General features: G+C 33.8%; 1 protein-coding gene and 1 long non-coding RNA gene across 10 annotated transcripts; both read right to left on the bottom strand.

Annotated features, from left to right (window-relative positions):
• Positions 1-26,832: 26,832 nt before the first annotated feature.
• On the bottom strand, positions 26,833-28,416 carry LOC145806290 (uncharacterized). Its single transcript, XR_014349225.1, has 2 exons — positions 28,258-28,416; positions 26,833-27,145 (listed from the first exon to the last, which is right to left on the bottom strand). It is a non-coding gene; the product is annotated as an uncharacterized LOC145806290 (long non-coding RNA).
• Positions 28,417-31,069: 2,653 nt separating this feature from the next.
• Positions 31,070-49,268, bottom strand: KEA4 (K+ efflux antiporter 4). Of its 9 annotated transcripts, none has more exons than XR_014349219.1 (21): positions 48,902-49,268; positions 47,061-47,104; positions 44,888-44,946; positions 44,691-44,769; positions 44,479-44,540; positions 44,304-44,379; positions 43,980-44,054; positions 42,965-43,036; positions 42,798-42,881; positions 40,886-40,954; positions 36,993-37,070; positions 36,703-36,791; positions 35,777-35,873; positions 35,633-35,686; positions 35,322-35,417; positions 33,730-33,918; positions 33,557-33,634; positions 33,219-33,263; positions 32,728-32,895; positions 31,985-32,074; positions 31,070-31,655 (listed from the first exon to the last, which is right to left on the bottom strand). XR_014349219.1 is itself a non-coding variant. In XM_028259287.2 (20 exons), exons 1-20 carry the CDS (start codon positions 49,125-49,127, stop codon positions 31,575-31,577), a joined length of 1,743 nt encoding a protein of 580 aa, XP_028115088.2. In that variant the 5' UTR covers positions 49,128-49,268; the 3' UTR covers positions 31,070-31,574. The 9 variants fall into 9 exon arrangements, 2 of the variants coding, with proteins under 2 accessions (XP_028115088.2, XP_028115091.2); XR_014349221.1 differs by having other exon boundaries at positions 31,545-31,655; positions 33,557-33,651; XR_014349222.1 differs by lacking the exon at positions 32,728-32,895 and having other exon boundaries at positions 31,985-32,082; positions 33,557-33,651.
• Between the last annotated feature and the right edge of the window lie 15,030 nt (positions 49,269-64,298).

The raw sequence follows: 64,298 nt of genomic DNA, 5'->3' as shown, positions 1-64,298 counted from the left end.
GCTAAGCTAATTATTACAACACAATTGAAATGAATTAACTAACTTATTCTATGCTAATTAAATATTACAAATCAAATTAATTAGCTAAATACTGAGCTAATTAGATATAAAGCAATTAAACTAATTAATTAGCTATCACTAATTAACCAAACAAAGCAATTAAATGGCCTCGGAAAGCGAGGGATGCATGCATGCTCAGTTTCTCCACCCGAAAAAGCCACCGCCTTGCCACTGAACGCCTCTGTTTGCACATTTGAATACCAACAGTGCTGCTAACTCCCAGAATGCCTCTGCTCCACCTTAGGAACACTCTGTGCAATTTTTATTGGTGGCCGACAGAGGGCCTGTCGGCTACCAATGGTGGTCGGTCGACTACTTGTGGTGGCCAGTCGGCCACTGATGACAAGAACCCTTCTTTTTGCTGCAACAGAGAGCAGACAGAGTAAAACGGTATATTCTCAAGGGTTGTTTGTACTGTTACCCTCCTTATCATCACACAAGCTCAAAAGAGTGTAACTCTTGGCCCCTCAAATCATCAACTAAGAAATTTCCATGCATGATGGCTAAGAAACCAAGCTTGTACAAGTTTATGAGTGCAAAACAAGGCTCAAAAGACCACCATCCTATCATGCATGATCAAGGGTAATGGTGACAAGGGAAAGTGACACATTTCATCACTTTTGAGTATGAAATGTCTCACTTTCCTTGTGTTCAAATTAATGTCTGATTCGAACACATGCAATGCAACACAAAGATGCCTATCTTGCCTCTTTTACTTGTCCAATTTTGTTTATTCATTTTACATTACCGATTTATTCTTTAATCGATTAAGTCTATTGGTGAGTGTCTTCTAAAGCAAAAGAAGTGTCAACCAATGGATAGTTCAAGGCATGAGGGAAGCTTCATGCCCTTGGTAATGAACCCTCAAAGAAGGATTAAACCATTAAACATGAGCCTCAACCTCAAGCTTAAACAACCCTCAAAACAAATGAAAAAGTGAAGAAATGAAGGAGGTTGCAAAGATTGTAAGTGCTGAAAATGAATACAAAACAACACTAAAACATGCAATTAACTCAAAACAATGATGATTAAAGCATTAAAACATCAAGCTAGTGAAAGAATTAACACTACAACTATGCAATACAAGCCTCAACTGAATTAACCAGCCTAAAACAGAGCCAAAATAAGTCAAAACAGAGGCAAAAACATGCTGGACTAAGCTAAGTTAAGCTAGAAAAACATGCTAACTCATGAAGCTAACTAGGTATGCAAACAAGAACAAGGAGGGGAGGCTAACCCCACCAATTTTAGACTTCAAAACAAGCTTTTTACCACCGAAAAACCTCTAAGATTCAGTGGTTAAAAGGCCCAAAAAGTTTGTTTTCAAAGTAATGAAAAGATGGCACAAAAGCTTAACAAGCTAAAAACCAAAAGGGGTGGACAACCCCCTAACTCAAAAGGGCTCAAACCACCACTTTTAGGTCTCAAAAATAGAACTTTTTACATGCTAAAACCAGCCCCAAAATAGTAGAAAAATATGGCAAAGCAAGTGTGCAAAACAAGCTAGCAAAGCAAGTAATATACCTCTTGGAGCCAAAGCACAAAATAGGCACAAATGAGTTACCAAATCAAGCCAAGACCACCTTCTATAGTTCAAAGAAGGTCCCAAGTAACCTCAACCCAAAGATAAGCAACTTTGGTTAAGGGTTGATAGGCAAACTAGAAGTGTATCTTTACTTGTATGCATAAAAGGGTAAGAGAGAGAGAGAATTGTAGAGAGAGATGATTCTAGAGAGAAAGGCTCCCAAAATTTTTTCAACCCTCAAAACAATAGAGAATGGCCTTTATATATAGAAATACAAGAGCCTTGGTTGAAAATATCAACAAAACAGACAGTTGGAGCTTGTAGGAGACAGTTGAAGGTAAATATCTGCAAAATCTAAGCTTTTTGGACACCTGTGGCCAATCGGCCATCATTGGTGGCCAACCAGCCACCACTGGCGGCCAAAAAAGGTCACTCTTTCCCGGCATATGGTCATCAAACTCCATTTGTGGCCGACACATGGCCGTCAAACATCATTGGTGGCCGATAAGCAAAAACTGGTTTCTGACCCCGACTTCAAACAGGCATATCTCCTTTATCTGGACTCCTTTGCAGGTCATTCTTGAGCCTAAATTGAAGCCCCAGAAGTATTATTTCCAATGGTGGAAGCCTCACATAAAAATTACAACTGTGCAAAAAGATATGCCTCTTTTAGTGAAGACTGCTTAGTTTCGGTCCTAACCAGATTCAGGCCAAACTTCTCCTCAGCTAGTTTTCTTCCCTCCTCTCCTCTTTTCTTCAACTCCAAACCTCTAAATAAGGTGTTTTTAAATATTTTTCAAATATTTCATCTCTATTTCATTCATTTCCACTTTGTCCTTGCTCAGTTTACCGAAAAATATAATTTTTAACGAAATGCGAGCCTCAAAACATCGTAGGAACTTTTTCAAAAATATTTTGAAAGAGAAGGCATTAAGGTCTAAAAATTATTTTGGTCAAAATGGTTTTGGTCCAAAAAGGGGTGTGAGGTTGGGATTTGGAGCTCTTCATACTGAAGAAATCGAACCTTTACACGGCATAGCCTTCATCCTTGAATGATTAACCTGTGCTACCCAAGTCTTAAGGGCAGTCAAAAATGTAGTGTCTACACTCTACTAATAATCACCTTACTTAAACAAGAATGACATTACTAGTGCTTAACTTTTTTGTAATAATTGGATACTGGAAATATTCGATTAATCTCGAGACCCATATATAGATTGTTTGGCAATGGCTTTCTGGCTAAAAAAGTACAAAATAAGTTAAATAAGTTAGTGAGACAAAATATCACATTCAAATCATAATCATTTTACTTTTTCTCTTACAAAAATAAAAAAAAAACCAAACCAAACAAACTTTTAATCCCAAGATAAAATAACTAGAAAACTAAAAACTAACTTAAAAAATTAATTGCCGAACGGCAACACAAAGTGTTCTCTACCTGTGTGCATATATATTATTGTAGGTTAAAAATAATAATTTAAACTTATAATACAATAATTTAAAGGGAATTTTTTAGGATCCCTCTTATTAAGATTTTATAGCGTAAAGGACATTCAATATTTTAATAATGTCTAAGGTCTTTCAAATTGATCCAGAGAAAATTCAACTTCATACAGAAAATCTCACCAGAGAAATTTTTGGAAGAATTTCTCTAAACTTTCCAGAAAAATTCACTTCAACCTAGAGAAATTCTCTCAAAACCAGAGACATTCCCCTCTCTAACCTAGAGAAATTCACTTAAACCAGAGAAAATCCCCCTCCAACCTAGAGAAATTCACTCAAACTAGAGAAATTCCTCTCTCTCCAACCCAGAGAAATTTCCCCTCACAGTGATTCTTCTTGAGACAGATCGAGGACCTGAGATAAACATAACGGCGGTGTAGGGAAGGCAGGAGGACGACAGTTGGCGAAGGTGGGACGCCGTAGATAGAGGGGCGGCGACGGTGTAGCTACAGCGAAAGAGAGAAAAAGAAATGAGGGTGGCACGATAAGGTGGTGAGGAGTGGCAAGCTACAATGATGGCAGTAATGTAACAGCGGGGCGAGACAGGGCGCGGGTGGCAGCCGAGCGGCGACGTTCCGGTGACAGCAGCAAGGGCGTCAACAACGGTCGATAGGGAGAAATCGATGGGGACAATGAATGTGGCAGAGTAAGTAAGAATGAGAGTGGCAGTAAGATCATGACGCCGGCAGCAACGCAGTAAGGGGCCAACGACGGAGGACGGACGATAGTGGCATGAGGAAAATGCGAAAAGATTGGGTTGCAATATGGTATACTAGAGAAGAAGAGAGAAAAATGGATTTTTTTGAGTTGAGAGAGTGAAATTTCTCTATGATATATGGCTATGGTTTGACGAACTTTAGACATCATAAAATAATATTATGGATATCTTGCATTAGTAAAAATGGGAATGAGGACCTTAGACTAATTTTCCCTAATTTAAACTCATAATACAATTATCCACCTGTGTGAATTCTCACAAAAATTATTAATTTTTTAAAGTTTGTTTAACACATATTTTAAAATCACACCCTTAAATTAATTATAATTTTTATAAATAATGTTATAACAATAATGTTATGTTTATTATCAATTTATTTAGTATTTATTGTATTATTTCCTGTGTCACTCAACACATGATTGAATAGTCATAATGTATTTAACTACTGAGAGAATTTCATTTGTACCCCTATACTTTTCCTTGATTTTCAATGACATCCCCAGACTTCAAATAATTTTAATTTTACCCTCAAAATTTTTGAAACCGTATCAATTTTTCCCTTGTCAAATTTTAAACGGAAAGAGTTAAAAAAATTACATTTTCACCCCAAATTTCAAATGATACATGCAAACTCATCCTCTTCTACTCAAATCCACCATCTCCTTAAACCCTAGCTTGCTGATACCTTGCAGCAATGGCAACAAAATCAAAAGTTCCTCTACACTAAACCCATCTCCCAAACCATAAGTCCCCACAAGAACAAGAAACCTAAATGCATCCAATGGATTTTCACCATCAGAACCCACTTTCCATTTTTACTCATTAGCTAAATTCCTCGCTCTCTCCTTCACTTCACTCCTAATCTCCGACTTCACATCCATCAACTTCTCTAACAAAACCACACAGCTCCGCCTTGAATTATACAACTCTGATTTCTTCACATAGAAATATTCCATCGCATCCAAAACCATCGTAGCTAAGTCCAGAGTGAGCCGAAGCGTGTGAGGAAGCTCAGTTCTGATCATGGCTCACTCATTGTGCCGCTCGACTATGTAGTTCCTTTAAGCCACCCATCCATGTTCTCGTAGAAGGTTTTCAGCTTTGGCTGAACCGAAATGAGTGAATCCGATTGCTCGGTTTGATTTAAGGGTTGTTTGGGTGGTTGAGATTGGGGGTTTTGTTGGGATTGGAAGAGAGTAGACTGGGTTTAGAGAAAGGATTTGAGGGAAAAGAAGTGGGAATCAAGGTTGGACCATGAAAGGATGAAGGGGGAGAGAAAAGATAACTAGGATTGAAGATCTTCGAAGGTTTTTCGAAGATTCTCTTTCTTCGAATCGACGAGACTCAGAGCTACTGAGATTGTCTCCATTGTCACCATTTTGTGAAATTTTGTACAAAGAGAAAGAGTCCAAGGTAGCCCTTGTAGGGCAGAGGAGAGAGTGAAGAATTAAAAGAAGAGAAGAGAGGGTGAGTTTGAATAGGAAATTGTGTATTTGTATCTTTGTTTTTGAAATTTGGAGTTAAAATATAATTTTTTTTTAACTTTCTATGTTTCAAATTTGACAACAAGGGCAAAATTAATAAAATTTGAAAAATTTTGAGGATAAATTTGAAATTATTTAAAGTCTGAAAATGTCATTGAAAATCGAAAAAAAATATAAGGATACAAATGAAATTCTCTCTTAAATACTTGTCAGAAGATTTGTATTTATTCACTTATCAATTTTTGTAATATTTAACTTTTTCTCTTAGATAATTTTTCCCCCCACACCCAATCATTCTTCTTCAAATCCAGACCCATCACGCATCACAAGGAGATTACGCTTGGCCTCTCGCCACGTGTCTCCTAACTCATCTTAATCTACTGAATATTTTATTAAATCTCTTACATAGTTGTGAGACTTACACATATCCCATATAAAAAAATTGATAAAAAATTTAGTAGATTATTTAGAATTCATAACATTTTCCTGTATACATACATTCTGTCTTCCTCTTTCTTATACTCTCTCATCAATCAATTAGCTTAATTCACTGTTTGATCAAACCCACCTTCAATCACAACCATTCACCATGTCCGATGATCAATCAAGACCCATAACCCAAAAACCCAATGAGCCATCTCCAACCTCTTGGCACTCCATTATGCTCTTAACAGCATCAGCAATTGGTGCGGCACTCTTGTTCCTGTTCGGGGTTAACCTTAATTGGGATCGTGATATCCCTGGTCATCGCTACCCCCGGTTTTGATCTTGTTCAGCCCAATACTATTCCCAATTGGGATAATAATATTCTTGGCCACCATCGTATTCTTGTTTTTCGACAGCTGCAGCGTGGCAACGGCAGCGACATTGGCGTGATTGTACAATTACATTACGGGAAAACGGCGGCGTGGGGCGGTGGCGGAGCAACTCGATTATGTGAGGATGAGGATTGCTAGTAGGGCTAAGGATATGAGGGAGAGGGCTAGAGAGTGTGGTCAGAAAGTACAGCAGAACAAAGCACAGAATCAGAAGGTTAATCAAGGGTCAGAATCGAAAGATGGTGGCGGTGATGGTGTTGATGGTGGCGGTGACAGTGGCGGCAGTGATGGTGGTGGTGACGGTGACGGTGGCAATGACAGCAATGATGGCAGTAGTGGAGATAGCTAATGGTGGTGGTTTATGTCTGGCAGTATGTTATGTTGATTTGCATGCATGGATTGGGGTTATGAACCTGTTCTTGATCTCTCTCTCTCTCTTTGATAAGTTTAAGTGAATGTAAATGTGAATGTGAATGTGAATGTGTTTTATAAGTGAATGTGTTTTGTAGCATTATGATGCAAATAATGGTTAAGTCAGGAGTGTGTTTGTTAGAAAATGATTTATATGTTGTTTTGTGAAATGATTAATTTAGTTAGTTTTTATTTTTTATTTTTTATGATAAGACTGTGTAAAAAATAAAAAATATATATATTAATTTTTTTACAAGAATTTTTTTTTTTTGGGGTTAAAATAGTCTATTGTCAAAAAAGTTTTAATTAAAAATAGGAATGATTAAGGTCCTACCAATATATAGTGCTTTTAAAAAAAATATTAGTTTATCTTTTTTCTTTCTTTTTTTTTTTCATACAGATTTACCGTTAAATTTAAGAAAGAAACCGAAAAAAAATTGAACTCCAACAAAAACTCTAAACATTAATCCCTTTTACTTTGGACTTGGATTTTTTTTATTTAAGACCCTAAACATTAATCACTTGAGATTGCTTGTAAATATCTTAATATTGGTGTTAGTTTCTCATAATATTATATAATTTATATGATAAATTACACAATAAACTCCAAATTTTACCCCTATAACTTGAACTTTATTATTATTATTAATTTAAATTATAATATTTTAACTTGATATGAATCTCAACTTTTTATCTCCTATTAATATGTTAGAGAGTGTGTACTATATGCAACTTATAACTAAAAAATATAATAGTATAATTTCATACTTTTTAAGTCATAATTATAAAAAAAAAAATTGTCATAACCAAATACAATATAAGGCATAACTATAGATCTCATGAGTCATAATTAAAATAATATTATAACTAAAGAAGAGAATTTATCATAATTAAAAAATAAAATAACATAACTAAAGATACATATGGTATATCCTTTTAAGAATGTGCGTATCAGAATTTCCCTATGTTTAATGATGAAAAAGTTCCACGATTGTTTTTCCAATTACCAACTCACAAATCAACATTTATCAACCATTCACTAAAATCAAAACTATTCATCATAAATCCTACCTTGCACTCGACCACGCACACAATCCTTTCTTTTACCACTTAGCCGCCCCACCTAAGCCTCGTCTTCCCACCACAAAAGTCCATGGCCCATGGGCCATTCCAAGCCCAACCTTGGCCATCGGGCTTTGGCTCTGCCTAGGTCCATGTTAGAGGCCCATATTAAGGCCATACATATATTTTGCATGTGTTGATATATTTTTGTAAAGCAAGAAGATTAAAAAATGAGTAGCACGCCAACTATATTTTCATAGGTTTAGATATACATAAAATTGAATAACATAATCATAATGATGTAATTGTGTATTTTAATTAATAAATTTATTTTTTATTATTAATTCTAATTATTGTAATGCACTACAAAAATTTATATTATAGTTTTATTTGTTTATTTGAATTTAATTTTAAAAACACAACCAAATTAATAGCCAATTTTAGGCCCGTATAAGCTATGCTCAACTTAAAACCCACAAGCTCATATTTTCAAACCCATGAATAGGGGTTGAGGTTTATAAATATAGCATGGGTTGCCCATTGAACCCGACCTGTTAACTGATCAAGCTCTATGGGCTTGAGCTTGAGTTGAGAATTTCAAGGTTGCATTAGTCCATCCCAGTCTAGTACCGAGACTTAGGCCTCGTTTGGCAACCGAACTTTTTAGTCAAAAAGTCAAAAAGTTACTAAATTAGTCAAAAAGCCAACAACCCATACCAAAAAGTCAAAGATTCTCTTTTCTCTCTACTTTTTGCACAACTTTTCGTAAAAAGCCAAAAAGTCATCCCAAACATACTAGTTTTTTTTAGCTCATATTTTAGCCAAATAGCCAAAAAATTACTAAATTAGCCTATTCCCAAACGAGGCCTAAATCCCACCACCACTTGTAGAACCACCTTATTTCTCTCCTCTTTTACTATTATCTCATCTACTTACCCAACTATAATCTCCTAACCCGTTGTCCTTTTGGTGTGCCACTTTCACCACATCACATTATAATCACTCCACTCACGAGGACAATTAGCAAAAGTGACTCCACCCCTTCTTAGGATCAACAACTAGTCCACCATCTCCACAACTGCTATTAGAGGTGTTCAAATTACTCAATGAACTGAAAAATCAAACCAAACTGACCTTTTTAGGTTGGATTGATTTAGTTTTTTAGTGCATTGGTTTGGTTCTGATTTTTTAAATTATTAAATCAATAGGATTAGATTGGTTCTTAGTTTAGGTTTTATCTAAACCAAATCAACCCGAGAACTGAACTTATTTATATATATATACTAAAATTTTATTTATATTAACATATTTTTACCTAATTAGTTTATTATAATGAATTTGATTATACCTAATAATTGTTCACATATAGAAGTTGTCTCTAGCGAGTTGTTTTATATTTTGCTTGGGATGCTTTGCTTGGTTGATACAATTAGTTTGTTATTTATTTATTTGTATGGATTGAACTGTCTTCAATCCCCTATCGGACTGAATCATTCAGCCTGGCACGATAGGCCTACTTTTGAGCATCGCTTCAATAATTTGAATTGTTCACATTTGAAATATAAAATTAAATACAAATATATAAAATTAAAAAATCTCAACTAAAAATTAAAATAAATTTATATAATTTTTATTGAAGTTCTATTTATTTAATTTTTTTAAAAGTTTTAGTAAAAAAATTAAATAAAATAGGATACACATCAGATTCAATATAATAGTCCAACCTAAATATCTAATCTCATAACTAAACAAGCATAGAATATAAATCCAGTCCAATCAAATAGTCTGGGAACAATGTGTAAACGCCCCAAAAATAATTACAATAAACCACCACCAAACACTGGTACAATGTGATATAAATAAAATAAGAAACTTTCATTCATCAGAGTTAAATTACAAAAGGTAAGACATGCGATATTCATTCATAAGCTCTATCCTGAATTTACAACATGTGATACCAACTTCATGTTCAACCAATAAATGCCCTACAGGCTTACAACTTCCAAGACTATGCTTGGTTACAACAAAAGAGAGAGTCTTAAGCTCCATAAATATAAAGCCCTAGGCTTTTACAAATATCAAATATAAAATAATTAAACAGTGCCTTCAGCTCCCAAGTCCTCTCAAGCTAAGTCCTTGGGGGAGGCATGTCTCCAACACCTGAAAATGATTTTCCTAAGTAAGGTGAGCCAAAGCCTAGTAAAGACAATCTATCATAATATATGAATCTTAACAAAGATATAAGTAAGATGAACATGCTAAATGCCAAATGACAAAATCTTTCACGACTCTTCACTACGACCAAGTTATGCCAAACTTACATCTCAATTCATTTTATCTCAGTTCACTCGTTGTGCCCACTTCATTTAATTAACCAAACAGAGGATACACCCTATAGGCCTCCAAACAACAATATTAACATACAACTATATTTACTTGCCATTTTACAAAAATTTCATCTATGGGAATCGGCATCCATGTATACGCACGATTTCCGTGAACACTCAGGTCAACTTAATTTAATGGACTTCATCCACTTTATTCTCCCAAACATGGAGTGCATCACATTTCTCTACCCAAATATCATACATATACAATGTATACAATTCATAATCATATTCAATGATAATGACCAAGAAATTAGTTTCAATTCGCCTAATCCTCATGCAATTTCTACAACAATTATGGCTATCCTCCACCGATAGCCCAAAATAGATATTTCTAAATAGATATACAATCTTTGCAACTGATAAATTAACCAACTTCCATAGGTGAGAGATTAAACAAATCCAACTACACCATTCATGTAAACAATCTCCCAATTTCAACAATCTCCCAATTTCATACTTTTAATACCAATTTCATAATTTATACAAAAATAATTATTCAAGATATTTTAAGGCAAAGTTCCCCTTTTTCCCATCTCATCCCAAACACCAAAATTAACCATTTTAACACCACACAAGCTCATATTTACTCCCATAACCATTTCCAATATGTTCATTTGAAAGCCCCTCTTTCGATTTTAACCCCAAACCTAGGTTTGTTCAAAATAACAACAAATTTCAATATTTCTTATCCATCAACAAATAACTAAGTTAAAACTCATAAAAGGGTATAGAAAGTCCCTACCTCAAACTTAGAAGACCAAGGGAGCAAAGGAGAAACTTCAAGAGCACCGAAACCAAGCTTTATTAGGATCCAAACAGAGCTCTAGTAATGCTCTATCTTTTTATCAAAGAGAGTAGGGTAGAGAGATCCTTAATCTAGGTGTATTTGTAGAGAAAAGTGGCATTCTAGAGAGAGAGAGAGTCCGTCTAGGGTTTTTTAGAAAAGAGGTATCAAAAAGTGATGTAAAAAGGTGTTTTTGCAAACTAATATATACGCAGCTCACTCGAGCACAAGAGTTATCGCTCGAGCGACCAGACACAAATAAGTCACCTCTCTCGAACTCAAGAAGCTTCGCTCGAGCGAAGAATACACACTCCCAAAGTTTTTACAGACAGAAAACCGTCGCTTGAGGTCGAGCACAAGAGTTGTCGCTCGAGCGAAGAACACTACCCTCCCAGTATATTTGCAGGCCTACAAAAGCACTAGGAGCTCACAAAGGTCGCTCGAGCGCAAAAAGCCTTGCTTGAGTGAAGATGGAAAAATCTAGACAACAACAATTTGAACTAACAAGCAACCAACCTGTTCCAAACACAACCAAGACACTCCAAAACTCAATTTCAATAAGGAATAAGGAAAAAAAAGACAAGAACAATAATACAAAATCATGAAACTCGAGCCCGAGATACAACAAGGATCAGGTCAAAACCGGAATCGCTATACAATGTATCCCAGGGCTAACAGTCCGGTGGATTACAATCCCTTTTATCCAGTATGTTCAAACAAACACACCCTAAAAGAATATTTAGATCTTAAGCCTGACTATTGTTGTTATTATTTTATATATATATATATATATATATATGTAGTTTTGGAGGATTATTAAATGAATTTAGCTCTTCTAAAAATGATTTGAATTTAAGTCATCAACAAAATTTAGTTGTAAATGATTTTAGGTCTTCAACAAATGTTTTGAATTAAGCCTTAAGAGAAACATGTGTATCTTTTCTACTTAGCCTTTTATTTTGTAGTTTATTATGTATCTAAATAATATAAAATTTTATAAATGAACAAGGTGGTTGTTGATTTCTCATTCCAAATTGTTGATTTCTCATTCCAAATCCCGTTTAAAAAGTAAACAGGTTCAAAATCTAATCCCACCCCTGTTTTATGGGCCAAAAAATACATATTTCAAATTTAAAAATATCTCGTTGGGTTGGGCCGACAACATCAAAATAGTGCCTACCCCTACTTCAAATAGTTAGGGGAACTTGAAGCATGGCACATAATCTTTTGTTTTGAAATTTCACGCCCCTATTTGCAACGCACTTCTAATCACACGATTAAGGATGGCAATAGGGTGAGTATGGGTTAGGAAACTCCTAACCCACCCTCCTCGCGTTTAGTGAATATTATCTTATACCTAATCCTACTTGCTAGACCTCTTTCCCGCCCTCATTTTATCCCCACTTAGTAGAATTCCACTTCCGATTTTACCCAGTTTAACTTTACAACTTATATTTTTCGTATTGAATTTTAATAATGTGATTTCATAACTTTGGATGATAAATATAAATGACTTATAACAATTGGTGTTGTTTAACATTGATTTTAGTGGATTTGTAGAATAAATGGAGAGAGAAAGGTGATATCATGAAAATATAAAATAGAAAGAAAAAAAAAATCTTAGAAAAATAATTTTATATCATTAAATAATAATAAGTTTAAAAATGAGATTTTTTTTAATAATGCACATAATCGGGTTGGGCGTGAGACAGGATTATACTTTTCAATACCCGATCCGAATTCTATCGGATATTTTATTCTCACTCTCAAATCTGCCCTACCCTATTGAAAAACTCCAAAACCCATTTTATTAGTGTTGGAAAAGGTCGATACCCCGTTGCCTTAGAATATTTTGCTATCCCTATATACAATTGTTCCTCTTTTTTTATTTTTTTATTTTTTGCAAAAGGGCTCAAATGGCCCGAATGGGTGTTGGCCGGTCATCCGCCCGGATGACCAGCCAGACATCCGCCCGGAGGACCAGATGAAAGCTTGTCTACCACGGTTGTCACCTTTGTCGACCGCAGCTGTCAGCCTCTTCACTGGACGACCGCCTAGACGACCGGCAAGATGAAATTCAGGCCATTTGAGCCAACCTCCTTTTCGGGCCACCCAGCATTGCTCTTATTTTATTTTATTTTTTTAAGATTTTCATTAGAATGATAAGGATTTTGAGGAGAAATGGTGCTTGATCCTTGAAGCGTAAACTTTGTAAAAGCTTCCAGTTTGGTACTTCTCCATTAGCTAGTCATGATAGTACATCTTTTTTTTTTTTTCTTTTTTTTTTTTTTGGAGTAAATTACACTTTGCCCCTTAAAGTTTCACCTATTTCCTACTTTGGCTCTTTAAGTTTGATCTTTCTCACTTTGGCCCTTCATATTTGCAATCCTTCTCACTTTGACCCTTTAAGTTTGATTTTTTTTCAATTTGTCCCTTCATGTTTGCAATCTTTCCTATTTTATTCCTAGACTAACTTCCATCCAAAAAACTAATAGAATCTACCACATCACCAACACATCAGCTTCACGTGTGATGTAAAAAATTCATTAAAGATGCAAAAAATAAAAAATAGAAAACAAAAAAATTGAGAGAAGAGCATATGGCCCGGATGTGATTATCCAAGCATATCAGATGGTGAAGCAATTAGAAATCATTTTTATATTTGGAGTACAAAATCACTTAGGCTCCATTTGTTTTCAAAAATAAAATGGAGGAGATTTATAGTGAGGAGATTAATAGTGAGGGAATTGATAGTGAGAAATTGTTAAATTATTTTTATATAAAATAATAAAACAAATAAAAAAATATAAAAAATTAAACATTATATTTAAAAAAAAATTCCCAATATATAAAAAATAAAAAAATAATTTTTTTTTTTTAATCCCCTCACTATTTTTCTAATACCATCTCTACCTCCTTCTTATCAATCCCCCTTCCTCCTCCTTACTAATCCCCTTCCTATCTCTCAAAACAAACACCTCATTCTCAATCTCATCCTCACTACCAAACTCAATCCCCTCCCTATAACCCCAGACAAACGGGGCCTTAAGTCATGGATGAGAAGTACTATCATACCGGATAATAAAAAACAAAGGGTAAATTATACTTTGCCCTCTAAAGATTCACCAATTTCTTATTTTGGCCTTTTAAGTTTGATTTTTTTCATTTTGACCCTTCATATTTGCAATCCTTCCCGCTTTGACCTTTTACGTTTGATTTTTCTCACATTGGCCCTTTATGTTTGCAATCATTCCCACTTTGATCCTTCATGTTTGTAATCCATCTCACTTTATTGCTAGACTAACTTCAATTCAAAAAACTAACATAATCTGCCACATCAGCAAAACATCAGCTCCATGTGTGATGTAAAAAATTCACTAAAGATGCAAAAAATGAAAAATAGAAAACAAAAAAATTGAATTTTTTTTTTAAGTCTTTAGTGAACTTTTTTTTTTTTTTTTCAAATTTATTCATAAACATTATTACGTTATAGATGAATCTAGATTAGATGCACCTAAAAAAATTAAAACAATTTTAACTAAAAAAAAGAAAAAAGTTTACTAAAGATGAAAAAAATGAAAATATACTGACTTAAACATCTGTATTGTCAATTATGAAATGAAAAGTTTACTATCATTTTTTTTCGTCTTTAGTGATCTTTTTTCTTTTTTTTAGTTAAATTTGTTTTTATTTTTTTAGGTGCATCTAATCTAGATTCATCTATAATGTAATAATGTTTATGAATAAATTTGAAAAAAAAAATCACTAAAGACTAAAAAAATCACATTTACAAAACACAACCAAACGCAGGCTTATGCTTTTTGGGGTTGTACTGAAAGCATATTTGAGAGATAATGATTGTTTAATCATTCAGCATTACCATTTTATTATTCCAGGATGATCATCAACTTGATTATATTTTTTGTTGGGAGGTGATTATTGTGTTTGAATCTTAGGTAAATTTTAAATTTGTGGAGGGAACAGAAAAAGAAAAAGATTTTTTTTTTTCATTTTTCTTTTTCTTTGTCTTTTTTTCTCGACATTTTGAATGAAAAGAAGGGTTTATTACATTTAACACCCTTACACTTTCACTATAGCCTCATTTTGATCTATTCACTTTCAATTGTGACAATCAACTCTCATACTTTAAGTAAAGTTGTAATGTCACTCTTCTGTTAATCTACTGTTAATAAAGTTAACAGAACTTGTCATGTAAGCTAAACGTGACATTTTTTTTTTTTTTTTTTTTGGTCTTATTAACATTTCTACACTTTAATCAAAATCTCACTTAAGTCTTTGCAGTTTCATTAAAATTTCATTTTAGTTCTTTCACTTTTTAATTTTCTTCAATCCCATTAATAATAAATGAACAGAAATGTGATATTGTAACTTGATTTAAAATATGAAGGGTTAACTATCACAATTGAAAATGAATAGATCAAAATGAAATTATGGTAAAAGTACAGGATACTGAGTATTTTGGATACCCAAAGAAGAATCATTCTCCCTCAACATTTTGGATGAAAGGAAAATCATTCTCTCTAGTTTGCCAAATTCCCTTAATCCCATGTGGTAGTAATGCTACAGTCCCATAAATTTTATCCTGAATTTTATTTAGAAACAATATTTTATGACTCATATTCATTTCATACTTAGACCTACACTATATACCAATTTAATTTTCGCCACACAAATATTTCATCTAGAAAACTCTGAGTCCATAGCATTATGGTTTGCAAATATGGGAAAGATAATATCCTGTTCTTGCCCTCATATTCAGTCCAAGAATTTATTAATGGCAACACTATCTAATCCAAGGTCCAGCATATAAACCTTCTTTTTTGGTCTGCACAATATGATTTGAAAGATGGTTCAGTGATCATTGTAAAAGTTTAGGCATTGTTTGGAACGATTTTGAAAATATAATTCTACCTATACATTCTAACTTCATGTTTGGATATAGCTTTCAAATTGTATTTCCACAACAAAGAGAAAACTCTGCAGAAAACTCTCTCTCAGGTGCGATTTTCAAAAAAAAAAAGAAAAATTAATTTGGCCTAACCAGACGTCCGGCCGATTGATCGGAACAGTGCAATTTTTTTTTTTTTTTATACAATTGACCCATGTTAATTTTTATTTATTCAAAAAAAATATTTTCTGAATTTTTAAATTTTTTTTGTGAGATTTAATAGAATTTTAAGTTGTGTGTTTGGTTATGAGTTGTAAATTTTTGTATAAAATATCATATGTCACATCAAAAATTTTGTACCCAATTCAAAACTCTTTTCAAAACTCTTCCACCAAACAAATTTTCCACACTCAAATCATAATTCCAAAACTTAATTTTTTGTGTAATCTAAGTCAATGAACACAATTGCAGCGAATACAAAAAGGGCAGTAATTTAGCCTAAGCAAGAATCAATCTCAATTTACTGATAAAAAAAATAGGAATATGCCTGTAAATATAAAAGATACATAATTTTTGTACTATGCTTTAATTGGGGTTATTCATTTCAAAATAAGTCACTCATTGGGATAATTTTTAATTCCATCAAAGCCTGTAGCAGGTGGTAGGGGCTTGGATTTCTCACCAAAAAAAAAAAAAAAACAATAAACAAGAGCTTAGGTTCAACTAGGCCGATTCTATCCTTTTGTGTTTAATCCATGTATGGAGATGCTTATACAATATTGTTGGAGACTCTACTCGTCATAAAACAAGATGATTTTTAATTTCAGAAATATCATTGATATATCATTCTAAATACATTTTCTATATTAACTTGATTTAATTTTCTTTTTTTTAAAAAAAAAAAAAACTTTTTCAATAAAAATGTTGATAATTAATTAGAGAATGTATTTGGGGTAATTGGTCCATTGGCTGTTTGAATTGGTACGGCATGGATAGAGTTTTGGAGTTTAGAAAGAGTATTCTCATTCCAATTTCTAGCCGGATAAGGGGTCACTGCTGTGCCCTAGTGAGGCACAGCAGTGACTGTGGTGCATCCATTTGAGGTGTATTATAGTCTTATTTTTATGATCTAAACCGTTCATTTTGTAGGGTTTGTTAAGTACTTCATGCCTACCAAAAATCATATTAATCGGATATCAACAACTATATGATCGAATTGCATATTATTTATGTTATTTCTCAAAATAAAACTTATTATTTATTTTTTTGGTTTCGATCATACAGTTGTTGATATCCGATTAATATGATTTTTGGTAGGCATGAAGTACTCAACAAACCCTACAAAATGAACGGTTTTGATCATAAAAATAAGGCCATAATATACCTCAAATGGATGCACCACAGTCACTGCTGTGCCTCACGCACTAGCACAGCAGTGACCCCTTATCCTTTTTAGCCTCTTATGAGAGGTTCAAAATGTCAACTGTTTGTCTTTAGAAATCATTGAAGAGAATATTTCGTCTTGTGATCTAACATTATATAGAGAATCCACCTTCCTAAAATTTGGGTGGAATTAACAGAAATTTTGAACATTCAAAGCCATCTTATACTCAAATTCTTTTCTCTCATCTCCTCCATTGGATGATTGAATGTTGAAAATATAAGGACATGATTTTAGAGAATTTTTCATCAAAATGTTGTTGGTTGATCAAAATCAGCTTTCGAAATCTTCATTTTCTATGATACTGTTCTCCTCTTGTCCTAAGTCTCCTAACCACCCATTAGACAGAGAATCTCTCTCTTTTTGTTCATTAATTCGAGATCAATTCATTAGGTAAATAATTTAAGTTTAAATATTTTTTGAAACTCGTTAATTAATTTTTTGAGCTCATCTTTTACTTGACTCAAAAAATTTATATACACTATACTATATAAAAAAACTAAACTACTCAAACTAATCTCACTTGAAACTCATTTGAGATCTTCTCGAATGCTAAGCATACTCATGAATATATTTTAAAACTCATAAGGAAATTTATATTAATCTTGAACAATCAGTTATTAAACTCGCCTCGGCTCCTTTAGAGTCTCTTTCCACTAGTTTTGCAATTAAGGCCTCGTTTGGCAAGAGGCTATTTTAGTCAATTAGCCAAAAAGTTACTAAATTAGCCAAAAAGCCAACAACTCATACCAAAAAGTCAAAGATTCTCTTTTCTCTCTACTTTTTGCACATCTTTTCGTAATTAGCCAAAAAGTCATCCTAAACATACAAGTTTTTTTTACCGACCTTTTTAGCCAAATAGCCAAAAAGTTCCTAAATTAGCCTGTTCCCAAACGAGGCCTAAACATGAGTATTGTTCTTAGTAGAGTGTTTTTACATGCTAATTTTAAGGTATAGTTGTATTAGCCATTTTTTGCCACAAAAGCCAACACTACTAATCAGCAGGAACAGAAACAGATCTGAGGATCATATATATAAATCAATTTCGCCTTGATTGGTGATACTGATGGTGCATGATCATGACCACTCTGTGGCAACAAATTTGGTCCTGCTTGAGAAGAACAGTACTACATGTCTGTGTGGACAAACACAATATATATATATATATATGTATGTCTGCTTATACCATGACATGCAATGCATGGGGAGAACACAAATTTTCAGGGGTCCCACCCACCTCCATTGCTACATATATATTATATAATCCATACTTGAGGACAAAGATATATATTTAGATGACACAGGATTTTTTATTATCAAAATTCATATTCATCTATCTTAATGGACTTTCAAACATATGATTGTACTTTAAAATATTCATATTTTAAAAATTTTATCACATCTTTTAAGTTGGGAATGCATTGAAAATGAAGGAACACACATAAATTTTGAAAACAAATAATCCATAATGAATTAAATTCACAAATTCTCCATAATGATTTAAATTGTTTTCTAGTAAAAGAAACTCAAGTCGGAACTATATTCCACCCAAAACTTTGTCCATCCAATCATCTACTCTTGGCGTGCATCCATTTTCCAAAACCCCATCTCAAACATCATATATCTATTCTATTATTAAAAACATACAATTTAGACGAAAAAAATTAACAATACCATGAACTCCCAAAAAAACATAATTCCCATAATCTCCCACTCATTTGTAATTGGTCTAGGAATGAAGGAAAGAAAAAAAAAACAAAAACACATGATTAGTCCACATCATTTTGAGAGTCATGGGATCCCAACTTTGGGGTCCCAAAGCATTTTTCTTTCTCTAAACTGTTTTCAAAATTAATCCATCTTCTTAATTTATTAAATCACCTAAAGTCATCAAAAAAAAATTTAGATCTACACTTGCAATCGCATCGCATTTGTACCTACTGTTAATATATACATAAAGAACCAAACATAATTGTTATTATTGAACTCTCTCCCTCTCCCTCTCTCTGGATGTGGGTATTGTGGGTATGAGCTTTGTGAGGGTGAAAATGGGCAGAAAGTGTTCACATTGTGGAAACATAGGGCACAACTCACGGTCTTGCACCACATACAGAGGTACAGTTGTTGGTGGACTAAGGTTCTTTGGGGTTCAATTTGACATACCCTCTTCTTCATCACCATCTTCATCATCATCTTCTATTGCCAAGATCAAGAAGAGTTTCAGCATGGACTGTATATCTTCCTCTCCAGCAGCCTCATCTTCCTCATCCCCTTCTTCGTCGCGAGTCTCTTCCATCAATGAAAATTCTGATAAGACTTATGTCCAAGGTTATTTTTCTGATGGTCTCTCTGGTCATCATCCTGAGGAGAGGAAGAAGGGTATGGAATTACTTCTGTTTCCATTGTTTTCTTGTTTTGCATGTTTGGCTTTCATGGAAGATGCTCTCCGCCCATCTTCCCTCACATGGGTTTAGTAGATTTTTGGAAGGTTGGGGAAAAAATTAGAAGGGTAGGCCTATGTGCAACGATAAGGTTGTTCTACTGTGATATAGGCACCATGAGTTTAGAAGGGTAGGCCTCTCCATATACATGGGGTAAGGCTGTCCTTGCATACATCTGACCGTCTTAGATCCTACAATGATATGTACTGTTCAAACCTTGGTGCAGTGATAAGATTGTTCCATTGTGATTTAGGCATATTGGGTTCAAACCTTGAAAATAGCCTCTCCAAAATGAGGAGTAAGTCTGCCGCTTTCCTAAATTTTTCAATAACGGGAGTTTTGTACACTGGGACCGACTTTTTTGTAATTGTTTGTTCTCATATGACTTGCCTTACACTATTAGCATGCACGTCTTTTTTCTATTCTCTCTTTTGAGTTTTCTTTTTCCATTTCGAAGAAATTTCAACATAAAATGGATCCATTTTATGATTAAATTATTCATGTCAATAAATTTGTATTTTAAATTTAAAAAAAAAGTTAAGAGAAGTTTAAAACTTATGACGACATGGTAGTTATGGACTATCAATTTTGAATTTTAATACATGCTTTTGTTTTATCTTTATAAAATATGGCACTTTATATGTTCTTTATTTTTCACTCACCTCAACTCATCCTTGATCTTTCTTTCAATCCTTTTCTCAAGTTATTTTATGTTTGGTTTCATTATTCATATGGTTTCATGGATCCAAAGTAACCATGCTATGTTCTTGGATGCCCTTAATTTCTATCAGTGGCAACAATCCTTTAAACATCCTATTTCTTTCACATTTTCTAGGCCAGAGGCTCCAAATTTATCACACTCTACTACTAAATCTAGACAAGTTCATATTCTATTTTCATATTTGCCAATTCCAATATTCTTATATATGATATTTCGACGTGGGACCATCTGTTCCGCTCATTCACTGTCTCATACAAGGTGGGCATGAGACGGAAGACGAGACAGAAAATGGGACAGATGTTCCATGCTCTAATATTCATGGCTCTGGTGGTGATATTCATGAATATTGGATGATGAGGAGTGCCGTGGGCGGAGGAGGAGCATTGGACATTTCTAGTCGGGCTTGAGAAGCTAGGCAAGGGTGATTGGAGGGGAATTTCCAAAAATTTTGTGACTACAAGGACTCCAACCCAAGTTGCCAGTCATGCTCAGAAGTATTTTCTAAGGCAGGCCAACCTCAACAAAGAGGAAGCGGCAGTTCAAGCCTCTTTGATATGGTAAATTTTCCATTACCAAAATAGTTTCACTTTCAATTCTCATATTATATAACAACATTATTGGTTGGTCCGGGGCACTATGTGACTATGTCCCAGGCCATTCACAAATCTCATGTCTTCTTATATTCTTTAATCACCTAACACAAAATCATGAGTCTCATTCTCTACACCAATCACAATGAGTGTTAAGAGCCCCTTGACATTACTCCTAAACCAATCAATAACTTCTCCTCCAAGGATCCCATCATCCACGTGAGAGGTGACCCCAAAATTTTATATCTTTTAAAAAATTCGTAAATAGTAAAAAAAATTATTATTTTATGGTAATAAATTTTCATTATAATTGAAAATTAAATCTGAAGAAAAGTTTTTGAGTGTTTGTAAGGTATTTTTATATGCTAATTTTGTTGTGATTTATTTATATAGTGAAGTATGTATTTTTTTATGCTCATATTTTATTTCACTATATAAAAGGGGTGATAAATAATTATTAGTGTGGAACAAAAGTCAAAAATAGTTGCTCCAATAATAAAAGCAAGATAAAATTCCATCTTATTGAAAAGACCTTCAATAGTAAAACTTAAAATTTCTCATTTTCCATAGACCCTCAATAATAAAGCTTTAAAAAAAAAAAATCATTGTCCAAAAATCCAATTAAAAGATTCATTTTTTTTTTTCCAAATAATAATAAAGGTCTCAAGATTAATTATAAAATTTGGAGAGAAAAATGAATTCTGCATTAAAAATGAATTCTGCATTAAAAATGTATAACAATTTAAATGTAAGAAAATGATGCTTTTCAAATTAAACCTCTTGTTGAGAAACCCCTATTCAAATGAATAGTATTCTTATTTTGTATAGCTATAAAAGTGTATGATGATTTTGGCTATTAATAAAAGATTTAAAATTTAATTGTGAAATTTGAATGTCGCCCCCTCTAACTAAAATTCTTGCGTCTGTTACTGACTGTACAGGTCTAGTTGTCGCATGTGTACAATTGTGATTTTAAGCCAAGTGATCATCCTATTCCTGCTCAGTGCCCTAGCATAGCAAGCTCAAACAATCAAGAAAGTGACTACTCTCAATCGTCTTCTCACCACCAAGCCATGCCCATTTGGTTATTTGGATCACCCAATTCACAACTGAAATCTTTGCCCACGTCAATCCCAACAAAGGTCATTTCTTCAAGTGAAGTTCTTAATTTGGAGCTCACACTGTAAGCTTGGAAAAGTGTTTTGTATGCAGTTTTGTGAACGATTTATGGGTTCCTAGCATTAATCGTTATTGAGTTCACTACAAGTCCAAGCTCAACTAGATTAGAGAACATGTTATTTTTATTAAGTTATTAAGGGTATAGTGGTCAATATGTATATACAGGGATGTATATTCTTTTCTAATTCAAATGAACAGATATGTGGATGATACCTTAACAAAGGCAGCCTATCAATGCATGGATCAAATGTTTTATGGAAGAGTAAAACTAGATACCCACATTTTAGACTCACAAATTCACCCATCATAATGTGGTTAGGAAGGTAGGTTTTATATCATTGGGTGTGTAACTAATCAAGAGTTGCCACCTATCAAACTATCTCAGTGTAGATTAAATTGTGGGAGCTTTTTGTGAGTCTCAAATATTTTTCTTTATGGGCTTCATTTCAAGACCCATTTTGATGATTCGAACCGTGTATTTTTTAGTGTACATCAAGTAGAATACATTTTTAAAAAAATCAAATTGATCGGATATCAATAGCTCTTTTATCGAATTACATAAATGATAAATGTAATTTGAAATATAAACGGTATATAAAGGTAAATACACTTTGGCCCCCTTCGTGTTTGGTCACTTTCTTACTTTGGCTCTTAAAGTTTATTTTTTCTCACTTTGACCCTTCATGTTTTAAATTTTTCCTACTTTACTTCTAAGCTAACTCCAGTTCAAAATTAGACAAAAAATGCCACAATAACGGCCACATAACATGAAAAATATATTATTATATTGGAGTTTATCTCAAAAGTACGAGTTATATACAATAAAATATTTTTATTTCACGTGACTATCAATGTATCATTTTCTGTCTAATTTTGAATAGAAATTAGCTTTAAGAGTAAAGCCAAAAAAAACTTGAAACATAAAAGGCCAAAGTGAAAAAAAAAAAAAAAAAACGCTTTAAGAGTCAAAATAAGAAAGCGGACAAACATAAAGGGGACAAAGTGTAATTTACCCAAATATAAATGTTAAATGTAATTTGAAATATAAAACTGTATACAAATGCAATTCGATGAAAGGGCTATCAATATCCAATCAACTTGATTTTTTACAGTTATATTTTACTCTATGTACCCTAAAAAGTAAACGATTCAGATTATAAAAATAGATCTCAAAATGAGGCTCATCAGCCGCACAACAGTGACTGTTGTACAGGGAAGGGGTGAGCAGTGGATATTCCGATCCACCTAAACCGATCGAACCGAACTGAACCGAACCGAATCGAATCGAATCGAACTGATCCGCTGCATTTTGGACGAATGCGTGATTACGAACGGACGGTTGTGGATTGATTTTTTCCAATTCGCCTAGTTTTGAACGGATGGCGAATTTGATGTTCCTTTGGCCGCAACCGAACCGCCAAACCTTGAGCACCCCTAGTAATTTGTAAAACTTTATGTTTTCAATTTATTTAGATATTCTGTTGTGTTTTCAATTTGTAAATCCTTTTATCAAATGTCAAGGGCTAATATTTGGCATTTTTGTGTAGAAAATATAAGGCTTAATTTTGTCATTTTTTAAAAAATCAAATTAAATGATTTTTGAATAAAAAAAGTAATGAAATAGTTTTGATAATGCATGATTTTCTTATATGTATTTATCATTGGTATTTGACAATTTACTTGATAATCTTTTGGTTATGTTGAATTGGATTATTATCCAAAAAAAAAAATGTTGGCAAGTTGTTGTATTATATTTAAAATTTGTAAAAGTTTAGACCGCTAAACCAATTCGCATCCATCTACCAATCCGCTTAATCTATCAATTCGGCGGACAGATGCCGATTGATTTTTTCCAATCCGCCCATTTGGCAGACAAATGGCGAATTAGAAGTTTTTCGATCCCAACCGAACCGTGAACACCCTTACTACAAGGCACAGTAGCCACCCCAATTCCACCAGGTAGACACCAGGCCAAGCATTATGGTCATAACTTGAATTACAAAGACCACTTCCAAGACCACTAAAGTGGCTTTTGTTATGGGTTGTAAATGAACTGTGTCAAATTGAGTTTTAAGGTATTTAAATTTAATTCATTAAAAATTTGTTGAGCTTGCCTATTTTGGAAAGTGGGTTAAAAGTCACTTTCCAGCTTTTAACCCACTTCCATCTCTCACAAAAAAGCCAAAAAAAGTCAAAAAGCAGCTTTTAACCATCTTCTCAAAACACCCCTAGCCTAGTTTAAATAATCAAGTTTGTGTTTGGCTTAATTCAATTCAATTATATAAACGAGCTAAGTTCGAACTTGGAAAGATAAAAAAAAATTACATATTAGAGAAGGAGGAAAAAAAAAAAAAAGAGAAGATTATATATATGAACTAATGTTGTTATTATTAATAAATTTTATCAATCAAGTATATAAATTTGCACGCGCACCATTCATAAATAAAAAAATAGAATAAATCAATAATTTATATATAATTATAGTTACAAGTCTATAACCGGAGCCTACTCAAGCTTAGCTCAATTACTAAACCTAAATGAGCTTGAAAATTTTGACTCCAACTCATTTATTTAGCAAATGAGCTAAATTCAAACAAACTTTAAATAAACTGAACTTGAACTGTTCATAAACAACTCGATTGATTTGAAATCTTGCCCACAATTAAACTAAGTTCATGAATTTAAAGGTATGAGTTACACGGGCTTTTCTTCTGAATCTACAGGATTGACTTACTAGATTTTGATTAATGGAATTCCTTGAATTATTTACTGTTGGCTTATTTTTCCTATGAAGGAAAATATCATAAATGCAAGCGTGCTAGCAAAGATTGAAAAATCCTTACAGATTAAATTCAAGCCAATTATTAAGCGATTGCATTAATGGTTCTTTTGCCTCAACGAAGAGTACTTCTAAATTGTCAAGTATAGAGAAAAGAAAAATTAAAAGAAAATGGAGGGAGATAGAGAAAGATGATTGAGTGAACAATCAAAGTAACCATTAATTACTTCTACTCATATGCTTCGAAAAGGAAGTGCATAAAATAAAGTACATGAAATATAAATCTATGTTAAACTACTCCTAAGATAAAGAAAAAAACAAGAAAAATAAACATCAATTGTCTTTGATTTGAGTTTTGATCCCCCCTTACAATGTAGCCATGAATGACTATTTATAGGCAAACATTTGTAGGAAAAAATAACCTAAAACTATCCACTCTTTCTCTTCATCCTCTATTTCATACTCCATGATCTTCCATAACTTCTTTCAGCCTCCACTTCATGCTCCATATTCTCCACTTTGTTCTCTATCATCTTTCTACATTTCATAACTTCTCATAACCTCCAAATGAGTAAGAGAGTGCCACATGTCCTGCAATTATATAAATAATAAATAATGAAATTGCAGATTTATAGTGCCAACATTACCACTCATGGCCATTAAAAATTATGTTTACTGAAATTTTTGAAGGGCTGAACCAAACACATGACTAATTTAAGCAACAAAGTGCTTCGAGTAATATCAACAAAGTGTTTCGAATGATATAATAGCATCAATAAAGTGATTCGAATGAGCATGAAATTATGACTAGATGTCTCGAATTATATGTATGCCTTGAAGGGATATTACATATGTGCTTCGAATCAGTATCAATCATTTGAATAAAATTAAACAATTTTGTTTAAGATGTACTTCAAACACGTAGAAAATTTGAAACCATTCGAAGTAGGTTGATGTTGCTTGCACTTAGAATCATTCAGAATCTCATATTTTTAAGGTAAAGCCAATATCCAAACATGATTGTGGACTAGCTATTGTGGACTAGTAACAAGTTTCGAAGGTGGTATAGAGGACCAAAATCATCATTCGAAGGCCGAAGGTGGCAACAAAGGACAAATTATATCATTGGAAATACTCGGCAAAGCTTCGAAGGTTCACAACCATCATTATTGTTTCTTTGAAGCTGTTGTTGATGCAAGATGGAGTGCTTCAAAGTTTACAAAATTATGACAAAAGGACTTTTGAAGCAACTTTTGGCCAACATTATGGTTATTCAAATTTTATATGTTCTGGTTCACACATAATTAATAAAAATATTAATTTTGTGCTTCGAACCAATTATTAATTCTCCGAAGACATCAAAACCGTTGTTCTTCGAACCAATTTTTGTAGAATACTAGTTACATTTTCATGTAATAAATGGCTATAAAAATATTTATCAGTAAAACCATCAGTAAAGCCACTAATTATCATGCCAAAAATAGGCATTATTTGATAATTAATTAATTGTCATTTTACATATATTTGAAGGGAGGTACACATATCGAAAGCTTTCTTGTCTCATGTTACATTTCGAATGTGTTTATTAATGACAAAACCACCCTTCGCAAGTCACATATGTTATTAAAGGATCAACGTCGTCCTTCGAAAGTGTTCACGACATCTCTTCGAACCAAATCCAAAGAGTTGAATTACTATGAAATTAGTTTGACATTTTAACTAGCCATTAGTGGCTATAAAATGATATTTCAATGAATACATATAACAGCACAACCATTTATCATTTGAAAAAAGGTTTAACAACTCTCATATGTTCTTAATAACATGCTTTGAAGGTAACCACAAAACCAAATGGTGATGGTGTTACGACCCAAACCCGCCTCTATAAGTTTAGCGTCGTAACCGGCCAGTAATCCATGATTACCAAAGGCCTGCTTAACAATAATGACAATTACACAACAATTAGGGCTAGCGGAAGCCAATCAATAATATATTTCGTCCAATGAGCTGTGGAGACTTAAATGAACAAACAAACCTTCATATATATATATATATATATATTCACACACCTAAGTCCATGCCACATGTATATATAAAAATAAAACATAAGTTAGGGAATTAAATCTCATTGCAAAAAAAAAAAAAAAGATAGTTTGAACAAAGATCATAAAACATTCTTGTCACTTAATCACAATTTCAAAACGGTAAGTTCGAGCCACCCAATAAGCCTTGACATGTAACAGTTCGGAATCTCGCAGTGAGGCACAGTGGTTGGCTTGACAAAACAGGGTTCGGTCGACGCCACTAAGTTCGATTTGGTACGTGATCACCTACATACATATATATAAACAAACAGTGAGCTAAAGTCCAGTAAAAATCTCGATGTAAAGAGGTTAAACTAACGAGATCCATAACTTATAAAATCAAACAATGTGTCCGGATACTTGTATAATAAATAAAGTTTCTCAAACCTTCAGCAAACCTTTTATCATTTTAGTATTTAACATATAGCGCAGTAAATTCACATAGCACAGTACATTCTAATACAGCAGTATTAAACCCTGGCAAAGTATCATGCCAAACGTACACGATGAAACGAAGCATTTATTAATTATGGTCTTCAAACCGTTCAAAGTTACTTACATTTTGTTGCATAACTAGTAATACTGAACAGATTATAAGCAAAACGACCACAATAGATCGAGGACATAAGCATAACGACCATTACAGATCGACATATACATAACGATCGCAATGGATCGACAACCACAATTGATCAACTTAGACAAAACAACCACAATGGGTTGATGTAGACATAACGACCACCATGGATCGACATAATCATAACGGAGATTTCCGGATAATCAAGCATGTGTTCATGGGTATCATATTCATTCTTATCAAAATCTTATTTCCAGGAACATATCGTATTGTTCAGAATTTAGAGTTTCAAAGCATAACTTACTGGTTCTAACATTCTTAATCAAACACCTATCGTATCAAGCATGACATAACATAATATGGGTTTCACAAATTAAAAAGCCATTTCAGAGTAATTCATATACGAAAATATCTTTACAAAGAGATTACTCATAGTGTTTCGCCAGGTGATACCCTTGTACAAGCGACCTACACCGCCATACTCAAGTACAAAAAGTCAATAATTACATTCACTTCGGTCAGTCGGTTCTTAAACTTATTCGGTTATTCGTTGTGAAAAATCTAAAATTCCCAAGATATTGATTGCGATTATGTATCAATTTTAACCAATAAATAGTAATCACAATCAAACAATCAAAGACAAATTGATAGAATGATTTTACGTAAAAAAACTACAATTGAAGCGCCTCCAATTGTGATTAAAAAAAAAATCACGAGCAAAAGTCACAAAACAATCCACTAAGAAGACAAAAAGAAATTACACAAGTGTACTCTCAATTACCTAGCCAATCCACACCCGAATTGAACCGACTCCAATATGCCTCTTCCACCACCGTTTTCACCTCGGAATTGTCTTGTTCAACGTTGAATCTACAACGACGATGTCGAATCTACGACAATGAGCCACTCCGGAATTCACTAAAACTTCAAGGTATCTCCACTTCGTTTTAGTATAATTTAGGATAATTTCGTGTTTAATCAAATAAATTATCATGTAATTTTTATTTTTTTGGTAAGATATTATGATCCTTAATCAGATTCTACAATTTGTTCATGTATACTCCACCAACGATCTAATATATAATCCCGATTTCAACAAGTCATCCTTTTTGTCTCTTTGTAGCTTGGACCAGTGAAGGACCACAACGGGGATCACAAGACTTCTCGAGGAGAAAATATGAAACATATGTGATTAAGAAAGTGACACATATTAAGCTTTCAACTACTATTCTTATATTAAGGTTGTGTTTGAATCATAAATTTGTATAGAAATTTGCAAAAGAGAAAAAGTGAGTAAAATATGAATGAAATATAATTTTTTTTAATTTTCTTTCTATTTTCAAATATCTATCTAAATTCATAATCCACACCACGTATGAACATGCAAACTTGTTCCCAAGCTGCACTGCAATTTTGGCAGAGTTTAGGACAACTCTCTGTGGGCATCTTTTTTTTTTTTTTTTTTTTTTTTTTTTGGAGCAGCCGTGGGCATCTTCTTTTTTGTTCTCTTTTACTCCATTCATGTTTTGAAATTTAGGACAAAAATAATCTGGAAAGTGAAGATGTTTATAAACACATGAGTTTTTAATTTTACTTATTTATTTTTGTTAAAAACAAAAAGATAAGTTGAAGAATCTACTCCAGAGCTACTATTCTGGCTAGCATATCTTCCTGCTCATTCTGGGTTATCCTGGTTCCACAATCAATCCCAAATCCACCCATTTGAAGAAAGTTAAATCATCCATTATAGAATAAAAGGTTTGGATCTCAAGAAAAACTTCAATACGCATGTTAATACGCGTGCTATCACATTCAATAATAGAATACTTTAGTGAACTTCACTATGCAAACATAATTATTAGATTTGAAACATTACATTTGTATAATGAGGTTCACTCCTCCTATTTGATGTTTTGTTTTTGAATGATGATACCAAATGTCAATGATTTACATTCTTTAAGATTTTCTTACTTCGATGATAAAGAGGAAGTTCATTTTATCATAAGAAGGAAAGGAAGGGTGTTAATATTGGAGATAATGAGTGATTATTTTTAAGTTAGCACGATCTAAACCTTTCAACTTTAAGGAACAATTGGGTTTTAACCAATTTTACTTTTGAAATTGAAAATAATTCAGAAAATACAAAATTCTATATAGAAATCATCCTGACATAACATATTTTTCTTTTGCAAAATGAAAGATTAATGGATAAGACAAACTTGCATGTTGCAATAATCGGAAAATGTCTCGTAGCTCAAATTTTGTGGCTCAAAAGTGGCTCAAATGGCCAAAACGACGTCGTTTTGGCCATTTTTATGTTGTTCTATACTCAAAACGACGTCGTTTTGGCCATTTGAGCCACTTTTGAGCCACAAAATTTGAGCTACGTAGCATTGTCGTGCAATAATCTGAGCACAAACGACTTGTCACATTTAATAGACAGTGACATTTGAACTACCAAGCATGCCTAGTTTACAACAATTTCGGGCCCGTGGTATTACTTATATGGTGCTCTAAATCAATTATACAGTTAAAAATTTTATAAACAAAAAAAATATTCATGTAAAAAATAGAATAATCTGATATCAATAACTATATGTTTAAATCTCATTTATCTCAAAAAATAAACCACAAATATATTTTCAAGAATAGACCATTTATTTATTATAATATAAATATAATTCAAATATATAACTATCAATGTCCGAACATTTTTTTTTTTAATATATAAACATTTTACTTAACAAATTCTACAAAGGAAACAGTCCAAGTTATCGAGGTCAGTCCCAAAACAAACCAACCAAATCTAAACTGTTCTCTCAAATTGGATGACTCATTTGAAAGAATCCAAACCCTTTCATTGCATGTTTACATGTTTCCTTTACCTTCTGTTTTTTTTTTTTTTTTTTTTTTTTTTTTATAAGAATACATGTATCCTTTACTATCATAAAGCTTACAAGTAGCCCCTAATGCTTATGAAACTGTCAGCCACCAATGCAGGAACTTTGGTTACAAAGTCTATTTTAAATGTAACGTATGAAGTACTCATATCCAACACTGGGTTTTATTTGGCAACAGTTAAAAACAAGAAGTATTTTTTGAACTTTTTTTTTTAATTTGTATTTAATTTTTTTCTTTTTAAGCCCTAAAGATTTTTTTTTTTAATGTAAAAAATCTAGAACATATTCACTAAAGAACAAAATATATATATATATATATATATATCTTTTTTTTAAAAAAAAATCCTTTTCAACGAAAACCAAAAAAACAAACAAAAAGTCAACAAAAAAGCTTCTAAAAAAACAATTGTTAAAACCTACCTTTGGTAAAGATATAGAATGTGTTTGACAATTGTAACAAGACATTCATCTTGCAAACATATTTACAAACAATTTGAGTTAACCATAAAATCATGCATTAAATAAACATATTATGCATGAAAATACCCTGACATATTATGAACATTATTTTACCCTAGTATTTAAAGAAAAATATATTTAAAAATATGAATTTAGATGAATCAGACATTTAGCCAAGTACCCATGTCTCTGCATACATTATATCCGTATGACAGTCCAAAATATTAGTCATCATTTTCGTCAACCCAAGGCTTATATCATAACTTTCCCCATTATCAGTATGATGAATTGCAGCACCAAGTGCATCCCTAGAAAAATTTGATACATGGGAAAATTTGATTACAGCACCACATTTCCATTTCTCAAAAACGGGAAGGGAAAAAAAAAAATTAAAGGTAAAGAAAAAAAAATGAAATGAATTACATTACAAAATGGACACTAATTTACACAAAACAGGACGTTTGGGAGTAACGGTATGACCTAAAACAAAAATGTTAGTGCATGGACCATATGTACTATGCTCTCTCTATTTCATAATCTGAGTTGGGCATATCAGAAATTTGCAAGTAGAAGAGTAGGCAACATACCAAGGAGCCTTGTTACAGAGAATATAGAGGTTTTTTCAGTCAACCTCATTCGTGCTCTTAGCCCACCTGTCTGTCCTCAGAGTATAAGAAAGGCATGTCAGGTAAAGCCTGAACTTTTTGCATTTTCTGGTTTGTGTTTCTATATTTTACTATCATGAATCATGAGCGCCTTGGACCATCACGCTAATCCGTTTAGTACTGTCTGCCCGCAGGATATCTCCTTTAAATCCAATCTGGGACAAGAATTATTGAATATCTCAAAACGCTTTATTATGCAAGGGTTGGAAGGGAAAAAGAAGAAAAAAACATCAGATATATCTCTTTGGTTCCATTTTCTGAATTTTTTTTTTTTTTTCTAAAGAAAATTGAAATTAGTTTGACAAAAATAAACATAAAAAATTATGTCCACCCCCAAAAAAGATAAAACCTTGTGAAAATGATGAGTGCGTTTTATGTTTTTATACCAAATTAGTTTCTAGTTTTTTTTTTTTTTTTTTTTTGGAAAAGATTTAGAAAACCGATCATGAAAATCAAACCAAACAGAGATCTGGCAGGTGATTACCTCGGTTGGGATATCGGGGGAGAACCACCGCAACAACACTCCAAGATGTACAACAGCAGGAATCAACTTGAAAAGTAATGGTGTAGTCACCTGCACAACTGCATTGTGAGTGTAATTCGACATTTTTTTATTAAAAAACTTCTAGATAAGAAATGTTTAACCCAAAAAAAAAAAAAAAAACAACTTAAAACATAGAAAGCACTAAAAACATTTATTTAGTCTGAACAGGCAGTAAAATTTTATTTTATTTTATTTTATTTTTTTAACGGGAACACAGTTAATTTGATCTAAGTTTTTAGTATATCTGCATAACTATTTTGGGCACATACTTCGACATTAATTAAACAAACTCTAGTTGATGAACCTTTGATTAGTTTCCCATGAAAAAACTTCTGACGGTATAATTACAACAAAAACATAAAAACCATAAGAAAAAAATACATATGAATAAGACCGCCAACATTGACATATACTGCACAGGCTATTCACATAATGTATTAGCCTACAAAATATTACCATCTGTCTGCAAATTATCTACTCAAGTCAGATTTTTTTAAATTTAGTTTTTAAGTCTTGAGTTTTTCAGACTTCAATCATTTGGGAAATATTTGACAACAATGCATGCTTGCAACACACTGGACACTCTGTTTAAAATTTCTTAATGCTGCTTCTTTAACTACATACATGTTGCCTCAAAATATTATAGTTTGCAACCCCTACTGTAGCATCGAAAGTAGTCTTACATAAATTTCTAACCAATAGAACAAGTCATCTTCTTGCCACATCTTTAACCATTGAAGGCGCCAACACATTTTCAAATCAAGCAACACCGTTTGCAACTCACACTTTTTGTGAAACCCATTGATAATCAGTTTTGAGTCTTTTTCAATATAAAATCACCAGGATGATCCCTAAACCATAAAAAGGAAAACACCACACTTCAGTTTTGAGTAAAAATCTTTTTCAGAGCCCATATTTAACTTATACTACATGTAAACATGGGCACAGAATCCTGGGCAAATCATGAAAATGGTTTATAAACTGCTCCCAAAATTATCATTGGCGTCCAAGACAATGCTATTGACCAAATTCTAACTATTACCATGTGGTGCCGACTAGTCATTCACATAAAAAATGAATAAATATATACATATATATCACAAAAAGAATTATGAACGGGAACTATGAACTAAAATGGCATCACTTGCAACACAATTAAAAATGGCTTACTGACCAGGCTGAGAGCTGTTGTGCCCAGCAGCAGCAAATACAACTTACCCTGCAATGGTTTCAAAATTCAAGTTACATTCTCTAATTGAAATTACACAGGATGAACCACACACCAAAACTATGATTGAGGCTTGTAGGTTCATAGATGGAAAAAGGATGATGCAATAGCATTATCAGAATTGTAATTCATGTAAGCTAATGGTATTTTTATCAGTTTAATAGCTTTGAAATACACATATTGACATTACAAACTTCTGTCTGAAAAAAAAAAAAAAAAGACTTCAGTTTAAGTGGACACAACCATTCAAAACCATGCTAACAAATTAAAAATGGAAAATTTACCTCAACTAGATGAACATTGGAAGCACGACTTAAGAGAACAAAAGCAAATTCCCCAATTTGTGCCAGAGACATTCCAACCTACAAATATCGAATAACTAAGGTCCCTCTGTCAACAAAGATGTCAAAGATGAAGGTGCACAAAATAGTCAAGCAAGTAGTTGGTAAATCCTTACAAGTAGTGAGGTCTTGTTATTGTATCGAAATCCTTTAACTACTGTTGCAACCACAAGAGTCTTTATGACAATCACCAATATAACGGCTGCTAGTAAAATATCAATGTGATTCCAAAGGAAATGAACATGTATAAGCATCCCAATGCTGGCAAGGAAAAGTGCAGCAAAGAAGTTGCGAATGGGTTCAACCTGTTAAAAAAGAACAAACTCCATATTAAAATCAAACATTCACTGTCATGGTGCTTTGATAAGTACAGGTCACAGAACGCAAATATACTAAATGCAGTAAATCCACAGAATACATAGAGTTGATAATATTTGAATCAGTATCAGAATTTTGTGAAAGGAGTAAAGGCTTCAACACACATCCCAATTTGAGAGAGAGAGAGAGATGTCCAATTTGCTAGCAATGCTTGCTTTCCAAGATTCCTTCCACAAAGAACACCACAGGTAGATATTCCAATCGAGCAGGGCATCTGGGGGAGAACATTTGCAGTTCTTTTGACGGAAGAGAAGTTCCTTTGTTTAGGCTGAAAAGTTTCTTTAAAAGCTTTTTGTATTGTTGGGAGTCAGGAATGTCTAACCTTACTCTTGATCAGTTTTTAGATTTCATAGGGATTTTTGATACACAAGATATAGGTATCTTGTGCCTTCTTTTTCTTTTTTCCTTTTCTTTACTTGGGTTTCCCTCAATGTCTTCTTTTATGAAATATTTTTACTTATAGAAAAAAGTAAGGGCAGATACAAGAATATTGTAGAAAATGATCTTAACCTTGTATTATTATAAATGGGTGTAGAGGATACAACTCCTGAACTGAGCTTTAAAAAATCTGACTTTAAAAAAAACTATTATGGGTGTAGAGGATATATGATGGATAACTGAGCTTCGAGGTGTAAAAGCCTAAATTGAATGCCCTCTAAAACATATAGCTCAAATTGAAAATTCAACCATCATATTGGTAGGATCAAAAACTAAGAATAATTTCTAGTTCTTTTTCATTTCCTAGGAATGAAATGATATTTGAGAGGAAATTGAATTTAAAGGACATCCAAAATACCTCACACAAGCCACAGTAAGTGAAATTTCAAATTGAAGTAATTTTTATTTACAAAGTATCAAGAAATTTTTAAGACAGTTGAATTGCAGTTAATTTGAATATATACTTTCTAGTTCTACATTCTTATAAAACATTTATTTCTATTTCTACATGATAACTTACATTTTACACATCACTGCAAGACCACAATTTTTTATGTCTCGTAAAATTCATGAGAAATTTCTGCAGTGTGATTCCTTCTTATTTGTACTAAAGCTTTTATGTTTTTTTCATTTCCGCCTCTAGAATAAAAAAATTTAAATTTACCTTCAGATTTTACTGTCGCTATTTAGCAAGATGATACCACAATATTGACATTTCAAAAGTTTTCAATCATTCAAGTACAAAAAAAATTCGAAAGTTAACTCTCCAGTCTCCACCTGTAAATCGTGTGAGACCACTCCAAAACTCATGAACTTTTAACTAGCATATAGCCAAAGCAATCAGGCACCTTTGACTCTTTCTGATACAGAATAAACAACTACACCATCTTACTTGTTCAAGTGTATGTTGAGCAAGATCAGTTGTTGATATCATCACTCCAGCAGCAAAGGAACCTAGTTCAAGGCTTAAACCCAGCTTGTCACTGCACTGAAATGACAACAATCCATATTATAAACACGGATAAACACACATGCATGTGCAGATGTGTGTATGGAGAAATAGTGGGCAGGTAGAAGGTCCAAAGATGGAATGAGTAACAATTAGTATTTTAGTATATAAAAACTTTTAAGAGCCAAAACAAAAAGTATATTAAATGAAATGCAAGAATGATGCTGCAAAGGGAATCAGGATTAGGCATTCACCCAAGCAACTAGTAAACAGAAGGCCACTGCTGCCAATTGATAAAGTTCATTGGTCTGCAAATAAAAGATTTTAATTCAAGTCGCATCAAATCATAGAAACTGCATCCAGGTGGACATCAATCAACTGATCACAGGATAATTTACCTGTGATGATAGGCTAATCATCAGCTTGAGAAACCAAGGTACACAAGTACGAGATAGTATTGTCAAAATGGCCAAAAACATAATCAAAATCACCAGCCTGGACAAAAAAACAATAGATTGATTTGGAACAAAAGATATGCAGGAGGAAAGAAATTGCAAGCTAACCCATTATGTAGAGAAACTACTCAGTTAAACTGTCATGTGTGTGCCAAGGACATCAGATATGCTAAATTTGTGACACTAGAAATGGGAACCATACACTTGTATCCTTTTGGGTAATGCTGCAACAAAACACTATTTTTCCTGAATCCATTTCATTTCTTCAGTTGTACTACCAAACAGACTTCCAGAAGCGGTAAATTAGACTGTCAGTAATCATATTTGTTTGTTGCAGCATGAAATTTCATTTACAAGAGCCAAAAGACTCTGAAGCTGGTTCCACTTGTACATAAATGGCATTGAACATCAGTAGGTAGGAAGTTAAAGATGACTGCACTATTTTCTAAACAAGAAGCTAGCATGTACTGAATGTTCACCACAATGGAGATTGCTTTTCAAGGGGAGAAAATACTTATTCCTTGTTTGTGTTTATCTGTGTGTATAAGTGGAGAAGAAATTCATCTATGAACTTTTTTTAGAAATGGTATTTGTTAGCATCGCCTTGATGCTTCTAAGTTAATAATATTGACTTTCATTGATAAAAAATAAATAATAATCATCTATTAACTTTGTCTTTCAGCGTAAAGGTCAGCACTTCAGGTTCTTTAATTCACTGATCCAGATAAGACTTTCTATTGTCCATCATATACAACAGATCTAATTTGTTAGGTCAAACAGTAAAAGACTCAAAGGAAAAGTGGAGAAGACCGTCATGTATTAACTTTGCATTTTAGCATAAAAGTCAGCACTTCAGATTCTTTACTTACGATTTTGTCATGGATATGACTCCTTGGATAACACCAGAAGTACCACCCAGGACTGGAAGAAGAGCAAACAGCAAACCCACAGCACAGTCCTGGCAAGACAAAAACAGCTCAAAAATTAGGAGAAAAGAATTGTTAAGTAAAACGAGAGAGTGAGAGAGACAGAGAGATCATAAACAAGATAAATTTGTAGTATTTCTTGATTTCAAAAAACCAAGTAACAGCCACAAGGAATTTTGTCACAAAGCTATCATAACCAGAAAAGAATAACGGAGCGGAAGGACGATAAAAACCTGCAAAATAAGGGTACCAATTGTAATCTGTCCATGAAGGGCATTAATACTATTTCTTTCCATCAAAAACTTCAAAACCTGCAAATAAAACGAGGTAAAATTGTTTCAGCACACTGATATAACAAAGAAGCTTTAACCATTCTACAACTAAGAAGGGAAAAAAAGTTAAAACCAAAACTCAGAAGTATATCTAACCCTTCAAAGAAGATTAACAGAGGCAACCAAGATCATTGACACCCGTAAAAGGATTACTGTTACTAGAGTAAAGATTTTCAAAACATTAACTTCACCCTACATAGTAAGATACCAGAATTTTGATGCTGTCTAACAGTTCACCCACTCTAATTGCATCAAGTCAATGCAAACTTAAGATGTCTATAATGTGCACCCATGTTATACAGGAGCATGAGATGACATGGCAACTACTAATATTACAATATTAGTTGTAGTTACCAAAAAGGAACCAATTAATGTTAATAGCTCTTGAGATAACAGATAATTCAATACATCTTTTATTTTTTACAAATGTAACTATTGCATCAATGAGTGCCAACAAAAGAAGTTACAGCCCTGTACACCCGACGTATACAGCAAAAACGAAATGTATGATTCACCTATATATCCATAGGAATATACAACTCACCAACAAGTCAACAAAAGAAATTGACGAAGAACAAAAGCCTACTTGAGCCAAAAACACATGAAGATAATTAGTGTGCCCTTAAACACAAACTAAAGCTCTTTACACCCTCAAAAGATTTCCTGCTCCTCTCATTCCATAGGCACCATATCAAACATAATGGAGCAACATCCAAACCCCTATTAAGTTATTGCAACTGGCCCTACGACATGCTCTACTCCAAGATGCAAGCATCTCCTTTACCAAATCAAGCATCACCAAACACTGAGAACACCATACTCCACACTTCTCTAGTAGCCAGTCAATGTAACAAGAGATGATTCACACTAAAATCGTACCCTTGCACATGCAGCAGCAGCAGCCTAACACAAATTGGCACCTCCTCAGATCATCTGTCATCAAAATAGATTCAGTAGTAATCATCCTCAAAAAAATAAAATAAAAAACCAACCTTGTGAAGGGCCTCAAATCACCAAATTCCCTCCCAAGGAAAGACGACGCCCCTCACCTCAACCAATTTCAGATAACAGGAAACCACCGAAAATAAACCATTTTAAGATCATTTCCAATATCTTCAGCAAGCACCTCAACCAATACTACCTCCCAATCCAAAAACGGTATTCAAAGATAGGAGCCTATACTATTAGATCACCATTAGTTCCAAAACATTAAGTTGTAAAGCAAAGAACTCAACCATGCATATCAAGCTCACTAACACCCTCCCTCACATACAACCCCATCTTGAACATGAAGATGCAAACATCCAAACATGAAAAGAAGCAAAATGCAAACAGGAAAACAAATGCGAATGGAAAGACTTGAATCCAAGATCTCTCCTAATCTGAGCTCTAATACCATGATAGATCACCACCAATCCCAAAAGCTACCTCATTTCTTAAAGATGATCCCAACAGAAGCCCCATGTAGATCAAAGGTAAGAATCCCACCCAACATCCCAGGTTTCCTGCCAAGGAAACCACATCAATTACTCATCAAACGGAATGATCTTGCTCTTCGTTAGATTGACCCTAAGGCAAGACACCACCTCAAAATTCTGAACTCCTCTTTTGCCCTGCAAAATAGAGAATAATATCATCTGCAAATAAAAAATAAGACAGTGATACCATCTCAACTCCTCTATTATCCACCTCAAAACATAATATCTAACCCACAGAAACCATACTAGTATAACATAACTTAACACATGTTTCACCATGTGAACTTCTCTCCCTTAATTGGCAGATCCAACAAAAAACAAACCTTTTTGGGCAAGCAACAAAGTTTACAAACTCTCGTATACCTCCATTAATTGTCAAGCAATCCATTCTCTCATACAAGAAGTCACCTCATATACGCCAAAGGTATCTCTAACTAGTTCTAACATCAGACGATTCCTCGCACAACCTCCTTTTGATAGTATCCAAGTTCATGCCATATACTCCAGAGAAGACCCGACAAAACTTATCCTCAATGCACTCAAAAAAGGAGAGTGGGTAAGAGCCAATACTCAATGCCTTCTTAGAGAGCTTCCGAGAATCCTAAAGCACAATGGTACCCACTATTGTTCCAACTGGCCCCAAGCTTTCCCATTGGCACCACCTTCCTCCCCACACCCTCCTTACCACCTCAGACAAAATAGCCTGCATTTTTGTTTCCTGAAGGCACACCAAGTCCCTTTCCACTTATAAACAAAGCTTTCACACCTCTCTTATCCGGCTCATTTAAATCCTTCACATTCCATGATATGCAACTTAAAAAGCTTTACTGGTTTTTAGAAAGAAATTGTGGCCTGATATATTGTCGTATTGAGTAGGATGCTTTGAATCAGGTTCCACATATCGCCAATGTTTTATAAAGCCTAAAGATAGGATTAAAGATGAACAAATTTTAGATATTTTACCAGCAAAGTCAGAAAATCATAGGTTTACAAGCATTCTTTAAAATTTAAGATTGATTACCAATATAGTGATCCAGAAGAAAGTAAGATAAAAAAAAATGTTACCAAAATATGCAACATCATGTTTAGTCCAGTTTCCATAACAAAAGAAACAAGACAAAGACATTTAAAGTTCAGATAGTAGGCTAGGTTCCAGGGTAGAATAGTAGGTTTGTTCATAAATCAGGAAAAACCAACTAACTTGACTGACTCGGTCTAACCCAAAGTGGAACTGTTGATTTCGCACTACTGAATGGTCGGCAGCTGTTCTTAGAGTTCCAATATTTTCAGATGGTCGGTCAGCATCGAATTTTGAACACACTGACCTATCAAAACTAAACTGACTGAATTTAATACACATATATATATGTATATGAGATGGTTCATGTGCTTAGTCAATCTCAGATAACGTGAAGCTTTTCCCAAAAGAAAATAAAGACAAATAAGTAACATTCGTCATATGTCATTATTATATTATTGTATGGGAAGTTGAGATTGGAAGGGATACTATTAACGTCTTACTATAATCTCTCTCTCTTTGGCTTTTGGTTTTCCACCGCCTCAGGTTTTCCTCCGTTCCAAAAAAACCTAGAAGTCAAAAAGACAACAGTCTCTCTCACAAATCCAAATGTCTCTCTCTCTCTTACAACCAAATTGAATCTCTTCACAAATCCAAACATCGCATTACAACATGTGGGGATGGTGGCTCGCTTCACATCTCACCCCCTCTAATCCCCTCTCTCTCTCTCTCTCACATCTAGGGTGGCACTAGCTTCAATGATTGATGGTGGCGATGGTTGTGGTGTCATGATTATTATTGATGGTCACTCTCACAGATCTCCTATCTTGCAGACATATCCTTCGTGCGTGAGTTTTTTCACTCTCATATCTCCTCTTAGATTTATCTCTAACTGCGGGTTTTTTTTTCTACTTTTTTTCTCTCCTCCCATGTGTTGTCACCGCGTGAAACCGCCCGAGACCGACCGGCAAATCAAAATCAACAAGCGGTCAATTCAAGGATGGCATCAGCATTTCGAGGATGGCATCGGTCAACATTGTTTGATGGAATCTTCAAACCAAAAGGGTCGGTTTGAGTGATGGCTCGATCTGTGAACTCGAGTCGACCAACCCATTAACACCCCTAGAGAATAGCATTAACACAACCACCATGAAACTACATAATTTTGGATAAAAACAAAAAATATAATTTTGGATAAAAATGAAAAAAATAATTTTGGATAAAAATGAAAAAAATAATTTTGGATAAAAACGAAAAGAATCAGAGCAAATAATAAAGAGTTATCTGAAGATACGTACAACTGCTGTTGATGACATAGACAAAAATGCACCAATAAATACCCCTTCAGACACTTCACCACCACATAACTGCATAAAGCATGCAGCTACACATATCAGAACGCCATGGCTATAATAAACTGAGTAAAAAAACTGTATCTAGCCCGTCATTGGCCTGAACTTTGGGCCTAGGATGAACATCCCCAGCTTCAGAAGAAATTGTTGAGCTCAGATTGTATACTACAAACATAAAGCTAATACAGACTAAACATGTATTATGATCACTTCTCAAAAGTCAAAAGACCAAAAGTTCATCTAGCAACATTAAACAAGAGGAACATTCTACAACTGATGCTTGTTGGTTATATGCATGCAATTAGCACAGAGAAACTAAAAATCAAAGGTGAAGTTTACTGTAGGTACAATTATAAAAGTAGGCTAACCCCTCCCTCCAACTAGACAACTTGTGCAATAAAAATTGACAAGTCTGCTAGCAGTAGCTTCCAATAAAACTGTATAAATGCACATAAGCATGAGTGGAAAGGTTGCATGAATGTTATCAAAAAAGAATTTTGTGTGAAGATGATTCTACTAATGAGCAGTAATATGTGTAATATTGGAGAATTAGCATGTACGTTAAAAATCAGTTTAGAATCCTCTAAATACTTGTCCTATTATTGAAAGGAACTTGACATATAATCAAGTACAAAGAATGCTAACCCAATGGGACACCCAGAAGAAATTCCCATTACTTCGCTTTTCATAGATGATTGGTCAGAAGAATCACAAAAGACTACTTAGCAGGCTATGTTTTGACCTCTATAAGAATTTTAACATACATAAGAAATTTGCATGTATAAGTTATCATTTCTCTTACAAATCCTTTTTGTATAAGACTATTGATGATCCAATTATTCCGTTGTTTCCTACTCATAAGTTCGTTTGGGATGCTATGTCCTCTTAAAGTTAAAATATTTGCATGGACTTTGGCTCACAAGAAACTTACTACCCCAATGTTTCAAAAGAGAAGGCTTTGCACTTCACTTCCAGAATAGGGCATAATGCATAAGAGTGAGAAGAGTATTGATCATTTGTTTCTACATTGTCACATAGCTTTGACACTTTAATATAGATTGTTTCAATTAGCAGAGATTGATTGGGTAGTTCCAGATTCTTGCATCCAGCTACTACTCAATTCATTATAGAGGCTTTGGTCCTAATATGAAGGCCCATGTCGTGTGGACTTGTATTATTTGTGCAAGGCTTTGGGTCATTTGGATGGAGAGAAATTCAAAAACATTCAAGGATAAGTCTGAACATTTAGAAGAATTATGGTATAAGATATGTCATTTATCGTCTTTTTGGGCTTTGGTATCATCTCCCTCCCAAGGGAATTCATACATTTTCGATATCTAGAGACTAGAAGGCCGTATGCCATTTGTAATTTTGCTTTTTTCTTTTCTTTTCTTTTGGTGGACTGCATGTCCACCTATCTTTGTTGTACTTTTTTTCCTTTTATTTTCAATAAATTTATGTTTCTCATTAAAAAACATATATCAGTTTGTTTCCTTTAAATTGATAAATTTTAAGACCATTTAACAGGAAAAGATAAATAATATGGTCCTATCTTTTAGATTCCAACTTCATGTTGAACTCCGCCACCCCAAAGCAAAAGGGATTTCAGGAAGTGTCTGGACATTTATAGACATGGTATCGACGTAATAAATGTTGCTTTCTGTACATGGAGAAAGTTAAGCCTCTCAGAAACATAACTATAATTTCTTGACATCATTAATATTATAAAATTTTCCCAAGGGGCATGATTGGAGATTTTAGCAGACAACTTTGAGTGCGAAGTAGTTGTGATTATTGAAATGTAGTACTGCCAAATAAAATACTTAAATGAAAATTCTGATGAAATTTTTAGTCATACCGATGCTGTTATTCCACACAAGCACATATACAAGAATATCTGAAGCAAGCCTCCTAAAATAGCAACTGCTCGGACAACACGAAGCTGCAGTTTAAAATGAAGAATCAACCACAGCTTGTGACATTAATTGACAAATCCTAAATTAAGAAAGAATAAAATAAACCAACCTTTGCTGCAGAGAACTCTAGACCCAATGCAAAAAGAAGAAAAATCACACCAAACTGAGCTACTGTTTCGACCTACAATATCAATGAGAAGTTGAAAGCACAACATTATGTCATATAAGATGACAAAAAATATATATATGAGAATAGAAAATCTATAAATAAATAATTTAAAAAAAAAAAAAAAGCATGGAATCTCGGTCTAAAAGCTGTATATCATGACCACATCACAATTGAGAAAATACAACCACAACTATTGAGCATTCATTGCTAACATGTTTTGCAATCCTCTTCCCCCAATTTTGGAAGAAATCCACTGAGAAGAAGTTTGCTCTGCAACACTAATAACATGGATAATATGTATATCAGAGGCTAACTACATGACATCATCCACAAAAGTATGGGTTTAAACACCCAACTCGGATTTGATCTAGCAGCTTTACACATACCCAAATTTCCAAGCAATCACAATGTGTACGACTTGCTAAGAAGCACCGACACTTCTAAGAAGGTAACGTTGTCGGACACCGACACGACATGACACAAAACTCATCGAACATTTCTAAACACTTGGACACACATAAAATACATTACATTATAAGTCTGAATAAAATAACTTGGAATCCAATGATAAAACCAAAACAACGTAAACTTGTACCTATTCTACTCCTTTTTAGACTAAAAAAATTATTGTAGTTGACTAAAATATTCATATTTATATATGAAATAATAATTATTAATCCTTATATATGACACATATTAAATAAATTATATATTTTGCATGTGTTCCCTACGTGTCGTATATTTTGAAAATTTCTATGTCGTCATGCCTGTATCGTGTCAAGCGTCGTGTCACATGTCCGCCTCTTAGATGATTTGTTTAAGAATTGACCTAAGCTGCACTCTGAAATATCCACATGATTGTATTGAAATTCTAAGTTGATCAAACAGATATTTTAAAAATTGAACCAAATATGCAGGCTAGTTATTGTGCATAATAGATATAAAAGCAACATACTTGCACCATTTCACTAACAAAACTAAAGCCCCCAGGTCCAATAACAGATCCAGCTAGCAAATATCCAGTAATAACCTGAAAAATTTAAGAACACACAAAAGACACCCCAAAGTTTAAACAGTGATCTTTGAGGTTAATTAAACAATCCACATCTAGAAGCACAAAATAAATTCAAAGAATGTATCATCAACATAACCCCCCAAAACAAAGAAAAAGGAGAGAGAGAGAGAGAGAGAGAGAGAGAGAGAATTAAAATAAGTATATTCATTCGGCAAAATAATAGTTCATCACGAAAACAGCATAAAGCAAGAATAAGAGACCAACCGGTTGTCCGGCACAAGCAAACGCAATACCACCACATGTTGCAGAAACAATGACGACTACAAGATCAGATATTAACCTGCCAATTAGTTTTTTGAACATTTTGGATCAGCCAACAAATCACTGGTAGCACTGGATAATTTTGGAGAGAGGGTGACAGAAAAAGATTAAGCTTAACCTTAAGTCTAACTGTAGCACTGGATACTTTGACTTGAGATTTGATATGATAAAGACATTATCCTGAGCACAAAAAAAAAAATCCAACAATTGGATCAGTACTTGAACAGCTTTGAACTTGACTAATGTAACACAGAATGATCTCATTACAATAATAGTGCATTTACAAAAGAAATTTTATACAAATTATCCAACGATGTGTATAAGGAATACCTTCCGATCTATCAATGTCGGCATATCTTCTGCTCGATTCTCATTATCCAAATTGAAAACATCATGAAGTTGAAATGACCTAGCATACAACTCAAAAAGATATCAGCGAAAATTTATATACTTCCTTGATCAACTACTTCCATTGAACATAAATTCTAAACAATCTGTTATTCCATTCACAGGATAGAAACACTTACTTCTCCTCCTTGGTCTCATTTTTCTTGGACTTAACTCTAGCAACAGTTTCCAAAACCGCCTGATGAAATTAAAAATATCCAAAAAGTATTATCTAGCAAAATACAACACAGCAGGAGTTTGCTCAAGTAATGAATAAAAACTCCATATAAGGCATATTTAGGACGCTGATATAACGAAATCTCATCCAAGGTAATATCACCATGTGAAACAGTCCAATAATCACATTAACAAGCAGTCATTTATTACAACTTGAAGATACGAAAAAGGTCAATTTTTCCTGTACACACCAGCTCGCAAGTGAACTTGTAGGAGAGTGGCATGCAAAGCGTACAGTTGTTGGTTTGAGGCTACAGGAATGACAATGTGACCAGAAGAGAGGAAGAAAATGTAGCAAGAAGAACATGATAACCTACGTTTAGCAAATTTTTATGACAACTAAGAGAGCCACAATAGAAAACAAAATATTTTTCATTTTCAGTTATCAAACAAAACATAAAAGATGAGTATTTCTTTTAGCCAATCCCATGTGGTTGAGATTTAAAACTTTGTTGAATGAAATGAAGGATCACTTGAGACATTTGTAAGTTAGGAATTGACCAATTTTAGTACCTCAAACACGGATCATTTCAGTATGCAAAAATTGAGTAGATATATAGTACACCACATGCTCTAGAACAGGGTATTATATGGATAGACTTGTATAGATTACACAATTAGAATGTATTAAAATACTCCTAGACAGTGATACCATAAATAATTGGACATATACTGAAAGAATATCTATTAAACTGCATTTCTACTTAGTTTTAACATATTTTGTATATTTAAATTGATCATTTAAAAAATATTACGAAGTATATCTTTATAAGTAGAGCTATAATGCATTACGGACCTTTTTAAAGATTTAATCCAAACCAAACTCTCTTCCTAGGTTCTAATTCATTATATTTGATATTTTTTTACTTTTTCTCGTAAGGAAAAAAGTAAGAAAAATGTTTGGAGCTAAATTACACAGACATGTACCATGATGTTCAAAATGCATGTTTTTTATGTGATCCTTGGTTCATGGAAGCATTTTGACTAATGACACATATCAAGTAGGGAGGCCTAATCGTTGTCTTTGTTCTCAATGGTGCATTTTTTGTAGGCAGAATAGGGAATCTTTGAATCATCTCTTCTTACATTGCCCAATTACAGTAGCATTAAAATGGCAATGGCAATGGCAATGGCAATGGCAATGGCAATGTCTATTTTTACTGGCAAGCATTCATTGGGTGCCCCCAAGTTAATGCGCTCAAATGCTTCTAATGGAGTTTCAAGGATTTGGTTTCAAGGAGAGAGCAAAGTGCTGTGGCAATGTGTCGTATTTGCAATTTTTAGGGGCATATCACTGGAAAGGAATACAATAATTTTTTTAGGACAAGTTTGAGGATGTTGAGTCGTTGTGAGATAAAGTGTCATTTTGCGTCGTTTGGACATCTATCTTCCCTTTATTCAAAGGGATCTCGCCTTTTTTAATTTCTAAAAACTAGAAAGCGGTTTGTGATGTATAGATGTTTTCTGGTTTGGTGTAACGGCATTGAAGAGGAATTCTTGTCCTCTATTCATTTCCCTTTTTTTTATAAACAATGACATCTCCTTCTGTTGTTGGTGTACAACAAATGTAAGTCACTAGGCTATCGATGTTTGATATTTCTACTCCACAAGGATGGCTTTTGTTACACTATACAAAGAAAAAGTAAACTGTATGAAGTTACAATTAAAGTCTACTATGTAATTTATTCATTTAAAGTGTCAGCAATTTATAAGCATCCTTGAGCTTCTGATCTATAACAGCACAGGTCGGGGAGTATCTAACAAGTATTGATATTGGGCATAGACACAACACCTTTTAAAAAGTGTCTAAACTTCTTAGACTAAAATCTTACCAAATCTCTTCTACAAAATAACTGCAGCACTGTCTACATTTCATCTTAGCATAGTTTGGAAGTTCAAGTACAGTTATGAAAAAGAATAAATGAGAGAGAGAGAGAGAGAGCACCAAATTAGATATGTCCCCCTAGACACAAAAGGGTTGGCTTTCCACATTTGTTGTCCTTACATTTCCAAGTTACTCACACAAAAAGTCAGCTTACAATGTTCACAAATATTAAAAAGAAGACCACTGCCAACCTGTTGATCAGCCACACTGTTGTTGAAGCTCCCAGGATCAGTAGCTGCAAGAGAAAGAGTCAGGGCCATTTCTTGGATAAGAAATAGGGAAACTATAATCAGCAATATTACTTTTAACTTCTGTCAACCAGTGTAAACAATAGAAAAATAAAATTTACTAGAAGCCAACAAAGTATCACAGCATAATTAGCCATTTGTAAACATGTGGCCCCGTTTGAAAACTTGATTTTTTTTAGTAGCCTTTTGGCTTTTTTACGAGGTGCAAAAAGTTAATGTGTTTGGAATTATTTTTAGTTGAATAGATAGTTGTGAGTGAAAAAGTGATTGATTGATGTGTAAGATATGACATTTTAGTTTTTTGACTTTTTGTGACTTCTAGGCTTTTTCAGCCAAAAAATCCATTGCCAAACGAATAAACTAAAAAAAATGAACTAAATTAAAAAAATATATAAACATATACATACTATATGGTTAGAGAGAGAACGCAAATTTCTAAGAACATTCTCCTCTCCACTGTTTGCTTCATTTAGTAAGAAGAGAAATGAAGAGATTATGCTTTTGTGTTCAACAAAACTACCCCCTCAAAAATGGAGGTGATTTGGAGACATAGAGAGAAGTATAACATTTCACCTCAAGGTGTAAAACTACTTAAAACAAAATCCTAGCCGACCCTTAAATTTCTTCCCTTTTCTCTCCACTTCTCTATAAGAAAACTAAACCTAGCATCTGTTTTTTCATTTCTTATTTGCTTAGGTAAATGAATCGGTGCAATAGTTGAACGCGATGAAGAAAAGTTTGCAATGTTGCCCTTGGTAGATATGCTTTCATTTTCCCAGTATCTTCTATCTAATTTTGCCATGTGAGCGTTTATGCTTACATAATTGACCAACAGTAAGCCTCGTTTGGCATGCAACGCTTTTAGTCTAAAAATAAAAAAGTTACTAAAAAAATCAAAAAACTTATAACTTAAACGAAAAAGTCAAAAGATTTCTTTTTTTCTTTTTTTTTTTTTTACTTTTTGCACATCTTTTTGTAAAAAATCAAAAAATCATTCAGGGTTGGTTTGGGGTGTCCTAAAAAAGTATACTTTTTGTCTTTTTACGAAAAGATGTGCAGAAAAGTAGAGAGATGATGTGATGGAAAAAAGATAAAAAGATAAAAAGATGGATTATATAAGTTATGCCAAACCTAGCCTAATTTTTTTTACTTCATATTTTAACCAAAAAATTAAAAAGTTACTAAAATAATTTATTCCCAACCAAGGCCTAACTAACATTGGTTCAATACTTAAAACTTGGCCTAATAATTATGGGTTCAAGTCTTGGGGCCACCACTTGCCACCACTTTGTGTATTATGTCAAAATTAGGTGTTTACTCAATTTTTTTCCTCCCAAACACACATTAATGTGTATTAATCGGGCATTGTTGTTTTGGCACCATAACACCGTGAAGCTTGTCAGGTTCGCAAAAATGGAACGCGATAATGGAAAGTCTAGGTAATTAAACTAAAATTTTCATTTCTCTAAGTGGATATGCTTTCATTTCTCCCAATATTTTCTATCTAATCTTGCCATATGTGTGTTTATGCTTATATAATTAACCAACACAAACTGTAAGTTTCATTTAAAATTTTAGCGCCATAAGATCGAAAAACTTGTCAATTAGATGTCAAATAGTAATAATACTACCTACAGATGCTTAATTGAAGTGAATTATATACATCACACAGTCATCAATTTTGAAGTCGAGTTCTGAACAGTGAAAAATTTCTAAAAATGCAAAGCCCTAGGTGACAAAACCACCTAAACGTGAAAGAAGAGAGAGCTCAGATCTAAGCAAACCTTGAGACTGGTCGTCGTTCTCGGTGAACTCCTTTTCTAGAGCCCGATCGATGATGTCGGCGAAGCTATCTTCCTTAGATCTCGAGGTGTTGGATTCTGCGGCGGTGACATTGGCGTCCAAGAGAGGGTTCGAATAATCAGCGGCTACGAGAGAGAAGGAGCGATATGGTAGAGAGAGAAAGCAGAGGAGATCGAGAACCAGGACAGAGAAGAGAGCTGTACGCATTGCAGGCGTAGAGAGAGAGAGAGAGAGAGAGAGAGAGAGAGAGAGAGAGTCGGAGTTCGGGGGGAGTCTGAAATCTCTCTCTGACGGAGACGGAAATGAGAGGAGTTTTTGGAGTAGTTTTGTTTACACGAAAAGGTCCCTGAGAGACTCTGCCTCAAACGTGGTATGTTAATGATACGCGCATTGCATGGAGATTGTGTGGCACGCGCCACCTCATTTATGATGCAAATATGGAGTAATAAATATTAATTGGTCAAATGTTGTCAAAAGTGACAAATAATACCTGAGATTACCATGATCGGATTTGACTGTGATATTAATTTATGGGGATTGGATAATTTGAACTAGTTTAATGTAATTTTTTTTAATCAGACATTTTCCACACTAGTAATTATGTGGATAATATTAATCTTAAAAAATTTCTTAAAAATCAATTATTTATTTTTATTTTGAAAAGTTATATTTAATTGATTTGTAGCCATTTGAATTTACGTGAATGCTTTTTTGTAATTTTTTTTTTTAATTTTTGGTTTCGTTTTTGGGATAAGAATAAAAATGTGAGATGTGAAAAATTCTTTTTGGAATGATTGATGGCTGAAATGTTAGTTGTCAAATATGGAAATCTACAATAATATTAGTGTGATTTTCTGGTGTTACATTAGAATACTATATTTAAAAAAAATACACCAAAAAGTTTTTGTGTGTTATATTGATTGGAGTGTTACGTTTGAAAAAAATACACTAAAAAGTTTTTTAGAAATATTACGTTATTATGTTTGAAAAAAGTACACTAAGAAATTTTTTAGAAATATTATGTTGTTACGTTTAAGAAAAGTACATTAAGAAATTTTTTAGAAATATTATGTTGTTACATTTGAGAAAAATACACTGAAAAGTTTTTTAATGTGTTACATTGGAGTGTTACGTTCAAGAAAAATAAACTTTTATATGTCACATTGATTGGAGTGTTACATTTGAAAAAAAAAATATGTTAAAAGTTCTTTTTGGAATGTTACATTGTTACGTTTGAGAAAAGTACACTAAGGAATTTTTTAGTGTGTTACATTAGAATATTACGTTTTAGAATGTTACATTAGAATGTTATGTTTGAGAAAAATATACTAAAATTTTTTTTAGTATGTTACATTGGAGTGTTATGTTTTTAGAATGTTACATTAGAGTGTTACGTTTGAGAAAAATACACTAAAAGAGTTTTTTTTAGAGTGTTACGTTTAATAATTTCAACATTCTGAGAAAATTCACATTTATACTTCAACACATAACACGCATGTTTATGCTTATCTATTTGTGTAATTCACATTAGAATGGGACCTTTGGGTCTATAAAAAAAAATAAAGAACCAACAGCAGTTTAAAAAATTACTATTTAAAATTTATTGGTACTTCACCCTTGCAATTACTCTCTTATCGATTGACAAAAAAAATAATTTATTCATACGACTAACGAATGAAAAATATTTTAATAGAACATATCTTTTCTTTTTGGCTTTTTTAAAGAGTGTAAGATTAACTATATTTTTAAAGTATAAAATTAACTATATTTTTAAAGTATAAGATTAACTATATTTTATTTAAATCTCAAGTGAGGTAAATACAAATTTACTAAATTTTTATACAAATCTAATGGTTTGTTTGACATGTATTAAAATAATATATATTATTTTAGTACATTTTTTTATTTGAATCACAATAATTTTATTTATTTAAATCATATTACTTATTATTTGAATCATATTACATCTCTATCAAACCACTTCCATCTCAATTCGTATTTTATACATCTTGGTAAAAAATTAAAAAATATATTAAACATGTACTTCCCAAATAATCTCTTAAATTCCAAATAGTAATGATCATGAATTTGAATTCTTGCTACAAGTGCATTAAATTCCAATTGATTTGGTAGATTTTTACTTTTTTACTTTAGTTTAAACCAAAGATTATTGGCCGCCGTCTGAAAAATGTATTGACTTTTTGACTTTTTGATTTTTTAGTTATTTTAGTCTGAATTAAAAAATTTAATTTAGGAAGAACTTTTTAACTTTTTGACTTTTTAAACTTTTTTTGTAAAAGAAAAATATAATGATTATGAATTAAATGTGATGTTTTATTTATTATAACTAAAATAATCTATTTTATTTTTTTGTGATTAAAATAGCCCCAAACCTCCTTCTCAAATGTAGCCTAAGGAGGTTTGAAGCATGGAAAAGTTTGAAAACTTAAACAGCATACAATGACTTCATTCTCTCTTACAATCTCTTTTGGTACATTCATAATCTATTTTCGTGCTTTGAAATTTGAATCCAAAGTGTTGATTAGTTGGCTTTCTACGAAGCAACTTCTTAGTTTAAATCAACGATTGCCCCTTGGACTATGAGGTACTGCCTGGACTTTTGGAATTTATAATGAGTTTCATTTTTGTAAAACAAATTGTGTATATTGTTTAGATAAAAAATTAGGTCGATCTGATAATTATAATGTATTCAATTTATAGGGCTTATCACTGAAAATATAAAAAATTTATTTTCAAAAATATATTTACCGTCTATTTTTTTGAGACAAATACAATAAATTGAATATGTTACAATTATCAAGTCGGTCTAATTTTGTGTGTAGATAATATTCACAAAAAATCTTATAAAATAAATAATTCGAATTATCAAAATGAAATCTATAATAAACTTTATAGATCTAAACAATACCATCAATCCAAATCTCGGATTGAAAGGAAATTAGCCCTAAATTAAAATGGTTTTTGACAGTAAAATCATCTATTCATGGTTAAGCAAAGTGATTCACACCAAGTTATACACATTATAATAATAGAGATGGCTTCTCTCCCGCCTATATCAGACTGGAGGGTGTTGTTGGGCCTTCGTAAGCCTACCACAGAGATTGCATCGGTGATTCAAACCATCAAATATGTAAAAATCGTCGAGTACTTCATCCTTACAAAAACTCACGTTGATCGAATATTAATAGCTACTTGATGATATTATGTTTGTGTCAATGGTAAGTATAATTTTAAAAATAAATTGTTAACACAAATATGATATGATCAAGCTGCTATTGATATCTAATCAATGTGATTTTTTGTAAAGATGAAATACTCGCCAAGTTCTACACATTCAACGGTTTAGATTATCGAGAAGGACCCAAAATGGACCAAACTGGATTGTCTAATTTAATGACTAGACTGGAGATAGTCCAATTCTATAATAATATAGGTTGGGCTTCTCTCATTGTAACGCCTCGATATTTTAATCATTTATAACTATCAACCCTTTTATTTTTATTTTTATTTTCATTTCATAATAGAAGTTAGTGTTTAATAAAGGTATAAATAGAATGCGTCAATGCGATGATCTAAAAATACTTCTCTTTCTTCTTGAACTTCTCAAAAAATTACATGTCCACAATACATTAATAACTTTCCAAAATACAAATAATTACACTAGTAGTTCAAAGAGTTAGAGAGAGATGCGTTCAAAAAAAAAATGAGTTAGAGAGAGATTCAATAAGGATACCCTAATTGCTTACATCTTTCGAGACAAAGGTCTTAATTACACAAAATAGAATACTATCCAGACAAGTTAGCTAGGTAGTTATATCGCGAATAGTACATCAAAACGAGCGTCCATGCTCCGCCAAATATCCCCATTATCTAGTCAACATGGTAGAACTCTATCATCTTGGCCTGAAAGTGTTAATTATGATAGAATGATCAAAATTGCCTAATAGAAATACATTTAACGAGATATATAAACATTTAATATAAGTATGATCATGTTAATCCAATGTCATGCCCAAAATTCATCTTTTTGTTCTATGCAAAAGAATGATACATCAGTGCACCTTTATTCAAAACAAACCAATATTAAGTACAGGGTGGTAAACACGCACTAGAACCCCAAAGTATGAGCCATATATATATATATATATATATCAAAATAGTCTCATATTTGCTAGCATCAAGCACAAAAGGGCAGTTGGGTACCTAAAACAAACATTTTCTCATATTTTTCGACAATAAGCACAGAAAGGCAATTGAGCACCTTGAAAACATCATTTCCCACATTTATCTGGCATCAAGCACGTGATAGGATAATTGGGCACCTTGACTCCCCGTGTAGGTATCAATACAATACTTAACACATATTTCAAAAACTAACTCACTACCCAGATTACTATGTCGTTTTCCCCTTTTCCAATATTCCAACATCCAAAACAATGGACCAATAAGAGTTCAAAACCATGAAATGCAATATGATGCATGAGTTTGCAAAATTCAACAATTTGCCTAGAGTTCCATTTAATTTCATAAGAAATAAACATTTTAATCCATAGAGAAAAGGAATCACAATCATATAATTTCCAAAAGCTTCCATAATCATTCATCATGACAATAAAATCCCCAAAATTCATATCCTCATAAGATTTCCAAGTGTATCAACATAGCATCAACTCTATTTCATCACAATATCCATTTGTTTTCAAATCTTTCCTTTAAACCCAAAATCACAAAGTAGGGTTTTATAAAAAAAAAATTGGGATTTTTTCTCATTTTCTTCATCAATCAAAAAACCAACAACAAATGACCATTTTTACACAAAAACTTTCAAAATATTTCAAAAGTTTTTAGTGAAACCCCATATTCATACATCGACATCCTTTTAATCAAAGTCATCTATATCATACATCATTATGTCTACAAAAATATTACATATTCATAGCAAAATATAGATATACAAATTTAAAGGTATTCCTGATAACAGAGAAGAAAACCTTGTCCATTGATTAATCAAATGAGTACAAATATATAAGCTCATATACTCTCATTTGGTAGTGATTGAAACTATACCCACCCTACAATTTTTTTTCGCTCTCTAGAAAATGACCGTTGACGAAGCTTTGTAAATGATGGATCGACGAGATGAACATGGATGCTCAATGGAGGAGAAAGATCATCTCATCCGAAGCACAAAAAAGATCAAGAGCACCATCATTCAAGCTGACGAAGCCATGAATGAGCCTCAGCTAGTGGAAACCGAAACAGGGCCAGGTAAAAGCAGTGCTAATCAACTGCCAAAGGGAAGCCCTAACGAAATCGAAGTAAGTGTTAGCATTTGTGCCCTCAAAAGCCAATTTATTGACTTTATTAATTGATTATATAAATTGCTTGGCATTTTATATTTTGCATTTTGTTTGTTATTATGGGTAATATTATATTTAATGTTACATATGATGTGAACATAAGGTCCCTTGGGTAACATTGTAGAAAAACATGATAATGGTTAATGAACCAAAAGTTGGGAGTTATGATTTTTTGGTGCCTTGTAGACCCAATTAATGTTCTAGGCTGTGGGTGTTGATTGGGCGTCACACTACTATGACCTACATCTGTTTTGCTGCTATATGATAGAATGATTAACGCCATCATTGAGGTAGTGACCTTAGGCAAATAAGTGAGTGTTATGCAATAAGTACATGCACTGAACAGGATCGGTTTTGAGAATACCTATGGAATGATCACTGCCAATTTAAAAGATAGTTCTATTACAATACACTTATTTTCCTTTGACCTAAGAGGCTTATATAAATTAATTAACTATTCATTTAACTTTGACATTGTCAATCGGTGGCACCGAATCAAAGGCTATACACGGATATGTTGGGTTATGTGAGTGGTAATTGATTTATATAGGCGCTTAACATGGAATCCACCATTCTCAAAGTGAGAAAGTATATTCAAGCAATTTTTCCTATTAGCATTGAACCAAAAGAAAACTGGTCGGTTACTTTTTCGTAAAAATATTTTATACATATATAATTGTAAAAATACTATTTTTGGAAAATGCTTTTAGGGTCCAATTAGAAGAAGAAAAAATTAGAATTCAGTTACATGAGTTAGGGCTTTTGATAGTGATACATTTGTCCATACCTAATAGCTCATGTGGAATATAGTTTGGTGGAAGGAAATTTGTGATTAATTGTAAGAAAGGGCCTCCCTTGTAATTCTCTACTTTTAGGGTTTAATTGTAATGTGTTGATGGACATTATTGCAATTAGTGGAAGTTCTATATTATCTGTTTAAAAGATAATTAATGAAAAATTGGATAAGTTGTATCCTGTATATTTAAGATAAAAGATACATCTTTTATTTTATCCCCACAACTAAAAGATAGAGATCCCTAAGGATCCCACCTACATGCAAACTCTATCATGTGTTGTATATATATATCAAATGTATTTGATACAAAAATTTGCCATCAGAATTTTTAAGGTCTGTAGAAAAATGTACACAAAATAAATTTAAGAGGGTGCAAGGTGAATCACTTTGGAGGCGAGACACTTGGATCGCTTTGTGAGGTATTATCAAACGCTAGGATTAAGGTATTTTAGATTGTGTAATTAGGTGGCATTTTTTTGAAAAATTGTTTTTCAAAATAAATTATTTTTTCGCAAACTTTCAGTAAGCACAACTAAAGATCGAATGGAAATTAATGAGGGCAATACAGCACCAGCACAATCTTTCAAGCAAGCACTTCTCCGATCACGTTTTAATGAGAGTCGAAATGAGAAAAATTTCGATGGTGATGTAGAAGACTTATCTTCTAATGGGAAGGAAACCCTGATGAGGAAAAATTAGAAGCAGAAGAGGATATGAAGGAAGACAAATAAGGAATTCCAAAAGTAAAACTCCCGCTAGCCTTTCTAAAGAAAATTAGAGAGCCGGGGAGGAAATGTCTGATTGTGAGATTGTTGGAGAAAACAATAGGGTACAAACTGTTTATGATGAAAATTATGAAAATCTGGGGTTTGTAGGCTAACTTTGAAGCTTTGGAAATAGGTAATGGATTTTTCATAGTTAAATTTGATATGGCTGACGACTATATAAAATTCTTCATTGGTGGCCCTTGGATCGTGATAGACCATTATGTAACGGTAAGAAAATGGCAACAAGACTTCAAACCTGATGAAGCTGAAGAGGATACAACTGCGATTTGGGTGCGATTCCCTAACTTACCCATTAAGTACTACAATGAGAAAGTACTATATCACATAGCAAAGGTACTAAATGTTCCCCTGAAAATCGATATTAACACGGCAATGGCGGCAAAAGGGAAATATGCTCAAGTTTGTGTGGAGATGGATCTCAGGAAGCCATTGATTTCACATTTCTCTATAGGTAAATACACATATAGAATTAAATATGAGCATCTACACTCATTATGTTTTTCTTGTGGCAGGATTGGGCTTCGGAGAGAATCTTGCAATGACCACACCAGCAGCACACTGGAAAAGCTAGGTCAAGCTTTAATCGGGGAAGACAGTGAGAGCCTGCACACTAACTCCAGCAATGGGTCAGGCCCAACAAACAATGACCAATTAAACGATGCAAACATTGCGAGAAATGGGGCCTAGACGACAGTGTCCAATAAACATAGAAAGCCAAAGAGCCCAAATGTGAATAAATGGGAAAGTACCCAAAGCAGTAACAAATTTGAAGTTCTTAAAGAAAATAGAGAGCACACCAAGGATAACAAAGCCCATACTGTGGAATGAGAAAAATCTAAGTAGCAAAACCCAAAACAAAAATGGCTTTAAGTATAAGAACAAACCAATTACAAAGACAAGAAATGAACGAGACAGCACTGAAATGGCTACAGATAAAAAAAGAAAGGAAATCAGACTAGGCAAGAAAGGAGTAACTGACATGAAGATTCCGAATCAAGTAGCAGGTCTAGAGATAGGAGAGTTTGCAATCCATTCTAGCCACATTAATCACATACCAACCAATCAATCAACCTCCACTAGCCACCGGCCATCAAATACCCAGTTGTGCATCACCACTAACCAAACTCCACCAAACCAACCTAAACATAAAACAAACAGAACCAAACACAAAGACCCACCAAACAAAAATGGAAGAGGTAAAGGAGAACTTCTCAACGGTACAACACAGGTTGAGTCAGAACAGAGTTTTCGTGTGTCTCACACCAAGGAAATAAGTATATCATCTCATCACTTCAGAATGGTGGAACGAGAAAGTAAAGGTGAGCATACAACCGTAGAGACAAATAAAAGCAAATCAGGACCAACACTACATCTTGATATCCCCCCTGAAATCGATAGAAGCCAACTTCAAAGCAGTAAAGGGCTATCTGGCTCTTGAGGACCAGAACCCACTACCTAACCAAGGCATACCTTCCATGGATTTTCTGATTTGGAATTGCAGAGGTGCAAGTAACAAGAGGTTCAAAAGAAATATGAGGGAATTAGTTCAAATCCATAAACCAGACCTGCTTATCCTTATGGAGACTAAGGTGGAATTTAATTCTATGGGAATGTTCTTCAACTACATGGGGTTCACTACCTCTGCACGTGTGGATCTAATTGGGCGTAGTGAAGCTATTTGGATGGTATGGAATCCTAATGTTGTTAATGTTAGAGTTGTAGAGGCTAACTCTCAACTAATCACGGCAACAATATCAAGGCAAGATTTTCCAGATTAGCTACTTTCAGTAGTTTATGCAAGCCCGAATAGCAACAAACGGGATGAGTTATAGGAGCACCTGGAAACTATTTCACAGAACATGACCCAACCTTGGCTGGTGGCTGGGGATTTCAATGCTTTCTCCACCTCTAATGAGAAATGAAGTCTATTGGGAATTCCAAACCTCAATCAGAGTCAGGATCAAATGAGGAGTAGGAAATTCAATGAAATGATGAACACTTGCAACCTAATGGATCTGGGATGCTCAAGACCTAGACTGACTTGGTCTAACAATAGAAAGGGTTGGGCTAACACCATGGTCAGATTAGATAGAGCCATGTGTAACACTGAGTGGAGAACTAGCTTTCCAGAAGGATCTGTCCACAACCTGTCTCGTGCTTACTCAGATCATTCTCCTATGATGGTGTTCACTCAAGGTATGTCTCCCTTTAAGCCTACTTGCAAGCCTTTTAAGTTTCTTGCTGCTTGGATTTCTCATGAGGGCTTTAAATCAGTGGTGGATAATAATTGGTCTAAAACCAACCCATCATTTAGTAGTAAACTGGACACCTTAGCCCATGATGCTAGTATTTGGAACAAAGATATTTTTAGTAACATATTTCGCAAGAAGAGATGGTTACTTGGGAGAATTGAAGGCATACAAAAATCCCAAGCAACTCTCTATTCTCATAATCTTCATAATCTTGAATTGGATCTTGTTGATCAATACAACAAAATTTTATACCAGGAAGAACTTTTGTGGTTTCAAAAATCTAGATCCAATTGGATCACTCAGGGGGAGAGAAACACTAAATTCTTTCACCTCACAACCCTGGCCAAAAGAAAAAAGAGGAGGATTGAGATCTTTAAGAATGAAGATGGTGCTTGGGTTGAGCAACCCAACATGCTTAAGTCTATGATTACTAAATTCTTTGTTAACCTGTTCAGCTACTCCCTTCCCATTTTTCTTGAGCATTGGAATAATCTGGTAAGATATAAACTTAGTGATGCTAATAATGCCCAACTTAATAGCACTGTCACTGATGAGGAAATTTGGAAGGTTGTGCAACATATCAATGCCTTTAAAGCCCCTGGCAGAGATGGGTTTCAAGCTATCTTCTACCATACCTACTGGTCTACCATTGGCCCTTCTGTTTGTGACTTTGTGAAAAACTACTTCCTTAATAGGCATATTCCTTTTTAAGTTAATAGAACTCTTGTTGCCTTAATTCCTAAGATTGAAAATCCTGAGAATCTTAAATAGTTTAGGCCTATTAGCCTTTACAATGTGACTTACAAAATTATTTCCAAAATTATTGTAAGTAGAATTTTACCTTTATTGAGGAAACTTGTTAGACCCAATCAGTGCAGTTTTATACTTGGTAGGCATGCTAGTGATAATATCATTATCTCTCAAGAAATAATTCACTCTTTGAACATCGAAAAAGGGAAACAAGGGGGCATGATTTTGAAAATTGATTTGGAAAAGGCGTATGACAAAATCTCTTGGGACTTTTTAAAACAAATTCTTGAGGAGTTCAATTTTGACAACAACTTGATTGAATTTATTATGTGTTGTGTTACTAATGTGAAAACTACTATTATTTGGAATGGTGAACCTCTTGAGGACTTTCAACCTAATAAATGTTTGCGACAAGGTGACCCACTATCCCCTTATATTTTCATCTTATGCATGGAGAGACTTTCTAATATGATAAACTTCAAAGCTGATAATAAAAATTGGAAAGGGCTAAAGTTCACTAAAGGTAGGCCTAGTCTCACCCATTTGTTTTTTGCTGATGATCTTATGCTTTTTGGCCAAGCTTCCATGACTACTTGCAATACCATTATGGAAGTCATAGAGGAATTATGTGATATCTCTGGATTGAGACTCAATCCCCATAAATCCAAACTTTATGTCTCTCCCAATATTGAGAGAAGGCAGGCCAAAGAGTTAAGTACCAAATATGGTATTCCCTTAACCTCTGATCTTAGGAAATACCTGGAGGTTCCACTCATTCATGGCAGAGTGAGTAGAAGCCATTTCCATGAGAACTTGGAGAAAATGCAAAAAAGATTGGCTGGGTGGAAAGCCAATACTTTATCTATAACAGGCAAAGCCACACTCATCAAATTTGTCAATTCTGTCATTCCTTCGTATACTATGTAAACCATGTTACTACCTAAAAAGGTGAGTAATGACATTGACAGGTTAAATAGAAACTTTCTATGGGGTGATACCCAGGAAATAAAGAAAATTCATCTCGTTAATTGGGATGTTGTGTGCATTATGCAAAAACATGGTGGTTGGCCATTAAAAAGGCCAAGGATCAGAATTTGGCTTTGTTGACTAAGTTGGGCTAGCACCTTCTAAACAACAAAGAAGGCATGCGGTGTAAAGTTTTGAAAGATAAATACCTAAAAAACACCTCCCTTCATGCTTGGAATAAAGGCAGAAAAGCCTCTTACTTATGAAGAGGCATTATGTCTACCAAAAATATATTGAGAAAAGGTGTAACTTGGAATGTTGGGAATGGGCAGACTGTGGATGTGTGGAAAGATTGGTGGTGTGACAACAAGTCCTTTGAGGATCTTGTGGCTACATCTAACCAACCTACTTCTCTTGATCATACCAATATTAACAGGGTGTGTGACCTGTTAACAGTTGATGGTAATTGGGATGAGGATGCTATCTATAGAAATTTCCCAACCTGTATTGCTCATGTGATTCTAGGGAAACCCTCCCCTTCTATCTTTGAGAAGAATAGTCCTGAGTGGAAAGGATCACTTGATGGATCCTTTACTGTGTCCTCTATTTACAATCTCCTCATTGGGACTCTTGATAATGAGAAAGATTGGGGCTGGATTTGGAAGTTCAAATTGCCTCAAAAGCTTAAAGGTTTTTTATAGACTATCTTCCATGGAAAACTTCTCACTAATCAAATGCGTCTCAAGAGAAGTCTAACTGATAATCCTCAATGCCCTAACTGTTGTGGGATTGAGGATATGTCTCACCTCTTTAGGGATTGTTATAAGGCTAAGAAAGTGTGGTTAGCCATTTTTAACAAGCACTGGTACCTAGATATGATGCGGAAATCTTGGCTAGAATGGCTCAAGAGTAATTCTCAAAATAAAAAACATTTTAATGCAAATACCTCTTGGCAAACTGTGTTTGTTATTGCTTTATGGAAAATCTGGAAAAACAAAAACTTTAAGATTTTCAAGGAAAAATCTATTTTCATCCAAGAGAGTGTTAAATTTATCTTGGATTACTTTAGAGAGATTAACCAAGCTTTTATTCATTCAATATCTAACCCCAGACCTTCTTATAGACTAATCATTTGAAATTTACCACCTGCAGGTAGACTAAAACTTTACACTGATGGCAGCAGGTGAATTGGAGGAGCTGGAGGATTTGGTGGACTGATTAGAGATGAAAGAGGTGCTTGGGTGTGTGGGTACTACAGTAAATTGCAAAGTGGGACAAGCTTAGAAGCTGAACTATGGGTTGTCTACAAGGTCCTTACTACTATCTTGCATAAAGGATTGAACAATGTGATCATTGAGTCCGACGCTACACGGGTAGTGCAATTGGTGCAAGAGGAGATCAGTGACAAATGCCCCTTTAAAAGTCTTGTGAAAGATATTCAAATCCTTTTTAATGGTTATGTATGCACTATGCAGCATGTTTGGAAGGAAGGGAATTTATGTGCTGATGCTTTGGCTAAAATGGGAGCTGACCAACCAGAAGAGATGCTGGTGATGAATGATCCACCGGCTGAGATTTGAAGTATCTTAGTTTCAGACATGATAGGGATGTCAAGAGAGAGGGCTTAGCCTCTATTTGTTGTTTCTTTTCTTCCGATTTACCCAAAAAAAAAAAAACAAATATATAAGCTAATAGAATAAAACCCTAACAACCTAAAGGGCTAAAGTATCCTTAACGAATAATATAACTACAATAATTTACACCCCTCTCAAACTGAGGATGAAAGCGTAGAAAGTATCGAAAGTTTGCCAAGAAGAAAATGAAAACAAGCAACAGTGTGAGTCTTCGTAAAAAATTGGCCAACTGAAAAGAGGAGGGAACAAAAGGGAGAGTAATAGTGCCAGCCTGAAGATGTTATCTGACAAAGTGACAATCTATTTTCAATATGCTTGGTCCGCTTATGGAAGACTGAATTATGGGCAATTTGGACAGCACTCTGATTATCACAATATAACGAAATTGGATCAGAAAGAGAGACACACATATCAGAAAGAAACCATCAAAGCCAAACAATGTTAGAAGTAGCATGAGCCATGGCACGATACTCAGCCTCAGTGGTAGAACGAGCAATAACAGACTATTTCTTACTCTTCCAAGATATGAGAGAATCGCCGAGGAAAACACAAAGACTAGAAGTGGATTTGCAATCAGCGATGTCACCTGCCCAACTAGCGTCAGCATAGGCATGAAGAGTCAAATCCGAAAAGGCAAATAACAACAAACATTGCAACAAAGTGCCATGAAGGTAGCGCAGAGTATGGAGTAAGACAACTTAATGTGTAGAACGAGGAGCAGAAACAAACTGACTGAGAATGTGCATAGCATAGGAGATATCTGGACGAGTAATGGTGAGGTAACCAAGGCACCCAACCAACTCGCGATACAAAGTGAGATCCTTAAAAGGAATGCCATTAGAAGTAGAAAACTTAGCATGCAACTCAAGATAAGTATTGACAATTTTGTCATCAGTGAGATTGGCACGAGAAAAAATATCACGGGCATATTTAGTCTGAGAGAGAAAATACCCAGTAGGAGAAGTAGCAACCTTAATACCAAGAAAATACTGAAGAAACCCCAAATCCTTCATCTCGAACTCCTGAAGAAAATGATGCTTAACCTTCTCAATAGTACTATAATCAAAGCCAGTAATGATCATATCATCCACATATAAGAAAAGGAGAACAAGGCCAACAGAAGTGCGCCAAAAAAAAAAGAGCACAATTATGATGGCTAGGGCAAAAACCAAGCTAAAGTGCAACAGAGTAAAATCGCTCATACCAAGCATAAGGAGACTGTTTAAGACCATATAGAGCACGACGAAGACGACAAACAACACCAGGAAAGTGAGAGAGACCTGGTGGAGGGCGCATATACACTTCTTCAGCAAGATGTCCATTCAGAAAAACACTTTTGACATCTAGTTGAAACAAAGGCCAGTGATGGGCAGCAGCAACAAAGATAAAAATACGAACAGTAGTCATTTTGGCAACGGAGGCAAAAGTCTCATCGTAATTAATCCCATACTCCTGAGAAAAAGCCCTGGGCAATCAAACGAGCTTTGTACCATTCCAAAGAACCATCAGAAAGGGTTTTGACCTTATAGACCCATTTATAGCCTACAACATTCCTGTTAGCAGGTAATGGAACCAAATCCTAAGTCTGAGTGTTAATCAAAATAGTTAACTCGTTATTCATAGCAGCAATCCAATTAGGATAATGACAAGCTTCCTTGTATGACCTGGGCTCAAAATAAGTATGAAGACAAGAAAGAAAATACTGATAGAAAAGAAAAAAACATGTATTACCAAAACCGTACCAGTTCGGAGGATGATGGTCTCACTTTGGAAAGTGATGTGTAGAAGGAGCAAGATCCAAAGAAATAGCTAGAGGGACAGTAGAGCTAGAGACAGACGAGCTCGGAAGTGCTTTGCGGCGCTAATAAACAAGAAGAAGAGCAAGGAAAACGGGAGTTGGAGAGGAAGTAGCTGGCGAGATATCAGAAGTACTAGTAAGAGGCAAAATAGAGACCTTAAGATCAGAAACAAACTCATCAGGAGAAACATTAGGAGGAAATGGGTCAACGTGAACCAATTCATCCTTGGTAATAGGGACATGGGTCGAAGGTATAGTATAGTATGGTAGTTTTTCAAAAAAGTAGAAGGTATAGTGTAGTAGGGTAGTTTTTCTAAAAAGGTGATATATCTAGACATATATAGCTTTTTGGTGGCAGGATTATAGCACCGATAACCGTTATCCCAGATAGGCAACCCAAGAGGAAGGGTGAATTGGGTTATTTAAAAAATTTTACAATATTAAAATTTATAAAAACAATATTCAGAATTTTGACAAATAAAAAACAAAATAATAATTATCAATATAAAAAATAAGAGAGATAGAGAGAGAAAATCAAACACTGAGATTTATAGTGGTTCGGTACGCCAGGCCTACGTCCACTCCCCAAGGAACCTCCTTGAGAATTTCTTTACTATCAAAATGAATTAATACACCACCAAGTCTTCACCAAGCTTGTGGATTTTACACAGGACTTATTCTTATCTATTGAGCCTTATTCAACAATAAATGTCTCACCCTTATAAAAATCTCTCACAAAAATAATAAATAAAAATAAGTGGTACTTATTCCCTCTTTTACAATAATTCTCTTACAAATAGTAAATATGAATGTATAAGAACAAAAGCTACACTTAGATTTGAAAGTGAAAGAGCAAAATACAATATACTCAAAATTTTAGAGCACACAGAAATTTTTTCTCTTCAAGTTCTTAATTTTCTTCACACAAAACACTTCTATTTATACCCAAAAATATACCCATTGGAGAGGCAGACGCTCCTCTGCCAAATCATAAGGCATCTATTTGTTTCAAC

This window comes from Camellia sinensis, chromosome 13, assembly GCF_055761805.1.
Source record: "Camellia sinensis isolate YWXY chromosome 13, ASM5576180v1, whole genome shotgun sequence".
NCBI classification, from domain to species: Eukaryota; Viridiplantae; Streptophyta; class Magnoliopsida; order Ericales; family Theaceae; genus Camellia; species Camellia sinensis.
Note: the sequence above shows the minus strand (reverse complement) of the source record. Positions and strands in the feature narration are given on the sequence as shown.

What these genes read in the sequence shown, in the direction of transcription:
- KEA4 (XM_028259287.2), bottom strand. Translation starts at nt 49,127, where the DNA reads ATGCGTACAGCTCTCTTCTCTGTCCTGGTTCTCGATCTCCTCTGCTTT. An exon ending in CGACATTGATAGATCGGAAG is followed by an intron (nt 44,541 to 44,690) that starts GTATTCCTTATA and finishes TTTTGTGCTCAG; the next exon opens with GATAATGTCTTTATCATATC. An exon ending in CTATGTCATCAACAGCAGTT is followed by an intron (nt 37,071 to 40,885) that starts GTACGTATCTTC and finishes TTTTATTTGCAG; the next exon opens with GTTTTGAAGTTTTTGATGGA.